General features: G+C 31.8%; 2 protein-coding genes across 2 annotated transcripts; one reads left to right on the top strand and one right to left on the bottom strand.

Annotated features, from left to right (window-relative positions):
- Positions 1-35,203: 35,203 nt before the first annotated feature.
- On the top strand, positions 35,204-37,002 carry LOC121119484 (actin-5C). Its single transcript, XM_040714154.2, has 2 exons — positions 35,204-35,645; positions 35,869-37,002. The coding sequence occupies exons 1-2, from the start codon at positions 35,520-35,522 to the stop codon at positions 36,871-36,873; spliced, it is 1,131 nt and encodes a 376-aa protein (XP_040570088.1). The 5' UTR covers positions 35,204-35,519; the 3' UTR covers positions 36,874-37,002.
- LOC121119272 (uncharacterized) lies at positions 36,540-54,513 on the bottom strand. Its single transcript, XM_071889046.1, has 5 exons — positions 54,394-54,513; positions 44,938-45,119; positions 39,768-39,997; positions 37,597-37,704; positions 36,540-37,531 (listed from the first exon to the last, which is right to left on the bottom strand). Exons 2-5 carry the CDS (start codon positions 45,056-45,058, stop codon positions 37,442-37,444), a joined length of 549 nt encoding a protein of 182 aa, XP_071745147.1. The 5' UTR covers positions 45,059-45,119; positions 54,394-54,513; the 3' UTR covers positions 36,540-37,441.
- Positions 54,514-72,089: the final 17,576 nt, after the last annotated feature.

Genomic DNA, 72,089 nt, shown 5'->3' with positions numbered 1-72,089 from the left:
ATTCTCAGAATAATAACTAATAAAACGACAAAGTAAGAGTATTTCGAAATATATTTGAAGTTCCAAGTTTAAAATAGAAGACTTAAATCAAATATAATGTACATACTAAAAAATAAAAAATAAACCATCATACATTTAAGTTAAATATACAAAATTAAACAATTAGAACCATATAACTAATAATAACAATAAATTATAAATACAGAATATTGAAATAATGGATCAATCCAAATAATATTTTCTTGTTCTAACATCGGAATTCAGTTCAATATGTCAACTTTAGGTTGCAAAACACAAGCCAGACGTGGAGTTTAATCCATAATATCATCACCCTTTTTTCCTCATGTGCAAGTTGCATATACAATTGTGCACAGGATAGATATATCTCTGCCGATGAGATCTTAATAATTATTGATAATAAAGTATATGTCAAAATAATAAAATAATGGTAGATTTAAATCCATATCTTCTTCCAATTTTAGTACGAACAGCTTTTTAGAATCCCACTTTTATTTATTTCATGTTTATTTAAAAAAAAACCAGTTAATCCATGCAGTCAAATTTTAAACCTTAATTACTTATCTTAGATATAAAAATAAGACTCCTTTATAACTGATAAGACAATTCAGGCAACCATTCTTGACTTAATGTAGTTTTCTAACATGACATCGTAAAGATTTAGAGCAAAAGCTAATTATGTAGTAATGTCCGGCCATATTACTCCTTATTAAGAGCATCAAAAAAAGATTTCCCCGGGTTATTTATGCTTGTATAACAACATACTATTATCATGAAGGATACACACAATTACTAATTATGATGCTACACCCAATGCAACTACCACCGTTGTTGTGACCATTTAAGCCATTGTTTTTATTTTTTTTATGAGTTTTCTGAACACCATTTCTTAGAGCTTATGATCCATAGCTAATCCTTAAGTGACAAGAAAGTAATATTTATTAACTATGTAATATTGGAAAACCTAAACCTCATACCCAAGCCATTAAGTGAAGAAAACTAGTGTCATACAAACTAGTTGCGAACCATCCAAGGCTACTACCCCCGTTGTTGTGACCATTTAAGCAATTGTTTTTGCCTTTTATGAGTTTTCTGAACACCATTTCTTGGAGCTTATGAACCATAGCTTATCCTTAAGTGAAGAAACTAGTGTCAGACAAACTAGTTGCGAACCATCCAAAGCTACTACCCCTGTTGTTGTGACCATTTAAGCCTTTGGTTTTGCCATTTAATGAGCTGTGTATCATAATTCTTTATATGTTTAGTTAAAATAGAATCATATTTTATTGTTAGATTTAAAATAAATTGAATACTTACTGTTAGATAGTACAAAATTCAGAGTTCCATTTCGAAATTAGTAAATATTTGATATTTTTTACTAATTACTTCATCGTAATTTGGTGTAGATGACTCAAGACATGCTGAAAATTATCTCACTTTACAATTTACGATGGGAGTATTTCTATAAATGGTATCATTACCAACATCATCCATTAATTTAATGATGGTTCTTCGGGAATGGACGTGTTTACCCGTGTATTTCTCCATAAAGTTTTTGAACGTAGGATGATTAGCAATGGATAAGGGTGTATTACATGTAATAATCATCTTTGTGAGATCAGAGTTAAAGTCTAACTTGATGTATTCATCATTAACTTGATTTTTTAGATGAATATCCATGCTCTTGATTTAAGATGAGGATAATGAGTGGCGTGGAATACTAGACAGGGGACTAAAGGCACATTTATATTGACAAATCCGACAAGCCATCTGTTTCTCATCCGGTAAGTATTTTCCAAATTCCTGGGCCTCCATTTTCAGAAATCCAGACAGAAGGCGACGTTATTTTAGGCATTTTATTCAGTTCTCTATCGACTATCAGCATCTAATATTATATTAATATTGAATAATATAGGCGGGAATGATAACGTTCTTGATAGAAGAAGATGTATATAATTTAATCAATGATGCCATGCGTATTTATTCCTTTTCCCTGCGCGCTTTTCTCTTCATACCAAAATAATCACCCTTATCCATAGCCTTACTAATGTATAATAATGCGGGCGGGCTAAATAGGATTACCTTCCAGTAAACCTCTGTGTTCCTTGGTGAAGGCAAATCATTTTTTAAATATGTAGGTCAGTTCTTGAAATGCAAGGTATATCAATTGACAATTACGCTTGTTTGGACAGGTGTGTGTTTTTCACCATGGGTTTTCCTTTTCTCCTCTTACACTGTTGATAGAACGTCACGTCATGTCTGGTTTAGTACTAAATTCATAGATTGATTAAATATACGATCATAAAGTGACTGATCTTAATAATTAGGATTCAAATTATTTGTGTTTTTAAAACTAAATATCCTTAAAAATAATAATTACTTTAGGGAAATTGTCTATCAAAACGAAAGCATACAAAATACATAAATTAGTTAAAAACTTGCAATAAACATAAACACAAGTTTTTTAAAAATTTATATTAAATTACTTGGTCTGTATCAAATTTATGTCTCATAATTCTGGCTCTTTTCTAAAGCTACGATCAAAGAATTTATTTGAAGCGTAAGTAATACGGGTTTCATTCACAAAAAAAGTATTTGGTACTAAAAGGTCTAGTTTAGCCTCAATATTAATATTATTTAATTTTATGTCTAAACCAGAAATTCATCGAGGTTAAGTGCTGATTTTTTTAAAAATCCTGCACTAATGAATGATATTATAAAATAAAAAGGTAATTAATTAAGTTTAAAATAATTTTATAAGCTTTGAATGAAATCCTTTAACGTAACAACAATTTATAAACCAAGGCGTTTTGCCTTTTCCAAACAAATTAAAATAAAATATAGCGGTTCGAAACTTTTCAACGGCATTTTCTCAAAATTGGAAAATGGCATATAAAATATAAGCATATTTTTGAAATTAACATATTTTATGAGATATAGTGATTTTTGTTTTTTGACCAAAAAGTTGTCTTAACCTAGAAAAAGTTTTAAAATACTTAAAAAATATCAAATCAAAAATTCTTAATAACCAGATTTTGTAACGAAAAACTAATGACAGATTTGTAATCACTGGTTCAGGCACTATTATAATTAACTATGCAATAAAAAATATTTGTTTTGTTGATTTGTGAATTAGTTTTGTAATTTTTATGTCTAGACTCCATTTAGAGAAAAATCCTTTTAACTTGCACCAGTGCTGACTAGACACATATTAAACAAGGGTATCTTAATATTTGTCATTACTAAAATAAACAACATCAATAATATGATTTAATATATTTTTTTAAATATGGGACATATATTATGTAGTTGAACATCTTTTTACATCCGGGATGCCTAAAAAAGTATTCTTTATAGATAATCTTGATTCAAAAGTGACTCTATGGAATAGAGTTTTTTTTTCTTTATTGGTGTAGGGAAGTTACATTCGAAAAAAAATATACAAACAAACATTATAGTTCATAATTAAATTGAGAAGTAAAACTTTTTTCATCATTAATTTTCGCAATTGAGCTTATAATTCTCTTTTTCATGATTTCGATAGGTTTAAAACTTTCAAACTCTTGTTGCATATTTCTTCAGCATCTTCCTTAAAATTTGATTCTCATAAAACTCTCAAATTGCATGGAATGTGCATTATCAGAAATTTTGCTGCTTTCATGAGTTAGTAAAAAAAAAACCAGAGTTGAACATTGAGTTGTTGTCTAAATCATTAATCACAACAATATTATTTGATAAAGACACCATTCCTTTTTTTTTTTGGTTCTACAAGAGTTTTTCAATAAAACTTCCTTTTGGCAATTTTGTCTCACCAAGTATAAGCCAAGTGTAACACGGACTTGATGAGATAGTGGATCGCCATGGATGTCGTGTAAGATCGGGTAAAACTTTTTGGTATATTTCAGAGACAATTCTATCGAGTAGAGATAGTCCTCCTCTGATGAGAGATTTGGATCTTTTGATTGAAGGTAAATAAAATCTATGAAATAATTGATTGAGCCAGCTAGATTCCATTCCAAGTGCATTCTCAGCCAGCGAGGGAATTGTTTTTGCTTTGTAAATTGTATTAGGAATTATTAAAAAGTTATACATAACGACTCTGCACAATCTGTAATTTGAGAATTTTTATTGTGATTTCATTTACCAATAAGAAGAATGGTGTTTTTTTTTTATTTTATTTTGAAACCGGATCTCCCTCCATATTTTTTGATGTAGCCCATTGCCATCTCAATCCGTTTAGTTAATTGCCTTTCAGAATTAGCCACTAACATTAACGTGACGTCATCATCGTATATATCAACTATATGTTTTGGGTTCCCAAAATCTACTCCAAAATCTTGGAATTTCTTTAAAATAAAACATGCAAGATCGTTTAGCGTCTAGCAAGGGAGATGAAGGAAAACCCTGTCGACAACTCTTTTTCAATGCTGCAGGGTCACTTTTCCTATCAGCCATAGAGATGTTACATTGAAGAGAAGAGCTCTGACAGGATTAAAGTATTTATCAAGAAGAAGTCTTTTTACTGCTTTCATGACATGATCACGTAGAATTGAATCAAAAGCATTGCTGAAGTTAACAGCAATTATCGCTCCAAAAGTTTCCCATTTCTTTACAATCACAATGGCAGATAGTTCAATTCTTGAAATGTCAGAAATCTTTCTTCCCATGACGAAGCCTTTGGTGATCCTTTCCTATTTTGGAATTTAAAGAATTATGTAGTTCTTATTGAGCACTGTAATCGGTCTTAAATTTTACTATGCAACGGCATTGTTGCACGCAGGCTATAACCCACATTTATTATTGCTATTAAAGTTGTAGAACATGAAAATGACCATTAAAACTTTCAAAGAATGTAGGCTTGTTCGTTCAAGCGTTTAAAAAAAAATCAAGTTTCTAGGGTATACACTAGGATTCAGTGCCATATTTTGACAAGAAATAGCTGTATAGATGAATACAAATTAAATAAAAAATTGATACAAACATTCAGCATTTGAAAAATGATTTTTTTTTTAAGTCATCTTGATTACAATTAATAAAAAATGTATATAACTACTAAAAAATCGAGTAAAATGAAGGACCTTACTTACAGGTGAATATCTTTTTTAATTTTTCTTCAAAGGCTTTATATACTTGCTAAAGTTTTAGAAGACACCTTATATTTTAATTTGAAAAAAAATTGCATTTAATAAAGGTCGATTTTTGGTCAAGTTAGTTTTAATTATAATTAAAGAATTTTCATAAAATAAACTGTTTAGGTTGCGTGACAATATATTACAATATTATTCCGAGCAGGAAAATTGAATCGGTAATATATTTATCAATTGTTTTGAATATGAAACATCTATCAATTTGTTTTAATCCCCTTACATCTAAATTTTTAATCATATTAGCATATATTATTTGCACTTGCAAATTTTAAGCCGCTTGAAAGAACATTTTGAAGTAGTTCAACGGCCTCAAATCTTTGAAAATGTATACTTTTTTTTTTTTTTTAAACATAAATACTGAAGCAGTTACGTAAAATATATACATGAATTGACTCTTTAGTTAAAAACTAAATTTTTGTGGTAAAATTAGATCGCAATATTACTAAAATTAACTAAAAATGTGTATGTTAAACTGATAAAAGTTTGATGTTAGTAGAATGTACTTTATATCTTATTCAGCCAAAGTTCACAAATTATTCCCCAGATACGGAACATTAATGGAAAGTGCAGCATATCTTGTTGCTGCAGCAATAGCAATTTCTCTCAGCTCTTGAGGATGTACCAAAATTCAAAGCCTTGGTTTCCGATGAGACTCCTTTGTTCCTTTTGGAACTCCTGAACAAAAACAATTCTTTTTTCTACGTTTGTATTAGCATGTTCTGATCCTTTTATATTTAGCTTTACCAATGCCTTTAAATACCAACAGTCGGACAACCCATGAAGACATGTAGAGTATCATTAAAAAGTTTACCACAAACCTTGCAAGGCATAAAAAACTTAATAATTTAATGGAGATTTGGAATTGAGCAGTAAACTTTCTATCATCCTTTATTCCTCCCAGAGAATGAAATATTATTTTTCTCCAGTTTTCCGGATGCCCTAAGAGCTTAATGTTATTATTACAAAAATTTCCCGCTACATCTAATAAATTAGAAATTTCAATTTTAAGATGCCTAGGGTAAGGTAGAATATGGGCATTTGCTGCTCTCTGAGGGGAAACTTAAATCTCCCGTCCCCAAATAATACAAAAGTATCAACATCATGAATGGCAAGAATGTCATTATTGATTGGTTATTCCTCCAGAGATGCAGGATCTTTGAGGATCTTTGAAAATAAAACTGTTCCCTAAATTTTCCAATACTATACTTATAAATAATCTCCAAGATATACAGGTTAGCATTTCTAGATGATTTTTTTGTGCAGCAGCCCAATCCTGAAAATTGCACCGAGGGTTGTATTTGTGAGATATATTCCCATCGTTATTCTGGAATATATATTCGTTGTTGTAATTGTGTTCCTCCATTCCAAAGTCGAGTACTTTGCAATATTTATAATTATCTTCATGTAAATTTTAAGGATTATATTTGACAAAAGGTAAATTTTTCAACGTAGTTGCTCTCTGGGTCTTTCAATAGCTTACAAATAACTTTTAGGAAACAATATTGGTCACCATTTTTTTCTCTTTTCTTATAGCGTTTTCAGGAATTCTTGGAGATGTAGTAGCTGTATAAAGTATCGAAGTTATAACCTGGATGCTAAAAAGGTCAATCCTCTTCTCAAGATTAAACCCTCTCCACTTACTCAAACTCTGATTAATCAATAAACAAACACGATCCCAGTTACGCATATGAATTCCCTCCCTATACCACTCTAGGCCCAGAATATTAATTTTTGTTTTTACCCTGCAGGTATTCATACTGAGCTCTTGAATGGAGATCCATTATCCTATGGGGAGGATGAATATTTTCTCTTTGTTCAGGTCCAGGCTATATATATTTTTTAACTTGGTAAATAAATTCAACAGCACTTCTATTCTCTTGATTAGCTGTGGCTTCTATATATGTATGTAAATCCACGATACAACAGGAGTTCGGCAAATCCACTATATTTTTGTTTTGTTAAAAAAAATTTCAAAATCATTTATCAAAAAATAAAATTATTGACATTTTTCTAAAATCAGTCATTCGGTCCACGTTTTGCTTCCGAACCCTGTATATACAGGCTTGATCTGATCTAGTGATATACATTTTATTTTTTACAATTTTTCAAGAGTAAAATTAAAATGAAAGGTTTTATGAGGACATTTATTTAACAAAATCATTTGAAAATAATGCTTGGCACAACTTTTATTCAATATGTGAGCCCTCAACTCTAATAATTGTCTCAGCACGAAGCCCAAATCCATTGCAGACCTTCACTATGTTGTCAGACTCGTGGGTGGTCCACTCCTTATTGATAGAAGCTTTTAGAGACTGCACACTCCTTTGACAAGTAGCACATATCCTCTTCTAAGGCTCACCTAGATAGAGTAGTGCAAAGGCTTCACGACTAAAGATGAGGGCAGCCACATTTAGAGGTCTTGCTCCGTCTTGAGTAAAAACAAAGTTGTCCATGAAATTTTTCTTATATAAGGTATAACTTTCTTAACCAAAAGTTCGATGTAAGCATCTGCATTGAGCAGCTCCTTCCTCTCCACAAAAATGAGAGGGTAAACCTTCCAACCCCCAAGACCATAGTTCTAGGTGGACTTTTTGTTCTGAAGACATATCGCATTGAAGCTGAGACATTGTCTGAATGTTCGGTTGTGATCTACGGCTGCTTGGCTTATTTACACTCGCATCAACAGCGGGGAAAAATTCATCAGAAAAGATCAAAACTTTCACAGAATTTTTGTTGGCCTTGAGAAAATTTACAATCTTCTTTTCTCTTTCCACCCGTATCAGCTTGCTCCGTTGCTCCTTTTGTCCTCTAATTTTGCTCTAATGTCATTTGGGATTGAAAATAATAAAATGGGCAACACTAGAACAGATCAACTTTGTACTTAATATCTATAAGTTCTAAGAAAAAATTGGCAAATCGATTTTGAAGCTTAGCTGGGCAAGTTTTCTTTATATTTTGCAATACTGTTTTCTAAGTTTTTCCCCACATATTTTTATAATATTAGAGTTAGGTCTTACTCTCGAAAATATTTTAATACAAAAAAGATTGAAATCGGTGTATTCTAAATGGAGTTACGGCTTAATGATGTGCGTAGTTCTTTCAAAGGGCCAAAACTTTGGAAAACTCCCAAACCGGCCATTCCATTTCAAGAATTCTAAAATTTCCCACATTTCTTTGATAGGATAAATATCCTTTCCAAAAATTATCAAAATCGGTGATGGTGGAATGGTGTGTACGCTTGAGATCGAATGCCGCCCCTATAGACAATTTCACAGCGCGTACTCAAACAAAAAAGGAATAATTTTTTCAGCAGTAGTAATTATTGGGCAATTAAGGATGAGTTATTTATAGCCACTGCAGTCAGGCCAACACTAACATAACTCTCATAGGCTAAAAATATGTATTTGGGTAAAAAAAGATCACTGAAATTTTTTTGAATAATTTTGAAAAAGTTTTAGAAGTCGCCACACACCCCTAAAGTTTTGAAAATTGACGTATTTTTTCGAAACTTTGTCTTTTTCTTTTGATATCTTCCAACCACAACTACGTATGATTAAATATTACAGGAATTAGCAATATTTCTATTTTATTAACAATGATGAATAATTAAAGTATTTAAAAAAACAAGGATTAGTGATTGTTAATCCATTTATGCTTATGCAGATGATACATCAGCAGTCATAGTGGCTGGAAAGTATTAAGGACTGCATCCATCATTGAAATATATAGGCTTCTATGATGGTTTGAGATTTTGTCAGTTTAAAAATTAGTATAGAAAAATCCTAGCTGATATCGAATAATAATCACATCAACTCAATATATTCACCTTGCATTGAAAATCATGGATCAAGGTACTTGGAGTTGTTATTGGGAAGGATTCAACGGACAACAATAAGCATCATTTCATTTTTTTTTTCATCATTGTTTATCCAAGCGGGAATAAAGGAAATCAGACACACACATAAAATAGTTTAATACTATATAAGATGTGTACTCTTTTTTTTTTTTTTTTCAAAATACACTTTAGCATCCAACGCACATCTGACCATGATTTTTTTATATATGACGAGCTTATGGTATAGTAGTTATTTTATTTTTCTACAACTTTTATCATTATTCTATAATTTATTAAGAGTAAACGTCAAGTGCAGAGTAATAACAAGTGTGTGTGATCATGAATGATGGAGAAAAACAAAAATGAATTGATATGGGAATTATAAGTGATCTAAATCTGGTGTACTTCTTAGCTCTCCATTTTTTTAGAATTGGTAATATGAATAATGAACTGAGGATCCACATTCTTGCCAATATCTTCCCTCATCTAACATCATTTTAGTTGATCTAATGAAACGTCATGACAGCTTAGCCACTCACCTCTAAAACATTTTTCAAAATGCTGGTATATTTTCAGATTTCTATTAAATATAAATGTTGGTAGGTTCAAATGCATTTTGTTTGTTTTTATTATTTGTCTGTAGACTAAAGTACTCATCAGTCATCCCAATATATTTAAAAAAAATCCCAAACGCTAATAATATAACTTTTTCATTCTTGAGAAGAGAACTCGTTATATGGATTGATATAAGCACTGAAGATATCCAGTGCAGAATGGCCATGTTAAAAAAAAACGAAAATCAACATGGCAACTCTGACAATTTGAAGAATGTTTTGGAGGAGAGAAAAAATAAAGTTCATGACATTTCATTGGATCAGCTACAATCAGCTGTGACAAGAAAGGAAGGAGAAAAGGACATTTCCTAGATTTATTCCGATGTCTACACAGAGTCCAACAAGGACTTACAATTACAACTCCGCAACAAATCCTCAGGGTTAAATTCAGTCTTTTATGAGCACAAGCGAACATTCAAACACATTTTGAATATAATTGAATGTATTTAGGAAAGGATGTTCACTACTCAGGAATTAAATAATAATGACAACTCTTAAGGAAAAGAAAACCCCTTCTTTATATTACCAATTACAAATTAAGAGGCCAGCTAAAACAAACTTGGGATTTTAAGGATATAGGTATTTTTGTATATTGAGTAGTTACATGTGAGTGTGCTCATCAAAAACGTCGAGTAACACTGACGATTTCTTGCAACGTCTAATTACCAGAGGCAATGCTGGGTACCCCCGCTAATTACTAAATAAAATCAAACCTACACATTTGAATTTTTTAATTGTATTTGTCTGCTCTTCCCTCTGAATCTCTCCACGTTTTACTCCAGATCTCATACAATCGAAAATAACAACTAAAATAATCGAATTTGATTATAACAACCCCCTCCCCCATCAACTCAAATAAGGACCTAACATTTACAATTAACTAATATGCCTAGTGTTAAAATAAAAATAATCTCTAACATAAAGTCCGAAAATATGTTTTTTACATTATATATATATATATAGGTGCGTGGACAAAACGTCAACCGACAGAACGTGACCGACAAAACGTCGAATAGGCTAAGCGTCGACCAGACAAAACATCGACTGTAGAATATAAAATAAGGGGGCTCTCCATATGGCGAAAAATACCATTTATACATTTCCCGCCTGAAAAATACCCCATCCACCACCACTCCTATATAAACTACCAGTAAAGGCCTCTCCCCACCCCCTAATACAACCCTAATGTTGGGACTGTTTTCGGATACCACCGTATCCCAAAATGGGATGAAACCCACTGCCAATATTTAAGCAACCACTAAGAGTCCATCATAAACCCTATTTACCCTCAAATTTTGGGGTGGGGTTTGGGTACAGCCTAGCCCCAAAATGGGATAAAACCCCTCGCCACTATTTATGCAACACTAAGAGCCCCCTCACAACCCCTCATTTACACACCAAATGTTGGAGCTGTTTTGGGGTGCCTCCAGGTCACAAAAGGAGATTAAACCCACCACTACTAATTATATTTACCTCCCATTTACACCCCAAAGAACTCCCAAATAGGAGGCTGTTTTGGGTTTCGTCCCTTTTTGGGATCCGACGATGCATGAAAATATCCCCAATTTTGAGGTTTAAATGCGGGTTTGTGATGGTTCCTTACAGTTAGGGTAAATATCTGGGGCGGGAAATGTCTGGAATGTCGTAGAAACTGTTTTTCCTATTTTGAAATGTAATATTTTATGATCGACGCTCAGTCGGTCTTCGTTTTGTTATTCGACATTTTGTCGTTCGACGTTTTGACCTACAACCATTTATGTCTTATAGAATATTGACTGTATCGTAATGACAAACATTCAAAATTTGGTATCATAGGATATTTTAATTTGGATTTTATTCATTTAAACAAGAAACTAAAGATAAATTTTCCAGAAAAAAGGTCCTTCATGTACACGTTTTGATTTGAAAATCTGTAAATATTGAAAAGAAAGATTTTTCATGTTATTTTCTCAAAATTATCAAATTAAATTGAGATGCAGGATTTTTATGAAATAAAGTACGATAGATTAAAAGTACATATTTTAACAATATTGCTCTTATTTGCCTCACGTTATTATTATTTTAGTCCTGAAGATATGTCAGAAAATAATATACTCTTTTGGTATGGCGAAATTACAGATAATTTATTATAATAACTAACAGGATAACCTTTTTTTTCGATATGCCTTGCATACCATAGCATTTCATTTTTTTCCTTTCCCTTATGACAGTTGAAGTTGAGGGTGAATAAAAATGCTTGACGTGTGTATAGTTGAAGGACAACTATTGAAAATTATCCTTCCTTCAAGGATTCTTTTTATGAACCATATTATTGGCTTTATTTTCCACACAGGACATTGATTTTCAAATTTGCTTAATTCCTTTGGATCAGTTATTGAGTATTGTTTATTATCGCTAATAACAAGCAGCTGATAGAATAAAACAGATGAACCAGACAGCAATTACTAGCATAATTACTCACATAACAAGTCTTGCTTATTTAAGGGCATATCGCCCTAAATATCATATTTGACAAATGAGTTTTCGGTTCCTCGATTTAAGCAAATTTGACAATGTTTTAGCTTAAAAACCTTATGGATGCATTTATAAATATGTAATCAATGGATCAGAAAAAATATGCAAATTTCGTTACTCTTGGCCTCCCAGTGTTGCAAACGTTTTCAAAAATAATATTCTTTGATATCGTCAAGAATTCAAATGTTAAGAAAATACTCACAACCCATTGACCAAGTGGGCTAACAGACTATAGGCCTAATTATACATGTACCTTTACTAAACACGAAGACTTCAGAACCAGGGTCTGTTTCACTGTAAGTAATGCCTATGATAAGGATGAATGTCCGACTTTCTTTTTTTTAATTCAAACTTAGTTTATAATATTTATTTTTTGGAAATAAATTTTGAGACTTTTTCTAGAGAAAATACTTTCAAATCCTAAGGCTTCTTTTCTGTTTCTTTTTTTGAAAATATAATGAGTTCCCTTCTAATGTTTTTTTAATCAAATTATTTTTCAAAATTATATTTTTTTTTGAGAAAAGATTTATTGATTTATCAGAAATCTATACTTTGCAAACAACTGTTTTATACATTCAATTTTTGGGGCGGGCTAATTAACCAGGGACGTCCGTACGGGGAGGGCTGAAAGAGATTTTGCCCCCCCCAAATTAATTAATTTTAGAAAAAACTAGAAAATTAAATATTTGAAATTTAATTAAATTTTTCCAATTTTTTATACAAAACTTAATTGTCTGTGAATAGTTATTGATTTTTGAAACAATATCTTCTGAAAATTATAATGTTTGAAATTTAATTTTAGAATTTTTTTTCCAAAAAATATCAGTTTTTCTGAACAGCTTTGGATTTTTCGAATTTTTTTCCAAAATATCTCTAATTTAGTTTTAGAAATTTTTTTACAAAATATTTAACTTTAGAAATTTTTTTCCAAAATACTTAAAATATAATTTTTGAAAATATTTTTCGAATAAATTTTAGTTTTTTACTGAACAGCTTATTTTTCCTTTCCTGAAAGCTCTCCAAAAAAAAAAGAAGTAATAAAATATATTTCCTTCGAACGCCCCTGTTAACCCAATATTCCCCCGCTAAAAAACCAGTAATATGAACTTAATATAATTTTTTTATTTTTGATATATACCAAATTAAAATAAATTTTCATGACATTTGTCGTAGTTGAAATTTTTTCTCAACATCACATGGTATTTTTAGAAACTATTGAATTATTTTACATCTAATTTCCATGAATTAACAATTAAGGTTGATTTTAAATTAGCTGCAGATTCTCTAAATGTTAGATATTCAACCTCAAGAAACTATTCGAATCATATTCTATCAATTACATTTAAATTTTTAGTCCCTAAAATAATAATCAACAAAAACAATCAAATTAAAAGTACACACAACTAATAATCAATTAATCTTAATTTATAGCTTGTAATAATATTTTGTGATCTTGGCTTTGAATCCCAACATTTGAACTATGCGACTCCAAATCTATTTGACTAATTTTCAAATATACTGACTTTATGAATTAATCACATTTTTATTGAAAGATCAATCAAAGAATATTATTTCATATTAATTAGTTATTTTATACCTTATATTGATCTTGTACAAACACAAATTGAAGTTGATAATTTTTTTTCTTTTTGAAGGACAAATTCATCAGTTTAAATAATTAATTCAATAATTTACTTTAGTAAAAATAATATTTCAACCTGAATACAGAAATGAAATGCAAATTTACTGGCCACAATATTATGGATACCATTATAATATTAAATACAATAATTTCTGGATTTAGACACATACCATGAATTAAAGATAATTTGACAGTTTATAAACTATTCTATTTGCTCCAGGATACCTATGTCTCTTGCGCTTTTTATTTTCTTGCAAAATATCAAATAAATTTAATGAAATAATCCTGTATTGTGCAAATGCACTTCACATCAAGGTCTATGACTTCTGACCTCCTGAATCATTGCCTCTATGCTCAAGAATATTTAAATTCTTTCAGATCCTTTACGAGATCATTGTATATTTCTACATATAACAAATATTGAGTTCCATAAAACGACAGCATAATCGACTGAAAGATACAGTGAGGAACATGGATAGTTCTCATCCTCCATCCATTGCTCCTTAATTGAAGTTCTTGAGTTATTTTCTCCCTAAGTCAACTCCGCTTCATCTTCTACTGCAAGAAAACTATTTCACTGATTAGTCTCATTAATACATATACCAGGTGTATAAAAAGTAATGAGACCTTCTAAAAATACAGTATTGAATAAGTGTTGTTGATTAAATCTATTAAAGTTACAATTATTTTTGAATAGGATTCTGAGCCTTTGATTGATGTACATGTTTTAACAAAAATTCTGTATATGTCGCGATGGAGGCAAGAAGAGCCATCATAGGAAATTTAATCCTGCGCCGGAAGACCACCTCGAACATCATGAAAGCCTTAAATGTCAGAAGGCTACAGTCTATCGGGTCAGATATCTTTGGCTGATGGGACAACATTAAGGATAACCCCAAGAGTGGAATACCTAGCAAAGTGAAGCCTGAAGACATCATGGAGACGTTTAAGGTCAACCCATCGATGAAGAAGGTGCATCGGTATACTGTGGGGAAGCCCATCCCAAAGGCTGGAGGAAGGTCGCTTAGAAGAATTGAGAGGCAACTCCTGTCCCAACGTCAAAGAGAACTCATTCTTCAGAGATGTCAACAACTCTTGAATAATCTGAAGCACAACAACAGGGTGATTTTTTCTCTGATGAAAAGGGCTTCACCGTTGACCCCGTCCACAACAAGCAAAATGATCAGGTGGTATGCTTTGGAACGGCTGACAACAGCATCAGAACATTCACCAAGACTAAACATCCGGCCTCGTGTGATGATGTTGGGGTTTATGGCATCAACTGGAGAAAACATGACTCCAATTTGGTCTCCAGCTGGATACCAGTTACCTGTGGCCGACTACTTGATGGTGTTGAACAAAAATGTGTTCCCATAGATCGTCAAGACCATGGAGAAGTCCAACAAGGCCACGTACTTATTTCAGCGGGACGGGCTCCGGCCCATACTGCTGATATTGTACAAGAGTGGATGGGTAGAAACATGAACTTCTGGTCCAAAAACCTTTGCCCCCCTCAGAGCATGATCTGAATCCACTGAATAACTCCATTTGGTGGTAAATTGAGAAGAAGGCCTGCAAAGTCCGTCACCCAAATATTGATTATACCCTGAAGACCTCTGTTAAGCAGCAGTAGAAGATCATGAATAATAACTACGTTGTCAATGTGTGCAAGGAGTTCCGGAGGTGGTTGGAGGCAGTCATTAAGGCTGATGCTGGCCAGATTAATAATTAATGTGCATTGTTATGGTAGAAAAATATTATAAAATAAAACTTTTGTATGTACAACATCATCCTGATCAATTATCATTATGAGTATTTTAATAACTACTTTGATGCAGGTCTCAGTACTTTTTCTACATCCGGTAATTCAGAAATGTGTGGTCTATATGGATAATTATATAACCTGGACACATTAAGCCTGCTCCCTGATTTGTGATTTCCTTATTACTTGTGAGTCCCTTTTGTGATTGGAAAACAAGCGGAAGATTATTCTAGACTTTTAAGATCTCTTTTCTTGATAATTTTGCCTGCGAGGCAAATTCTATTCTACTATTGCTTATAATTAGTTATTGGGAGCGATTAAGTGAGTATGTGTTAAAAAATATAAGTGACTTCTTAACTTCTGTAGATTTGATTGGAATATTTGAATGCCGTTGCAATTTCCAAACTTATTGAACCAGGAATCATCTTCTAAGCAGCTCAATTGCGTGTTAGCATATTGGAATATTACTTTCTCGAAAATCTGGGATCTTTACACAAATAAATGAATTACTAAGTGTATGCCATACGAGCTAATAGATTGTTTGATTGAAGACAATATTTAAAATGTATCAAAATTATGCTACGATTATTGAATTCATTTGGTTTTATTTTGGCCTTGCAAATCCTATTCCGTTATTGAGATTCTTGTCAGGCGAGTAGAGACTTCAAAAACATTCCTATTATTTTCAGTTAAATAACTATTATTGGTGTGTATTACTAACTAATCTATGCTATATAAAAGTGGTGCCGATAAAAAAACTTGTTTTCCCTAGTATTATAAATAAATATATATTTAGAGAGATTTTTTAAAAGGTAAAAGAGGCTTATTCAAGGCATCATATTCGGTTATATTAGCAAGATAATTACATTGAACTCTATTTAATTATATTCAAGATAAATGACAAATTAAGATCCCATGATTAGTTTATGTTTTTCAAATGGGCGTTTCATATAAGGTGCATATCCACTTATTCTTAATATACTATTGATTTCTTCGCTATACTGAAAGTTACATTTATTTGAAAGTGTATGTTCCGAACTATTTTCTTTTACTCAAAACAACTTTAAATGATAAATTTTAATACCATAATCGTCGAAGGGTAAAAATTTACAGAAATATAATGTGTTTGAAATTGTCAGATAAGAAAATAAAATAATATTATATGATGTATTACAAAAGGAAGTATTTTTGTTTGTTATATTTTTTTAATTATAATTAAAAATGTTATTACCAACTATATTTTATATATATATTAATTTGTAATTTGAATTATAAACTTTTGATTTAATGTAAGGTTGCGTTGTAAGTAAATAAGTAATATAAACGTAAACAGATGTAAGTGGCTATAGGATGAGGCATCTAGCTATATAAACATAAAAATCAAAGGAGCAAATGACGTCATTTTTGAGAAGGGATGAGAAGAAAATTCAATTATCAGCTTAGAAAAAGTGCAATAACTCATTGTTTATTCATTAAATAGAAGTAATTTTGGTGTCAACGAAATTATACACTGAATATACATAGCAGGAACCTATTTGAAGGCCTTGATTCAGTTAATTTTGATTTTTTGTAACCTACCTAGAACAGTAACTAGGTATGTTAAAAACATTGTAGAGGGCGCTTCGAACTAAAAAAAAAGGAGATAGGAATAAAGTTCCAATTTTTTTATCTGATAAAAATATTAATATATTTCCGAAGTAGTACTTTCAACCTATTTTTCCACTTAACTCAATTCAATTGAAATTCTCATCTATCACCTGACAGAATTTCATGAAGCTAGGATATTTCAGCAATTTAACTATCTAATTTATTATTTTTACAATTTTAGTTACAGTAACTTTTATAATTCCAATTAATTATAATTTTTGGTAGATAATTATTCATATTTGTGAAGATACATTATGTAATTTAATGTATGTGCTTCAATTTATGTTAATTAATTATTGTTATTATTGGTCTTTTCAATGTATTAATTGATTTCCAAGAATAAATAAAATTAATTATACATAATTTAAGTAACATTTAGAACTTCCTTAGTAATTGTCAATTTATTCTAATGGGTGGAGGTGGCAATTAAATTCATATCTACTTAGATTTTAGAAACATGGTTACAAATAAATCCTTGCAATAGCTTGAGCACATTGCCAGTGGGAACTAAATGGGAAATCATTTATTATAGGCATTTAAACATTTAACCTAGAGGATCTCCAATCACTTGTTGCAGCTTAAGTCTTAAAATTTCCATTTTTTTATTGACAATTTATAATTATCATTTTGATTAAAATAAAATATACTTTATAATTGATAAAATGTTTCAACTTTTAAGATGAACAATGCAACTAATGTAAAATGTTAATACATAATAATATAATAAACATTTATTATTATTAATTAATCATTATAATATGTATGGCATATTATATTAATTCAAATTGATTAATAATTATAATATCAAATCTGTATGAAATATTTAATAATTATATTAATTTAAAACAAATTGTCCTCTTCGCATCCTATACATAAAAAATATTAAAAAATATAGACTACGAATCTTCTTTTTTCTTCTTTTCTCATAACGTGAAAACATCAAATGAACATAATACATACGTCATAGCCAAATAAACAAACAATAACATTGAATATAAACGCGGAGAAGGGAGGTCGAAATTCCCTATCGAAAACCATCAAATTACTCTGTTCCTATCGAATAAATATTTAAAATACTGTCATCACTGAAATCAAGAGAAAAAGCTACATCAAATAAGGTTATTTCTCTCATTCAAACCTAAATTTTTTGAAATCTTTTAACATACCTAGCAATTACTTGGTGCTTATCCAACAAATAGGAAGAAGTAATTCTGGTGTCAACGAAATTCTAAACTCAATATACAGTGTAGGAATCTATCTAAAGTCCTTGATTCAATTATTGTGGATTTTTTGTAACCTAAGTACCAAGTTAGTGTTACCATGTTGATTTTCGTTCACATGTTTGAACATGCCCCAAATGTTTACGACTTTCATAACTACTCCCAGTTTATGAGTGCATCTTCCTCTTTTTGAAGTCTAGTTTTGTATTCCTCGTTCGACGTCCCCAGTCATTACTTATTAGAATAGTCACAGTGTAAAAAAAGAAATTCTAATGTGATCTAGTTCTACTTACTTTGAAGACATGAAGATGGATATTGATAGTGATGAAAAGATTAAAAAATTCCCATGTAGTTACTGCTCTAGTTCTTTTACAAACTCTGGAAACTTGAAGACTCATATTGAAGGTGTTCATGAGAAGATTAAAAAATTCCAATGTAGTCACTGTTTTAGTTCTTTTACACAATCTGGAAGCTTGAAGAGGCATATTGATAGTGTTCATGAGAAGATAAAAAAATACCAATGTAGTCACTGCTCTAGTTCTTTTACAAGCTCAGGAAGCTTGAAGAATCATATTGAAGGTGTTCATGAGAATATAAAAAAAAATGAATGTAGTTACTGCTCTAGTTCTTTTACACGCTCTGCACACTTGAAGAGGCATATTGCAAGTGTTCATGATAAGATAAAAAAATACCAATGTAGTCACTGCTCTAGTTCTTTTACACGTTCCGCACACTTGAAGAGGCATATTGAAGGTGTTCATGAGAAGATTAAAAAATACCAATGTAGTTACTGCTCTAGTTCTTTTACATTATCTGAAAGCTTGAAGAGGCATATTGAAACAGTTCATGAAAAGATAAAAAAATTCAAATGTCGTGACTGCTCTAGTTCTTTTACACGCTCTGCACACTTGCAAACGCATATTGAAGGTGTTCATGAGAAGATAAAAAAATACGTATGTATTTACTGCCCTAGTTCTTTTACACAATCTGGACACTTGCAAACACATATTGAAGGTGTTCATGAGAAGATTAAATATTTCCAATGTATGTAAATATTTATTTCTATTACACTAAAAGTACACGTGAAGATTCATATTGAAAATGTTCATGAGACAATAAAAAAAGGCCAATTTGGTTCGTGCTTTAGTTCTTTTGCACGAATAAGAGACTTAAAGATGCATTATAAGACACATCATAATTAGATATAAACACTTGCAACTTTTCTAACATCGTAAAATGTATTTATACATAGGATTGTTGTAGGAAAATATTAAAAAATATAGTTTTTAAATTTATATTTATTAGTTTAAATACATTTATCTTTTCTTTCTCACTCCAATGATGATGTGGTTTGTCCAAAGTTGGAAGTATATGTTCACATTGTTTTGAAAATTATCTAATTAACGAGAAATAAATTCATATCATTATAATAAATATTAATATTTGAGACTGAATTAAGACTAAATTTATTGTTACAAAAATGTGGTATGTTATTCTTTAAATGGGATTCAAGGCTTAAAAAGACTTATGTCTGTCATCAAAGTTATTGGCTCATCATTAGTCTTAAAGAACTCTAATTAAAAATATTAAATTTTTACGTATTAATTCCTCAATTAAACAATTTGCTTCATTTTATTAAAATAAACAGTTTCTGATTATTTGAAATAGTTATTAGTCCAAATATGTGTTCTGAAGTACTAACAGTTGTTAGACAACAATTTTTGATTTTCTTTGAATTCTTAATTACGAATCCAACTCCCAAATTCTTCTAGATTTATAGGAAATTAAATTTTTGAACAAGGAAGATTCGAACGGTGATAGAACATCTATGACATGGTTGCAGATTTGACCCCGGGTTCACTGACAAAAGTCTCAAAAAAATATTTACGGTAGAAAATTTGTTTAAAAAGTATTTTCAAGGGAAAAAATGTCTGTAAATTATGATTATTTAAGTTTCAATCCCGTATTATGTGTTGTTTAGCTAATAAATTTGAATTTGTGAACCATATCTACTGATAAGAAAGGATGACAAGCTTGATTTACATATTATTTTATTGGAAATTTAATAAGCTTTTTATTGATCCACCTAATTTATACTATTTCTGGTACAGGAACATTTAAAAAATATATATATTACCCCTACTCCCTAATTTTATTGACGTTTGAAAAAAATATCTTCCATTATTAAAATGTGGGGGTACATAAAAAGACCTGTAGGAGCTATATACTTGAAAATTTGATTGTTTGTATCTGAAAAAGTATATTTTAGTCTGATGTGCTTATTTTTCCTATACGATCTACGCATTTGAAATTTTATGCAATCCAGCATTACAGGAGGCCTCAACCAAAATACGGAATGAGTAATATTCGTGAAAACTTAATAGATTTTGCTTAGCATATACTTCTTTATGAAAATTATACACAATTGAAGTCAAACTACATAATACTTCTCGACTTTTTTTTTTACGAAGCAACGATTTTTGAGCAAAATATTCATATTTTCTAAGGCGTGTTATTGTGCAATCATATGACCAGCAGCTACTTGATATTGACTAAATCAAGGTTCAATTTGTCACAGAACTATAAGCTCTCATAACCATAGGTATTTGACTAATTGATTAATTTGTAGGTCTTGAAAATGCTATAAGATGTTTAGTATTGGATCGGTCTAAAAAGACTGTGGTCTGGGCTTAAAAAAATTATATGTCCTGTGTTTCTTGTTGATCCCTCGTTATATATATATATATAATGTCCTTATTTAGAACTAAAATCTATGGTCCCATCCAGTTCAGACTCGGTCCAGTCTAATTCAGTCCTAAAGCCATATAATTATATAAAGTTCGATCCTTGATGACGTCACTTAGCTTGATTTCTTATTTTTTAATTGGTTCTTGTACCGACAGTCCGGAGGACTGATAGATTCGATCCGAAGACTGAACTGTACTGAATAAATAAGGACTGATACAACACTATATACACTTGGTCACCTTGTTTTTTCTAGGTTTTTTTTTTTAAATGTATAGCTACGTTCTTATAAAATATTACTTAGTAATATTAATTATAATATCGAATAAAGTACTATGAAGGATTCTCATGTTATGAAATATATATATACGTATACTCTTAATTAATTTAAATATTGTAGAAAAATAATGATAGTCTGTGAAAAAAATAAATAGAAGTTGGTATAGTTGACTTATTTGTCTAACTACCGGATGGATTTCGGGCGGTGTCACGAAAGCTCGCCTACCAACAATTTGTATTGCCAAAGTTTGTCCTAGGATTACTCGCGCTAGGAAAATTCGTATAGGATAAAGCTCGCCGGCTGGAACACTCGCCTTCCTTAAATTAATATAAATAATAATCTCACTTATGTAATGAGTAATGACTAATGTGTCGGAACCAACGACAAAATAAGTAATATTAATAAATATAAGATTAAAGCAATATACACAATCATGACAGCAATTTGAATGGAAGAAGTGCTAATCATTTAATTATCCCTTAGCAATTATCATCAGTGAAGAAATATACCAGGTTGGGTGCGGTAAATGAGAAACGTTGCGTGATACTACGTGTAGTATTTTAAATAATGAGTGGAGAATAGTTTATCTCTTATAGACATAATGGGCTTTTAATATTTGTAAGTGTATCTATTTTAATTAGCTAAGTTATTGTTACGTCATTTAATATCTATTTTTTAGCAAAATAGATCTTGATTATATATCTCAAGAGGATTTTTATTTATGTATTTTGATATTGTCAAATGTTAAGATACACTTTAAGAAATTAAGTCAATAAGATGCCAGATGCACCAACAAAAATCGAGTTTCCATTTCCAGAATGCAAGATTGTCGTAGAAAATGATTCTGAGGCTGTTGCAATAGATATATTCACGACACATGTTTCTGTCATTAGCAAACCACTAAAAATGCTGAGAATACTAAGAGCCACGTGTCAGATAATGCAAGACGTCTTCCTCCATGTGAGAGACCAGTGGTCTCGTTCGAAACCTCAGAGGCAGAATGGAGTGAATTTTTGGACCGATGGAAATTGTTCCAAAGAATCACTAGGTTCGGGGATGAAGAAAAAATTTGCCAGCTGTTTCAGTGGTGTGAAACGACATTGGGTAATGATGTTTTGAAGTCTAACCCTGGCATCTTAAATAAAGACAAAGAGACTGTCTTAGATGTGATAAAATCACCTGCAGTAATACAGGAGACAAAATGTGTAAACAGACGGATGGTTTTTCTATGAAGCAATCTCCTTAGGAATCTATAAAATCATTTGCAGTCAAGGTCCACAGTAAGGCAAATACGTATGGGTTTTCGATGAAGTATGAATGCGAAAGAAGTGTTGATTATGCAGAGGAACTAATTCGTATCGTGGTATTGACAGGTATACACAGCACAAAAGTATTTTAAAAAATCATTACAATCCCGGATGTGGATAAGAAAAGACTCTCCGAGCTCATACAAATTATTGAATGCAGTAAACTGACTAGTAGTTTCATTTGTAATACATCATTGTTACGCACAGTCATTCGTTGGCAACAAAAACCTAGACTACAAAAGTAGCAGAAATATTAAAAGCTGTTGTTAAATGTGTGAACTACGTGAGAAATAGTGCTATGAATCACTGCATCTTCAAAAGCTGTGTAATGAAATGGGCTCGGAATTCGAGGTACTCCTGTATCATTCTAATGTTCAGTGATCATCCAGGGTTGTCCAAAGGTGCTGAATCGTGTTTTTGCCATGTGTGTGGTGTAAGATCTGTTATTGCGAGATTGCAGACATTGTTACGTAGGTTGCTTCGAAAATTCTGAGTCCATTCTCACTTTAGCGTACATGGCAGATATTTTCGATGATCTCAATCGACAGATGCAGGGCGGTGGAGACCAGAAATATCGAAGAAGCGGAAGAAAATCTGGAGACTGGAATATTCGACAGCACATTTTTCAATACATGTACTGCACAGTATCTCAAATTTTCATTTTTTTGTGATTGATTACTTTGATGATAAATAAAGCACTGCTGCACTTGTTTACAAGTAGGTAGTCGACTTCTAGTAATTTCAGAGTCCTCCAGAGTAACTTCAGCACCAAGGGCATACAAACATTTAATGCAAGCAGATGTAAGTGGACTAGAAGCCATAGCTAATACGTGTCTGTCACTGTCTGACTCTCTCTGTCTGTGATCAGTGTTGAACAGTTTATCTTTACAATACATATACTTGGCACATCTTTTTAGGTAATTTTCTTGTTTCAGTAACTATTATAGGGAATCCCCTAATGGGAAATCCCAGTCTTATTGTTGGGAAAGTAAAACTACTGTCACTCACGCTCCCAAAGGTTTGCTAATATATATTGTACGCAAATATTGTTCTACGCCTCACTGCATGACCAAATATGGCAATGTTCCTACAAAACGTTCCGTTAGGAACTCATAAGACGGTAATTTACTTGCATGGTGTCTGTGGACAAGTGGTGCAAATAATGATAAAACTGGATAAAGCCTCTGCCCCATATTTGGGCATCTTGGAAGATATATACCGTATTATACTCATATAAAGTAACAAACACTAGTTAACTATCATTTCCAACTTCCACGTCTAGGTGGACCCCCTGAACATGAATCAATCACTGTATTTTTTCCGTTTATTAATATAATGATCAAATGAACCCAAAAAATCAGAAGGCTTAAATTATTTGCAATCATATAATTTCCATGTGCACCCTACCACCCACACCCGTAGTCACGGATCTGTAACAACTGCGAAGGAAAGCATTTGCATGTGGACAAGAAGGGGTAAATTTGTGCGATTTACGATTTTTTCCTATAGACATTAGAAATTGTTTACCCTTATAATGTTTTAGAGGGTTTAAACTATATTGGCACTGCACAAACAAGAAAAAGTCGCAATATACACAGATTCATTTAATAACTTAAAATGACCTCCAAATTTGCTTCGACGTTATAGGCACAAAATGACCCTTCTAATTAATAGAGATTTTTTTTTTAGACTTAAGGAAGCTTGAACAATTTTCTATTCATTAGTGAAAAAATATATAAATGGATATACAAAATCAGTTTTTATGAGATGGAGCAGTTTGTAGTCCCCAATAAATAGAGGATGTAATTAATTACAGATTCGCATGGCAGTTTGGAGCAAAAAATTATCTCTTCCAGATGACAAAGAAAATTTTTAAAAACAGTCAAGGAAGCTTGAATATTTTTCTATTCATTGTTGAATAAAATTTTAAAAATTGATACGCGGAATCAGTTTTTATGATATGAAGAAGGTTGTTGTCACTATTAAATAAAAGGACTATTTCTTTATCTTAAAATTGGCTTGAACGTTTTAGGCCAAATATGACCCTTCAAATTAAAAGATATTTTTTTTAAAACCTAATGAAGGTAGAACATTTTTCTATTTATTAGTGAAACAAATATAAAAATTGATAGACAAAATCAGTTTTTATGAGATGAAGCAGTTTGTAGTCGATACTAAATTATGATCCGAGTGTCATCTTTATGTTATGCTCATTCCTTTCCGGTCACTGAACCTCGTAAAAGTGTAGGTTCTGTGATTGCAACTACGGAACAGTCAAAAATGAAAAAAGACATAATTTGAGTGTGAGGATAATAAACCAACTCCATGTGTCATATTTACTACGGCCATGAATCTCTGGACTTTTTCAGTGAATAGCCAATGGATTGTAATAGTTGAGGTATTTATGTGAAGTAACCTCCATACACAAAGTAAGATCCTATTTTCAAATTCATATTTTGACTTTTTTAAGACTTTTTAATATACGTATATTGTGTTAGAAACTTCAAATAACATATTTGTATAAAAAAATTTCTTGATGAGAAGTCCGTTTTTATTTATGTCAAAAAAATTAGAAATTGCAATTCACAAAGACAATGGCAAAAAACTTTTTAATACGATTTTTATTGCAAAAAGTAGTTGGTTGCATTTTTTGGAATTGTAAAGGGGTACACAAAAACTTGCAAAAACAAAAAAGTTATGGAAAATAATGTTGTCAAAAAATTACCTTCGAGGACTGGTTAATTTTTGCAAATAATGCAAAAATTATGTAATAAAATGATCGGGAAATGAAAAATACTTTATTAAATTAGGAAAAATTGAAAAATTATTCAGAAAATGATAGATATTTCAGTTAAAAACAAAGTTATGAGTAATATTTATATCATAACGAATTTCCAAACATATTTCCGCAAACTTCATTCTATCTACGCATCCAATATTCCAATATTTTTTTTAGAGGTAAAAAAAAACGAAACTGCAATTTTCACCGATTTCTTTTTTTGCCCATAATTTTTTTGATTTTGAATAAATTTAAAATGCTTTCTTTCTTATAGTTATGGCTTGAGACGCCAGGGTGCTCCGGGTCCTTAAAACCTCAACAAGGGTGAATGTTATTTCTCCCAGGACTGAGAGAGCAATGGAGTCACTCTTAGATTTGTAGCTTAACCCCTATCTAGTCTCCTTGAACTCCAAAAAATAGTTTTGGGTATAGAATAGGTCCCCTTTATATGATCCCCCAAAAAAAAAAAAAAAAAAAAATTAGCCTGACCAGGTTCAAAAGAGGTACCCAAGCAAAATTTTAGTCATCTCTGTTAAACGGTGTGGGCACCCATAAAGGACACAGACAAAAACTCTCTTTTATATTAAATTTAATGATAAGAAAATGTATATATACTATCATGGATAAAAAATTTATTGAGCATAATGATTTTGGAATGTTACCAAAATGAATAATATAAACTATTATTATGAAGCATTGTTGTTAAATAGTAAATACGTATGTTTGTCAAGAAAGAAATGCAATGATTTTGATTAATATTGTGACAAGTAGGTACATCATACTCATAAATAAGTTTTAAAAATTAAGTGCAATTACAATCATATAAATTTCAAATCTAATGAAATATCCTTTGGTTGACTCTGTATTAGTTTTGGACTCAAGTTCGGTCCAGTTATGTATTCAGATTATTCTTTTGAGAATTTCAAAGTACTATGTAATGTTGATTCTTTTTTTTTGGTGTACGGCATTGCTGTATTAAATATGTGCGAGAAAGCGGGAGCTAATTCTTGTAGTTGCGATCTGAAAAGGATATTGTATTTTTTAAAGCTGTTATCATGATTATTTTATTCTTGAGGAAGGAACATTAAAGAGTAAAGTAATAACAAGAGATTGTGCTTATGAAAAAAAAGTGAGTAACAATGAGGATTTGTAGTAGAGTTACCGAGTGCTCCATAAAAGTCTAAACACTTTGAATTTTAAACTTCAACAAAATATAATTTATTTATGAACAAATTAATTTCGTCAAAATTAGTACTATAAATGCAAGTGTGACTGAGCTCTCTTAATAATGAATGTAACCGCCCTTATGATGAATGATGGCTTCCAGGAGGCTGTGGACGTTTTGCTCTGTCACGGGATCTCAGTGCTGGCTGACAGTGGCTTTGAGGGCGTCAGTGTTCGGATGAAGGAGACCACAGGCCTTCTCAGTGACATGCCCCAAAAAGGTGTAGTCGAATGGGTGAGCATCAGGGCTGAAGAGGGAGGGGGAAATAGTGTCAAAAGACTCATTCAAAAGAGTCTTGCAACGAAGGAGATGGGGTTCTTTCATTGTTGGTGTCTAAAGTAGTCGCTTCACCCTCACAAGGCACTTTCCACCCGGTTTATTTATAGCTCTCCGTACAGTCTGGTGTGAAACCCCGAGATCTCTTGCCCAGGCCCTCATGGACTTGAGGCATTGACTGTTTTCTTTAAAATCTTCGGATCCAGTTTGGCCTTTTTGACAGAGCACTTCTTCCTCTCCAACGTTTCGGACTTCTTGACAGCATAGACAGTGGTTCTGGAGACACCCAACTCCTTGTGCTCCTGTGCGAATGGAAATTCGTCTATCACACGTTCAAGTTTCATTTTCTCGACTTAAACGTTAGCTAGAGAACTCAGGTTTGTTTTGTTAAGTAATTATTTTTTTATGCTTTAAAATATGGAAATATGAATTAACTTCAATTACTCAACCTTAATTAATTATTGAACTAGTAAGTGTTTAGATTTTTATGGATAACCCCGTATTAGTAAATCCTTGTAGGAATCGGAGTAGAATTGAGTAGAATCATTCCTATCAATGTCTTTGCTTGATATGGAGTAGTAATGGGCTTATTTCTAGTCTTATTTCGGTCCTGATCTAAAACTGAAGGCTGCAATCCCGTTCAGTTCAGTCTCGGTCTGGTCCGGCTTAGTCCTGCACATCAGTCATAAAAACTTACACAGCTCCGGCTTTGATGACGTCACTTAACTTTATTTATTCTTTCTTTAATCAGTTGCAGCACTGATAGCCTTAAAAACCAACGGTCGTAAAGACCGGTCCTAACACTGGACTGAGCTAGAATGAATAAATAAATAGCAACTCAACACTACTTATTGTTTCCTTCATCAAACTCTCTATTATTACTTTTTTTTTTTTAAATCGTCATCTATTTCAAATCAGTATCAAGGAAATAATATAAGAAACACAATAACAACGATTACATACAATAAATTACATCTAACATCTCAAATATTAAGAAAAAAAAACACAAAGAATATAATTTTTTAAAGAGTAAAAAACCTTCAAAAGATAAATCCAAGGCCTCTTCATGCACCTGTAATCTCTGACTGGGCAGAGTGGACCTTATATGATAGCCATTGAATTGATTACATAATCTTCCAGCCTTGGTGGGAGAGTCAAGACTATATTTTTAACACCATATATTATCACTTGAACTTGTGAAATAAGATATTCTATTTTCATGTTTTTTTTATGTCGATGACGTTGTAACTAGCACATCCAAAGAGCTGAGTTCCTGGCCGTACTTGCCACAGATGATACAATCTACCATTTTAATAACAGGAGCCACTTTCGAACAAAAGTAAAACAAATGGAATGGTGTATCGAAGTTTGCTTTACAAAAGGTGCACAGTCTAAACTTAACATTTTCTTTCAATTTATTCATCAACCTCTCATAGCTGCTTGTAGCTACTATGATAAAATGTAATGACATCTAAGCGGCTCTTCTCTCAAAAATTCGTCTAATTTTCGTAATTATCAAGTTAATTTTTGGAATTTTTTTGTATCAGTCATTAATATGGGACTTAAAATTGGTCCCATCCCACGTCTAATCCGCCTCGTCCAATCTATAAGTCCTTGAATAACGCGTAAAATTTTTGAAATGCTTTGCAAATAGAAAAATATTTTTTTGTAAAGTTTACTAGTTTTTTTCCATGAAACTTGAGGAATTAGACATATAAGTAGATATTTTGTTAAAGAAAAAAAACGTCGGATCAAAGGTGTTAGAAGAATGCAGCAAAATAATCCGTATTGAAACATTTCTCCATGGGGGAACTACTCCTTAAGAGATTGCAAGGCGGTTAAGAACAAAGAAGGAGAATTTTTAGAATGTCAAAAGAAGGATGGAAGCCGAAAAAGGCATGGATATATACCCTGTCTCTGACAGTCAGCCTAAATTGAACCCTCATTTTGTGAAGGAGGTTTTTCAGGCTGCCCCACTGATGAGTATGCAGGCTCATGTAGATAGCTTCAATGTTTCAAGGATACAATGCCCAGAACCATAAAAAACCAAAAACAAAAAACAAGTGGAAGGTCTTGGGTTAGGTTGATGTCTAGCTGAGACATTAAAGGTCGCCCAGAAGTTATTGGATGACAATGTGCCTTTTTGGAACGTATTTAAAAAAATAAAAAGTTTATATGACCCACCAAAGCGTGGATATCAATCCTCTGGATTATGCATCTGTCTACAAATTGATGAAAAAGATTACATAATTTGCCACTTTACATAGTAATAATGTCCTGAAGAACACAGTTTTACCCTTGGTTAAGGTCTCAAAAAACAAAAAATTGTTTAGTATCATAAAACCTCTGCTGTTTTATTTAAAGGCTTTTCAATATATAACTAACATAACAAAAATCATGCAAATATCTTAAAATTCAATCAGCCCTTGAGGTTTAAAGATTTACTCGATTTTAAAAGGAAAAATTGCTACAAATTTTATGGTTTCAGTACATGAAAACTGTATATTTCACTGAATATGACTCATTCTATCGATTATATTATCTTGTTTCATCTATATTTTTGTTCTGATACAGCTAGAAATCAATATTATACTTTATAATATTTTAAACTAATTTTTATTATATATTTTAGGCTCTTTTTTGTTTAATTTAGGTTTTTTTCGCAATAAATATAATAGTTTGAGTTATTCATATCAACTTTAAAGAAATTATGGCTAAAACTAACCCACCTACTAAAAGTTGTACAAAAATTCCCTATTTAGGCCACCCTATTTCTGTGATGGAATCAACAATCTTACCAACAATTGGTCAAGTTTGGAAATATTCTAATTATATAAAACATGTTTTATTACAGTATAACCAAATACCAGGCAGGGATGTTTAGATATAAAACAAGATGGAGCTGCTATCGATGAAGTCCAATTGTTTTGGAAAAGGTGCAATTTACTGACAGTTGCAAAAGATTATACCAAGAACAAATTTATCAAGTACTACAAAGAATGACAAGCTTTAGATAAACACAAAGAAAGGATATCAGAAGTTCATCTAAAAATCCCCAAACAGAAGAAATACTGCCTTCAAGGCTAGAAATAGATGAAGTTCAAGAAGATATGGAGTTTTTAAAAGGCTCAGAGCAGGAGAAAATGTACATCTCGGAGCAAAATATAAGGCCTCTGAAAAGAAAATTAAAAGGAAAATAAACAGAAGAAAAACAACGATTCGAAAAAGAAAAACAGCGTCTTGATAAGGCAAACAATTGTGCATTTTCAAACTAAGAATGTCCTCTGATTAAAACAGGAAGTTCAATTCAAAAGGATTTACAATTTGTTCTCAAAAAGGAAGCTCTCTGATCAACTCACTTCAAAAAATCAGCAGCTGGCCTTGCCCAAAAATGTTATTGCATCTCTGGAAATAGCCAAAGTCATTGATAGAGGAGAAATTTCGAATAGAATGGCAAATTTGCTGATTGTAGCAACAATTAAAGATGATGGAGGAGAAATTGAGGATTTTGTTCTTTCAAAGCTGTCATCAGCCAGAGCACAGGAAGAAGAACGCACAAATATATCCAAAGAAGTGAAAGACTCTTTCAGAGAAGTAACCTCCAAGTCTCCATGGGGAATAAAAATTAACTTGTTGTTCTTGATAATCTCTGAATGTAGAAATTTGTTCGTTACACACAGTATTATAAAAAAGTATATCTGTTTACCATTTGAATACGTTTAGTAAAACAATAAGGCTCTTTCAAAGCCATTAGTCTTTATTAAGACATAATTAAAGTGTATGTTAGTCTTATTAAAATTTAAAAAGATTTATTTATGATTGACGTAACTGATTGATATCTATGATAAAGTCATTTAGAAAGATTTTTCTATAGAACGGCGTTTACTTCTGATTCATAAGTCGAGACCGGATTATCAATTTTTTTGGAACCGTTGCATCACTAATTGTTAGTCAATTCTCAACAATTATTATTCAATAGTTGTTGAGAATTGTTCATAAACTAACAAAGACTAGTTCAAATTTAACCAATCAACGTTCAAAGCATTTTATAAGGCCAAAAGAACCAAAATATCTATAGTTGGCAACAAGATACAATGTAAACTCGTGTGTCAGTAAGAAACAATAAAGGGATTTCGATTGGAAATTCGGGATATTAAGTCTGTAGTAGTAGATTAAAATATTCAGTTTGTAAAGATTGTCTATTATACTGTACCGTAATGACAACAGGTCAGAATTTGTTATAACAGGGTATTATTTATTGTATGTTATATTCATTTAAACAAGAAAATAACTTCAATAGTCCAAAAAAAGGTGCCTCATGGATGAGTTTTGATTTAAAAATCTCTAAAATATCGAATAAAAAAGGATTTTTTCATGTTTTTCCTTTAAAATTATCGATTTGAATCGAGATACAGGATTTTTATTTAATCAAGTATTCTAGATCAGAATGTAATATCAAATTTCCAACCCTTTTGCCCGATGAAGTCTTTTTAAATCATGGCACATATTTTTGTCTCAATGTTCCATAGCAATATTGATAGATATTGTTGTGGAACTAGACTTTTTACAAGAAAATATTCTTTTGTAAATGAAAAATCAAATATTTAGATTTCAAATGAACTTCTATGCCTTAAATACTAATGAAAGCTCAAAAAAGATATTCCTTTCTAAACAATACTTCTAAAAATTAGGGAGTTGTTTGGCTTGAGTTTTGGCTTGGACTTGACTTGATCTCTCAATAAAAGAATCGATAAACCAGACTCGTGACTCGAATTCAATTCGAAAGTTAGTAAATACTTTACTCAAGAAAACACTTTGGACTAGAGCGGTTTTATTTTCAACTTTTTTACGAATTTCGGTTACAGCTTGTGCGGACCAAATTGTCATTTGGGTATGAAAATGACCTATGCAAAATTTAATTGTCCTACGTGATAATCTGTAGGTCGCACAAATTATGAAAAAAGGTAAAAACTCCTTATTTTGTCAATATGTATACTAAAGTTAAATTTTGATGATCCGTGTATAGTGCGCATTCTCTTTCTTTAGATTTTCAAAGAGGGAAGACCAAAATTTTCTTATGGTTTTTTTCTTTTTACTACATAGGGTAGCTTTAGAAAAAATACTTTATTAATGTTTTTTATAGGATGAAATAATTATGTATCATAATTAATTTATGCATAATAATGATTAATGCCGTATTTTAATCATCATTGGCAAAATATAGAACGTTGGTCTCCTTTCAAACTTTGAAAAAAATGTGCTACTGAAGGATGACAAAGTAGAAAAAGGAAATTTTTTATGCATATTTTCATACCATATAACAACTTTTCCGCATTACTCGTAATCAAACCGGTAACTATTGATCCTGTATTATTTACTATTATAGACTTGAAACGAACTTAAAAGGAACCTAAAGACTAGAACTGGACTCGATAAAAAATATTCAAGTACTCAAACTGGATTCGATTAAATTATTCAAAGAATACTTGGACTTGTGAGCAAAGGTCTGGGACCCGACTTGGACTTGTAGTATGTAGACTTTTTCTCGCCTTTATCAAGTATCAAGTTTCACTAAATAAAATAAATGTACTCAACTTATTCTCAAACATTCAAGGGGTAATAATTGAAATTTGCTTGAGAGTTATTCACCCTCTATAAGGAATATTTGCTGTTTTTAGATCTTTATACGACAGTTTAGTTTACCTTGACTAATGACTTGTAGATGTGATAGTAATCCTGCTTAGTACGAGAGGAACAGCAGACCTGAAAACTTGATTATAGCCTAAAGGCATTGAAATAAAAAACACATAATTTTTGATTAAATTTGTATGTGTGGACTACTGATTTATTTTTCAAATTCAAACATAAAAAATGGAAACAAATACTCTAAAATTCAAATTGAAAATCCTCAAAAACAGATTTCATACGTAAAAATTAGTTGCAGATTCTACTCAGCGCGTAAATTACATATACAGGACTTTGCAGATACATCGGGAGTTTTTCAGAAGCTTCCACTTCAAATTTTGCTCTAAAAATTACTTTGTAGTGACTGACTCTTACGTATGAGAATTTGTTAAGAGAGAAGGCAAAGGCCATAAGAGCTGATCGCTGTACAAACTTTTGAACTACTTGGAGCACAAGGGGCTTGCAAAGTCATTGGGCACGTCGATGAGAAAAAGTTTGTTGTGGACAGTACTGTTATCTCCTTAACTGTAGAATCATACCAGCTGAATATGTAAACAAGGCTACAGCACGATTCAGGGCAAGGATATCAAAGGCTATTGAAGCTGGTCACATCAAATGAATCGAAAAACAAGATCACTGCATTAACTTCACAAATTATCGTTAGATTTGATGAATAAATGAAAGTGCTATAAATATTAAAATTTGCCCAGAATAAGTTTCTAATTTATCTGCAAAGTCCTGTACAATTAGACATATTCAATATCAGAATGAAAACAAAAAAGATTTATTTTTTAAAATTGATGTTTAATTACTACATAATTAGTTATAGTCAAATTAATTATTCTTATTAAATTGCACTTAAACTAGGCAAAATGAATTATCACATTTATAAAATTGGAAATTAATTTACTTATATGGAAGGCCATAATATCTGAGCATAATTAAGCCTTATAAATCAAATGAAGGCTATAAACTATAGTTAACATTCTTGAAATTTGTGTCTCAAAAACATTTAAATATAAAGCCCATAATTGACCATAATTGATAATATCGGACAGTATGTTTATATAATGTAAAAAAATTGATTTGGACATTGGTTGTCTATCAACAAAGAAACAAGCTAGGATTAATTTACTCAAATGAGTACCTTGAAAACATTTGTATTACTAATGCAATTATCTGACATTTTACAAAAAAACTTTTTCCTTAAAATATTAGAAAAAGTCACAAATTGTATTTAAAAATCTTCAAAATTATCGATCACTTTTAGATAATATGTACATAGATATTCCATATCGGGCATATGTGTATGCGTGTGCTGAAAATTTTGCATGGGTCCCTCTTTTGAGGTGGGACAGGCTAAGGGTGACGATTTTTGGGGAGGTCATATAAGGGGCTTATGCAATGCCCAAACCCCAAAAAACCGTTTTTTTGCAGCTCAAGGAGACTAGATAAGGGATTAAGTTATTTATCGATAAATGATTGGATAAGAATTAGAATTATCAGGATCTTTTTCGACAACATCAAATAATTCATATTTTAATTATTAGTATATAGAAGTATTTTCTGAATATTTTTTTGATTTTCTTAATTAATTTGACCATTTTCAATGTGATTTTCCTCTCTCTCGTTATCCCACCGGGTAATATTTAGCTAGTTATATTATAAATCTAATTACCTACCAAAATAGGTCAATCTTCAGGGGCGTCTGCAGGATTATAATTGTCGAAAAAAATTCCAAAAAATAAATTTCAAATATTAAATTTTAGAAAATAAAGTTTCAAAATCCATAGCTATTCACAAAAAAATGTAATAATTAAATTTTTGGGACAAAAATCCATAGTTATTCACAGAAAATTAAATTTTTGAAAAAAAAAATATTCAAAAATTTAATTTTCTAATAAAATTGCAAAAATTTCTTAATTTGGAGTGGGCTACAGCCCCTACAGACGCCCCTGATATTATATTAGGACTTTTATAACAATAAGTTGGGATTACTTATTTTCTAAATTTTTCTATAAGATTCATTTATGTAGACATACTACACTTCTTTCTTTTTATGTTAACTCACAAAGTCATGGAACTTTCACTATTTTTTTTTGTTGACATAATGTGCCATTATTGGCAAAATAAAAATACAATAAGTGAATCTCTAAAATAACAAATTGTAAAAAATATTCATAAGTTAACAATATTCTATTGATATATTGGGGAAACCTTTAATAAAAAAACTCCTAACTAACAGAGAGGTTACCAAATATAAACAGTGTTATCATATAATTGTAAGTAAAGTGACAAATTGGAATTATTCTAAAAAACTATGCATTACACATTCTAACAAGCCGCTATCAGAAAACTAAGTTTTTATTTGACAGATTTCTCCTTGCATATTTCGTTAACTTTCTTTGGATTGACCTAATATTTGTTTTTTTTCTTAAAGAATACAATTTGAAGGATAACTGCACATAAATTATAGATATAAAAGGGAAAGTTGACCGTATCCAACTCTCATTGAAATTTTGATAGAAAGGAAGGAAATTAAAAATGAGAGAGGGAGAGAGCCGATTGTTTCGTGCAGATTAGGTCAATTTGATTTGATTGTATCCATATTTGGACTTAAGGCTGAGAAGGGGAGAAAACGTATGAGAGCGAGAGAGAGCATGACACCTATGCAATTAAAAGAAAAAAGCTTTCACCCATGTACATATGAATAGAAAAAGAGATAAAGTATTGAGTATAAAAGCATTGGGTCACAAAGTAGCACCTCATCATTCGTGGATCTTCTTTTGAGTACGTGACTTCTCAGAACAGAAATACTTCAAAATGTGTGACGAAGACGTTGCTGCATTGGTCGTTGACAATGGTTCCGGCATGTGCAAAGCTGGATTCGCTGGTGATGATGCTCCTAGAGCTGTATTCCCATCCATTGTTGGTCGTCCCCGTCACCAAGTATGTATTTTGTAAAAGTAAATTAAAAAAGTAGTTTCATGTAATTTAATGACAAAAGTTTGAATTTAAATTATCAAAAATTCAAAGACTTATTTATCATGCTAAAAAAAAAAGTTCAAAGCATAAAGCACTTGACTGTTTTTTTATTATTATTCAAGCTATTACTTTATGTTGTTAATTCGTTCCACTGATAATTTAATTTTTCCTCTTTTTATAATACTAGGGTGTCATGGTCGGTATGGGACAAAAAGACTCCTATGTTGGAGATGAAGCTCAATCCAAGAGAGGTATCCTCACCTTGAAGTACCCCGTTGAGCACGGAATCATCACCAACTGGGATGATATGGAAAAGATCTGGCATCATACCTTCTACAATGAGCTCCGTGTTGCCCCAGAGGAACAACCCGTCCTCCTCACTGAAGCTCCTCTTAACCCCAAGGCAAACAGAGAGAAGATGACTCAAATCATGTTTGAGACCTTCAACATGCCCGCCATGTATGTTGCTATCCAAGCTGTCCTCTCTCTTTATGCCTCTGGTCGTACCACTGGTATCGTTATGGACTCTGGAGATGGTGTTTCCCACACCGTTCCCATCTATGAAGGTTATGCTCTCCCCCATGCCATCCTCCGTTTGGACTTGGCTGGCCGTGAACTCACCAACTACTTGATGAAGATCCTTACTGAGAGAGGATACTCCTTCACCACCACTGCCGAGCGTGAAATCGTCCGTGACATCAAGGAAAAACTCTGCTATGTTGCCCTTGACTTCGAGCAAGAAATGGCCACTGCTGCTGCTTCCTCCTCCCTTGAGAAGTCCTATGAACTTCCCGACGGTCAAGTCATCACTATTGGCAACGAACGTTTCCGTGCCCCTGAAGCCCTCTTCCAACCCTCTTTCTTGGGAATGGAATCCTGTGGTGTTCACGAAACTACCTACAACTCCATCATGAAGTGTGATGTTGACATCCGTAAGGATCTCTATGCCAACACCGTCATGTCTGGTGGAACCACCATGTACCCCGGTATTGCTGATCGTATGCAAAAGGAAATCACTGCTCTTGCTCCTTCCACCATCAAGATCAAGATCATTGCTCCCCCTGAGAGAAAGTACTCTGTATGGATTGGAGGATCCATCTTGGCTTCCCTCTCCACTTTCCAACAGATGTGGATCTCCAAGCAAGAATACGATGAATGCGGCCCATCCATTGTCCACAGAAAGTGCTTCTAAGTCCATTCAATTTAATTTCAAAATTAAATGGATTGTTTTGATAAATTTCTGCATTCCACGGGAAAAAATTATTTTTAATTTGGTTATATAATCAGAGAACAAAATAAATTTAAAAAAATTTCCAAGAAAGGAAGACTACGTGTTTTATTTCCTTAATAACTAGTAATTATTCTGAAATATACATTCTAGAGTGTGGGTAGGTCCTTTTGGGATGTGGAATTGCCCCAATCTTCGTCAGCATACATTTAAAAAAGTATATGCTGTTAACCTGAACATTTTTTTCGTCCCCTAGGGGCTGTCGAGTGTACTTGAATATTATAGCAAATTATCAAAGTATATACAACTGCTGACGTGATTTTGTGCGACACTAGCTTATACTTATCTTTGCTTGAAGCTAACATGTGCTTTTACTGCATTGTTTTAAGGCTATATTTCTCCCTATTTTGACAATTCAAACGTATTCCGTAGCTTTTTTTAATGATCTCTGTCAGAAAATATGTCATCTATCAAACATTTACTTTTTTTTAATGTACACTCACGAGGATTTAAACAATTTCCACATCCTTACTTATGATTTAGCTCCGTCTTCATCATTCGTAGAGTAAATTCTTTTCATAGAGAGTCGAGCGTGGGGCTCATTTTTTCTGCGTTTTCCGATCTAAAACCATAAAAAAGTGCAAATATGATCCGTTGAGATAATATCTAAAGATTTAAAAATCTTACTAAGTTAATGCCCCTGTCATTTTTTGAGCATTTCCATATTACATCTCCTTTATTTGTTGAATATGAAAAAACAAGATTTTCTTTGTTGGGATCCCAAGATACTTTTATCTGAAATAAGAAGATTGGATTCATTCAGAAAGTAACGATGTCAACATGTGGAGTTAAACATACAATGAAGTCGAATTTTTAAAAACATATATCTCAAAATATAATACACAAAAGCATGATAGTTGAGCATGCAATCATGAATATTGCTTAGATAACCTACATATTTCTATGATTGATGGGTTGTCTTTAAAAAATGTTGAAAATATTTTAGGTATGTGTCTATACGAGTATGTCAGAGACAATCAGGGCTTTCTTTCTTCGTGGACTTACATAGTTAATTAATTAGATGATATAATTATGCATGAAGGGATTTGCGATATCTATAGCCGTAAGTTTAATACTTTATTGACAACATTCATTAAACTTTTGAGAATTATTTTTCCACATATATTTGGAATATAGAGAAAAAAAAAGATCTTCCGTTAATTATTTAAAATTTTGATAACATTATTATAAACTAGAACGGAGGTTATGTTTTGGCCTCGGTCTATTTCTAAATAGTTTTACTGAAAAAGCTATAATTTCTTTTTGTAGGAAGGTTATATTTCTTATCAGTACGACTCCACTACATTTTGAGAGGTCATGGTCAAAATCACACAAAAAGTTTAAATTTCTTTTTTAAAGCAGGATTAGATATAAAGTTACAGATCGATTTTCGTAAAGCATTGTAGGATAGTTAAATATGTTAATAGTAAGAGTTTAGTTCAACTATTATTAAGAAAGGGAAGAAGTTCTTTAAATATAGAATTAAAAAAATTAAATTGATAACTTTTTGTACAACTACAAACTGGGCAAAATAGTATTTGAGATCCACACCGACCTCACTATCGTTTACTCTGATGCCTGCCTTAGTCGTGCAACCATCTTTCAGTGAGCTGGTGAGATATGGGATGGTATTTTTAAGCTCGAGAAAGGTGTCCCATCAGGGCGTCCCCGGGAGACAAGGAGACCCAACAACATCCTCCATGTAAAAAACAAATCCCGATTGAGTGTTCAAGAGGTCTCAACGGCGATTTCCCTACAACCCAAACAGATTTTAGAATCCTCACTGATGATCTCCGCTTCAAAAACCTCCTCAGCGGACCTTCTTAAAGCGGAGAAAGGTGGAAACGATCAAACAGAGTCCCAACAGCCTGGATATCAATCAGCAGAACAACCACTACATCACAATTGAATATCCAGACAATGCTTCAGCTTCAGTGAGATATGTCTACAGAAAAAAAAATCCAGTGGCCAGTACTGGCGAAGTCAGCCTCCTATTTTTGGGAAGAGGAAGGAGTGGCTCAATACTGATGCTCACATCGAACTTCAGAATAAGAAAGTACTACTTTGTGGTTGAGTAAAGTGTGGGACTTTGTTTTCTCTCTAGAGGGAGCTCCGTGTCATTGTGACGTTAAGAACCAGGCCTCCCTGAGAGACAACTTTCTGCACTTTTGGGACCTCAACATGTGGCCGCCCTCCTCTCCGCAAACCCCTTCCAATACTCTATCTAGGTGCGTCTGGAGGCGAGGACACTCCTCACAGGAGTGTCCAGTCTGTAGAGGCTTCCATCAAGAAGGAGTGAACCAATCTCGAGTCTGACTACGTCGGAAAGGTTTGTATGAGATTTAGGTCTTGTATTGAGGCAAATATTAGAGCTGAGGACTCACATAATGATTAAAAGTTGTGTGGAGCACTATTTTCAGATGATTTTGTTAAATAAATGTCATCAAAAACCTCTCGTTTAAATTTTAATGCTGAAAAATAGAAATAAATAAAATGTGTACCAAAAGATAATTTTATTAAGATAAGCTTTTTAAGATCAAAAAGTCGGTCAGATCTTTGTTATAATCTGTAAAAGGTCAGGTACCCGAAGCCGGTTCGGGTATAAGATCGTAGATCTTTTCTAATAATGCATGTTTACTTATACCGTGCCCGGGTACTTCGGATCCCGGTCCATGATCCGTCCTCCCTCTAACTACAAGAACACCAAATTGTTCATTTTTAAGTTGCAACAAGACGAATTTGAAAACTTTTAATTAACGAACAAAGTTAATAAACGATGGCTAACATGATTAACTTACAGTCAAGGGCTCTGTAGAAAAGGGTTGATTCAAAATGAAGGTCTTTCCAATTGTAAACTTTTTCTTTTGCTTAAAAAAACCATCTCCGATACTAAAATTGATAAACATTGAGTTCTTATTAAAAGGCCCATTCGCAGTTTCAAATTCTAGCCATTTTAAACTCTTGGCAAAAATACTAGTGATGTGTGTGTCTGAGAGGCCAGTGTGATAGGTGACTTTCCAAAAGATATCTGGAAAATATTAAAAAGATTAATTTTAAAGTAAGTTTTTGAAAGATACCGTGAACTTTAGTTGAGGAATTGACGAAAATTTATTTTCGAAACATGATGTTTAATTAACTTAAAGGATATTTTAAATTTCTGAGTGGAAACATGAAACTTACACAGTTGTATTACATTGATTTGAGAGGTTCTATGTGCGGAAATTTGAACTGTCTGTAATTGTATAGGTAGACATATATATGAAGCACCTGCTACTTTTGAACTTTTTAAATCTGACAAGAAATGTCATCGCAGAGAGATTCAAGGCTTAGGGCATCAACTCTTCTTCGTGCGAGTCACAAATCTACAGAGGTGGATGACGGGAATTGCTCCTAAGACCATCTACATTGTTAAGAAGAGGTTCCGTTGCAAAACTCTTTTAAATTAGTCTTTTGAGTTCTTTTGAACTCTTTTTTGATACTTTTGTTTCAAAGCCACTATCAGCCAGCACTGGGACACAATGATAGGGGAATACATCTGTAGCGGTTGCCAGGTCTTCTGCATCAGCTTGGAAGCCATCATTGCCACTAAGGGCGGCAAAATTAATGACTAAGAGAGCTCAGAAACACATCTATTTATGGTATTAATTTTGTTGAAATTATAATGTTAATTAATAAATTATATTTTGTTGAAGTTTATAATTCTAGGTATTCAGATTTTAATGTACCACTTGGTACTGTTATGATATATAACTCTTCAGCATAGTTTCTATAACATCGATGTTTAACTTTTTCAGCAAATAAACAGACAAACAAACCGAGCCGAAAACATAAACTTCAACTTCCTTGAAGGAGGTAAAAAAAATCAATATTCAACAGCAGGAAAGACACAGAACGGATGCAGTAATTTAAAAAATGGAATTGAAGTTAGAAACATAAAAAAAATGTACTCAAAAATAATTTTTGAAAAATAAGTAATCAAACTTTTTAAGATGATGAACAATTAACTTTCAATAATAATAAACCAAATTAAAGGTTCATTCATTCATTTTTAGCAGTGATGACAAAAATATGATCTTTCAATATTCCAAAAATATACGTAGTTAACGTCGTCAGCCTCACAATTTGAAAAATGTTTTGGAGAAGAGCAGCTTAGCTATCATGTCGTTTCATTAGATAAGCTGCAAGTAACCGTGAGAGGATGGAAATAAGGACATATTCCACTCATCAGAACATTAGCAGTAACTAATCTTTTGTTAATCTTCAATTCTACTCGGAGCTTAAAAAGGACTCGCACTTATTATTCCCGAATAGCTAACTATCATTGTTACCCTCCATCTTTCATGAACACACCCAGTAGTTATTACTTTATACTTAGATGTTGTGTCTTCAAGAATTAAATAATAATATTAACAGCTTTGGAAAATATAAAAGCGTGTTCATATTGCCTATTACAACAAAGCCGCTCCCGCTTTTTGTTTTAAAAAAATAAACCCTGACAATTTGAAATATGATTGAGAGGAAATCAGCTTAGCTGTCATGGCGTTTCTTTAGATTAGCTGCTTCCGGGTATGAATTGAAGGAAATAAACACAAATTCCCTCTCCGTATCTGACAATAGTATGTGCAAGAATGACTTCGAATCCCATCCTCAATTCTACACCACTACAAAATAGCTACTTTGAAAGAAGATATATTAATTTAAAAAGACCATCCTTTAGGGTTGTTGGTGTAATATAAAAACTGTTTTATGTTACAAACTTATAGTCCTTTTTTCTATTACAAATTTTTGAATCTTTTTTCGAGTGAAATTTTTGACCCTGTCTTACCAAAGCTATACCGAGTAGTACATTAAAATCTGAATACCTTGAATGATAAACTTTAACAAAATATAATTGATTAATTAACGATAAAGTTTCAACAAAATTAATACTATAAATGGATGTGCCTCTAAGCTCTCTTAATAATTAAGAGAGCCCCCTTAGTGGCAATGATGGCTTCCAAGCTGATGCAGAAGAACTGGCAACCGCTGTAGATGTATTCCCCTATCATGGTGTCCCAGTGCTGGCTGACAGTGACTTTGAAGGACTCGGTGTTTGGATGACGGACAAAACAGGCCTTCCCTTTACATGTACACAAAAGGTGTAGTCGACAGAGTTGGCATCATTTTGTGACCCCCTCCGCCATCCTTATTCTCAGTCCTATTTAAAAAATATATTTTAGAGTCTTGGAGAGTCTCTGCATGATGTTCAGACGAACGTTATTCCATAAAGCATCTGTATGTCAGGTTACATATACTTTTTGGAGTTTAACAATTTTGCTTACCTGCACAGCACATTTTGCTAGTAAATGATCTTTAGTTTGGTTGATGAAAGATCTATTTATTTTAATTTAACCAAATAGATATAGTTGATTTTTCTTTTGGGCTGATGTGGATCTATTTTTTATTTAAGACTCATACAAACAGAACATCTTTTAATGTACGAAAAGTGACTTTGAATAAAGTACAGACCGAATTTTACGTGAAACCCAGTCAGAGTCCAATTTGTCTTGGAGTCGATGTAGACCAAATTTTTCTATGTGACTGATTCAGACAGAATATTTATAAATGCCTGAAAAGTGGATTTGAATACAACTCTGATAAAAGCAGTCCAGTCCTAATTTTAAATAAGTGTTATTTTTGGCTAAAAGTTCATCCATTGGCACAAAAGTAATCCATGTTTTACCTCATTGTACTTACATACAGGGTTCATAAGCAAAACATATAAACCCTTTGCAAATATGGTGATTCAATATGGCCCCCATCAGCAGTAATCACAGGCTCTACACGGTGCCAAAAAGGCTGTTATGGTTTGATCAAAAACTTCTTGTATATGCTGTCTCACTCAGCCACAATTGAGACCCTTCAGCGAGTATACACTTGAGTGAAGAGTTCGGTTGGTCTACTTCTGCAAGGCACTCCACACAGCATACTCCAGGGGATTCAAATCTGAAAGGGATATAGAAAACATTTCCTGACACTAAATTCCGCCTGTTTTTCTTCCAGATCATTACGCTTTTTACTGATGTGTGTGACAGTGGACTATTTTGTATTTATACACGATTTATCCCCATGTAGTCTGCATTCAACCATAGCAAGATGGTGTACTGGAGTAACTTTATAGAAGATGTTCTCCTGGTCTTGAAGAAGAAAGGATAATTTTTTTTTACATAAGCAGCCCCAATCCCAAGGACCATTATTTTGGCCGGATGTTTGGTTCGGTATACCATATGAACCTCTTCTTTTGTTTTTTTCAAGACAGCAGTTATTGCTCCTGGTGTACATTATATCCACTGTGAAAATCTTCTTCTCTCAGATAATTTTCACCTTTTTCCATTTTTTTAATATCCATTTGAGGACTTTTTTACACATCTCAAGCCTTCTGGCCTTCAAAGATTAAGTCAGACAGTGGCAGTGGATCCTCGTGTTTGAAAACAATCACAAGTAGTCCTTTACAGCCCTCCTGATGGTCTTCTCTACCTCAGATAACTCGTTGGACATTGGACAGGTGATTCATGGATTTTGTTGGGGTTTACTTTATCCTCTTCTCCAGACTGGCCAGGAACTCAGATTTTTGTAATTATTTTTTATTCTCCAACTTTTGAAAACGATGCTCCTGGAGCACTTCACAGTGCTCATAATATTTTCCACATTAATTCCTGCGTTAGAATGTTAAAAATAATAATTGCAAAACCTCCTCATTATAATTACAAAACGAGAGTTAATTACCAGTCCACGTTTTCCTTTTAAACCATGTAAATGTTCTTATAATATCCTATCTAACCCTTGGGGGCTCCAGTCAGTAGCTGGGCCTAGTGCAAGTGCATCCTAAAAACGGCTATTCCTATATGTAAACCTTTAAAATACATGAAGGCTGAGAAAATAGTTTTTAAGAGAAAATCTCAAATGCAAAGTCCAAATAACTTTTAATAAGCTTTGAAAGCTGTCAATCAATGTCTTTGAAGCTACTATGACTGACGTGGATCAAATATAAATTCATATTGCAAATGCCATATGTATTGAAAATGCATGTTTAATATTGTAATGCTTTGACAATATTTTAAAGAAAGTGTGATTAACTTTTAACATTCATTCTCGTAAATAATAAGCACGTAACAATGTCATTGCTAGATACAAAATAGGGTGTGTATTTATTTCTTTGCATCTCATTTATTGAAATGTCATGATAGCTAAGATGCATTTAATTTAAACATTCTTCAAATTATGAGGATGACCATGTTAATTTTAGGTTATCTTTATTATTTTATTCCTGAGGGAAGATCTTCCATTTAAATGTACTACACTCACATGTCAAATAAATGATTGTTGTGTTAAAATTTAACGTATCTAAGTCAATCCAACTCGAAGTAATTGATCCAAAAACAAAAAGTATCTTGTGAACAATTATTTTGCTTAGAAAAACGACGAGTACTATTTAGACAGGTTACAGAGATGGGAGCATGGCTGTGAGAACTACGTAGATTTACAAGGAGAAACTATGTTCAAAAATAAAATTTTAAAAAAATGTATGGAATCTTTGTTAGGTATAAAACTATTCAGACCACACTCATTAACACAACCCCCACTCTATATATGGTAATGATATAAGCAAGAACGATTCTTATGTCGATCCTCAATTCTACTCAGGATCCAACAAAGACTTATAACTTCCCAGCATTGCTCTCCGTCATTCAAGCGCAAACAGATTCCAGGTACGACTTTATAGTTTATACCTATGTATTATAATTCGTCAAAGAATACATTAGTATTCTAAAATCAATTTGATTTAGATCATTCTAGCTTGCATTTGTGTTGAGAGCAACGAATATAATTTTTCCCACCTTTACTTTGGATAAGAGCAACATTCTTGCTTGGAAGGAAGTGTTGATATTATCCGGGTATGGTTTTAATTTAGTTAACAGCTACCCTTACCATCATGAACAGTCCGTAAAAAATTCCCAACATCTTCATAGCTGTCCACTTCATAATAACCCGCAAAGGATGTAAACTTTTCATCAGAAAAGCATTTGTCAACTTTTTGTATTTTATTCATGGCTTCATGTATGTAGAGGTAACTTGAGAGTCAATCTTCTTTTGTACATATCAACACAAAACTGTAAGCAATAAGAGTGGATAACCAAATGAGTGGAGTTGTAAATTTTATTAACTAAATTTTGATTCTATTTATTTATTTATTTCTTTTTAAAAAAATGGAAGATATATACAAAAGTTTATAATGTATTATTTAATTTATTTCGGGAATCTATGCAAGTAAAGAGATACTCGATTGTACATTTGCGTCAGTCCTTACTTATTCAGTCAAGTCCAGTCTGAGGACCAGTCCTATTAGTCCTCCTTGAGACTTTCGACCCTTCGGACTGTGAGTACTAGAAATGATTAAAAAAGAAGAAATTAAGTTGAGTTACGTCATCAAAGTTCAAGCTTTATAAGTTTTAGGACTAAAATGAAGGACTCAACTGGACCGGAACAAGCCTGCACTGGACGGAAATGCATTGCTCAGTCCTAAATAAGGTCTGACACAACAATACTCACAGATGCATTGTTAGGTAATTTTAATAAATACTTAAATTGGAGTTCAGGGGTGTCTGTTGGGAGTGGGCTGTGGGGGCTGTAGTCCCCTCTAAAATGTAACAATGTCATTAACTTCTCCATATAGTCCCTTCAGGAGAGGTTAGCTTGACTTACTACCAACGCGTCGACAACTTGTCGGAGGAGACCATACGTACTGTATGTAAAACAGTTCTGAAGCGTAAAAAGATGTTTCGATAAATAAATATTGGTGTACTTTCTTGGCTGTTAAAATTGTCCTAAGATTGGCTAACCAAAGAAAATCACAAGCGAGTAAATGCATATTATTTACAATTCTAAGTTGTAATGTATGTAGGGTTGCAACTTTAGTAGAGATGAGTGAGCACACCTGCAATTGCTATATAGTTCTTATATTTTGCATTGACAATAACTTAATAAGTAACAAAATTTAACTCCCCCTTCCCCCATCCTTAGACTGATATTATTATTAAGCTAAATTGATAGTACAAGGTGCGTCCTGAGAGGACGCACCTTGTACTATCAATTAACACATTTAAAAGAAATATATCACTATTCAATAAAATCCCCTTCGTTGTCAATAACAGCCTCGACTCGACCTCAGAAGCAGGAGGAGATCTTGATGACAGCCACCCTTGGCAGATTCTGCAATTCCTCCCGGATCCTCGACTTCAGCTCGGGGTTTATGTTGCACGAGGACCTGATGGTGGGTTGCTCAACTACACCTTACACAAAGAGTTTATGGGGCTGAGATCAGGTGAGCTTGGGAGCCAAAACTAGGTACAAAAAAAAAATGACAACAGGGTTAACGTTTTCTTTGCAGTATGGCCCTGCTGTTGATTCAATTTCACCTCCAAACTCTTCCAGTTCCTTCCCGACCCTCCATGCAAAGGTCCTGGACAGGTTTAAAAATTTTGCAATCTTAACATTGTCCCGTCTGGAGCAGATTGCAACAAGAATACTTTACTTTTTCCGCGATTGTAGAATAAATACTTGGTTGATCGATTGCATTTTTCAAAACTAACGCAAAAACATCTAGCAAGCCGCCAAACAGCTGTCACAGTCCCCCAAAATATGTTGTTAAATTACAGCGGTACACTGTACATAAGATCCTACTCACTGTAGGTCACAAAAATAGAAATTTTGAGGTATGAAGGTTATTTTCATATTTCTCAAGATAAAAAAGTTAAATTAAAAAAAAAAAATTGTGATCCTATTTCCACGTTAAAAATTTCATCCTCACGAAAAAAAATCTAGTAAAAAAAAAAATCCTTGATTTTGGGGAGCCCTCCACTTAATTTGGGCGAGGGCTATAGGCCCTCCAGCACACCCCTGTGGACGCACCTAGATCCTTAATTAGAAAGGTCATTTTCTTAGTAATAAAGTCATTTGATTGAATTTCAACATTCCGCTTTCACCGTCTCTAATTAGAAAGGCCCTTTCCTTAGTAATAAAATCATTTTATAAATTTTAACATTCTGCTTTCACCGTCTCCAATTTCGAGATATAAGAGACGGGCAAACTTATACAATGTTTCCAAATAATAGACCGTTCGTTTTTTTGTCAATGAACAAACTTACTTACTTTGAAAAGATAACGTTGGAGTCTTAATTTGGTTTTTTTTTAACCAAAATTATGAAAAGAGACAATCCCAATGTATTGTTTCAGGGTGGTTTGTTTTTAAAAAAATTTTCGAATTTTCATTACGGCTAGAGAGTAAAAGATGTTATATGCTATGAAAATTACCTAGGCTAAATTTCACCGTCGTACGAGGTCATTTTTAGGTTAGCCATCTGGATCAAATTATGAAAAAAGGCAAAAAATTTTACTTAGTGAACTTAAACTTTTTCCTTTAAAGTGTAACTTTAGAATAAACTTTATCGATGTTTTTTATAGGTCAGAATAGTGTCTATTCTAATTAATAAATGAAAAATAATGATTAATGCTGTATTTAATCTATGTTGACGAAATAAATAACTTTTTTTTTGTTTTGGAATCAACATAACTCAATGGACAACGCAGTCTGAATAAATTATTTTCTTCAACTCAATGTGCGTAGGATTTTCTATAGGTTATTTTCTCACCATGTGACAACTTTTCCTACAAAAATCCCACCCAATTAAGTAACACATGAGAGGTGTACTACTTGAGTCTAGATTTAGAGCAGGAGTAATCAGATTTAATTTGGACTATGAAAAGGTGGACTCGAATACAGCGCTGATATATTGAGTATTCTAGACAGAACTATTTAATTTAAGTTTGAATATTCTCATTTTGAATTTCTCTGGTCTCATTGTGAATTTCTCTGCTCTCATTTTGACTTTGACTATTCCGTTTTAAATTGGACTGTTCCCATTTTGAATTTGACTCTTCTAATTTCGAATTGGAAATGGGATATAGGAAATGAGCAAGCAAGGCAAGGAGAATAATCACCGCAAATTTCACCAACTGTAGAGACTTTGAACGTAAAAAATAAGCCAATCAATAATATTTACCATTAAATGAAGTACCTTCAGAGTAATTATGGTTATTTATACCCTATTGTTGATTGAAGAGACCAAATCGGGGGAAATGTTTTATAAGTTGTAATGATTGCTCAATGTTTTATTACAAGGAGTTTCCGTGAAAAAATTAAATTAAAGTTTGTACTAAATTAAGGAATAATTCTTTTTTAGAGCTTAAATAAGGGTAAATTGAATCAGTATGCCGCACGTCATACTTTATCCCTCTATCTTGAGATTAGAGACAGCGACAGCGAAAAGTTGAAATTAAAAAAACCTAACCTTTTAATAATAAGGAAATAACTTCGCAAAGCGAAGAATATACAGTGTTGTACAGATAAATTATGAAAATCTTTAAAGGGTTTTAACGAACAAACTAAATGACGTAGAACCACAAATTTCAATTTATTTGAAAGCTAAATCCAATTATTTATAATGAGATCCGCCTCTCTTGATAACCTTGAACACACGGCTCCTGAAGTATGCATGCCTAGGCGACCTCGTGCGGATCCATCTTTGCCATTGTACGGATAATGGACTTCTTCAGGGCCTCCACGGACGAATGGACATGCCTCACGTGCTACTCTCACTTAGAGATAGAAATTGCATGAGTTCAGGTTCGCGCTGTTTGCAGGCCAGAAATCGGCGTTACCTCGCTATCACAAAAATATAAGGTATATTTTTTTGTCAGCTGTGTTTTTGCTTCTTTTCTCCTTATCAATATTCTGAACAATGATTGGTTGAATTATGTTTAGCTCCTTTTAAACAGTGATCAATTTTTAGCTATCATTGGGCCATAGTTCAATAGTTGGCCATCAACTGATTTTATACGTTCGGATTTTGGGATATTTTTCTGTTTCCCAAAATGGAGAAAAGATTACATGATCCAATAAAGGTAAGGCCGTGCTAAATAACCATCTGATGCAACTATATATGTTGTTATAGCACGAAGTACTAGTCAAGAAAAATAGAGTGTACGTTGATAGTGTTGTGACAAACCTTATTTAGGATGGAAGACTGACGTACGTCCAGTTTAGTCTTAACCTTGTGCAGTTCTGCCCTGTATATCAGTCATAAAACTTATACAGTTCGGTCCTTTATGACATCTTTCAACTTTATTTTTTATTCTTTAATCAGTTAAAGTACTAACAGTCTGAAGTACGGGTCCCAAGGCTGATATGACCGGTCTTAAGAATGGGTTGGACCCAAAAAATAAGGACTGGAAAAACACTAAATGGATAATATTTATTTTTTATATAGGGTTTAGTATTAAGCAATACCATAATCATTTTAATATCCAAAAAATTAAATTATTTGGACCTTCTTTATGATCTGTAAAAGTTTGAGTACCCGAAGACGGTTCGGGTCTCAGATTTTTGGACAATACAAGTTTACTTATAGCGTATCTGGGTACATGGATTTCGGGTCCCAGATCCGTACTATCTCTAATGAGGATGTAAAAAGAAATTTAACACTCTCAAAATAAAGATTGAACCAAATCTTCAAATTAAAGTAATAGTTATATATACGAGAGTGGTCTGAAATGTTTCCGGCCTAACAAAAATACAAGATATTTTTTCTGAATTTTATTTTTTATTTTTCAAAGTAGTCTCGTTGTAACACTACAAACTTCTCCCAGCGATGCTCCCAAGGCTGTAACCCGTTCAAAATGTACTCGGCGTTTGTTTCTGCAAAATAAAGGGTCCTCTTTATTTGACGAAAATCGGCCTTCTGCTTGTCAAGTAATGATGCGTAGTATGACTCGTTTATGTTTTTTTCCTTTTTGAAGATAATCGATGAGTATAACTCCACAACTAACCAAAAAAAAAAAAAAAAAAAAAAAACAGTCTGCATCACTTCTCTAGCCGAGTTAACAGTTTTTTGTGAATTTTCATAAAAACGTTCACAAAACAACTACACGTCATAAATGCCTAAATTTTTTTATTTACAAGTGCTGCCATCTTCACGTTTAGGTTAGAAACTTTTCAGATTCCCCTTGTATATTCTACGTATAATACTCTTCATTTAATGACGTTAAAGTTAATGGAACACTAAATCTGAACCACCCTGTACCAGCCATAGCTATTATTTATAATTTTTAAGAGTGTTGTTTAACACGAATAAAAAAGATTTATTTAGAAAGTAATATTTATTTGTAAAGAGTTATAAAAACAAATCAACAATGAAGAGAATCCATCAGCTATAATTATGCACCTATATCCTTTAAGCTCCAAGTTTTATTTCTTTTTCTTTTTTCAAGGTAACAAAGCAAAGGAAAAACTTTTTGTCATAATGTGTCTATAGCTAGTAGAACAGTGGTTCAAAAATACCATTATAATTTATTCAATAATGTCCTTTTTAAAGCTCTTCACTCTCTCTTTCTGTCTGTCTGTATCATTTCTTCATCCCCATTCTTCTTATCGCCGATTATTAAATGGAGTTTCCTCTAACGGAGGCTTTATCATTTGATATACTGTGATGCCCTTATCTCAAATACAAAACGATATTCAAAGTAGCATATATGTTATACATTGCCACTTCATTAAAGCTAGATTTAACTTTTCTTTTAATGGAATTTTCTTAAAATAGTTGGTATTAATTAATGTCTTAGGCTCTCAGCTTTCCAATGATATATCACATGTTTCAATTGGAGTAAAGATGTGGATGCAAAATTAAGGGACATTATTTTTCTGCCTATGGCAATCACTAAAAAACTATGTGTTGATATTTGATATGCATCTTTTGTTTGATACATGAAGCTTATTTAGTCCAAGTGGCGTCTGCAGGGAGTGGCTATAGGGGCTGTAGCCTCCTCCCTCACCCAAAAAAAAAAATCAAGGTATTTTTCATCTTTACTAGACAAATTAATATGTACCATTGAATTTGAATTATAATTCAAAAAATTTAATATTGGAAATTTTACTGAAGAAATATTTTTCCAAAAATTTTATTTTTCTAAAAATTGGTGGTTTTTCGAGAAAAAAAAAATCAAAAAGTTGAGTTTTTTGTGAAGAGCAGAGGATTTTTATAAAAATGTTTGAAAAAAAATCCGAAAAATTTAATTTTTCAATTTTTGGATTTTTTCAAAATAAAAGAAAAACAAAGCCCCTCTAAATTTAATGCTGCGGATGCTCCTGAATCCTATTCCTGTAGGCAGTCTTTGAAAAATCCCAAACTGGCAGCAACCATAAATTGACCCCCAATGTTTTGAAGGAGACTGCCAAGTACGCCACACTAAAGATTCTGCAGACCTATGCCGATGATTTCGATGTTTTTAAAATGACAATGCCAAGTTCCATAAAAATTAGATATAAAATATTGTAGCAGGATGGCACCATGGCTTACAACCCAAAAGTGGCCTATAAGCTCTTCCAGGTCAATGAGCCTTTTTGAAGCGTAAAAAAATGGGAAAAGGAACGACCCTCCTCTCTATACAGCGCGGATCTCTCCCCTTTATAATAATGCCTTCTCACCGTAAGTTAAGAAAAAACACTTGCAGAATTCCCCACCCAAACATTGATCCCCTGAGGAACACAGTCAATGAGCAATGGGGAGTGATCAAAACTCTTTTCAAGGACTTACGGAAGATATTCGAGACTTTTTGGAAAATTCGCCTCAAACAAGTTCACATCGTACTTTTTTGCTTCGAGCTTACTCGCTATCAAACTTCTTTGCCGTCATACTTGCTTGTCTCCAACATGTTTTCCGTTCTACATACTTGCCGCCCAGCACTTTCCCCGTCAAAAGTTATAAAATAGATCTTATTCAATAAATATTGACATGTTATTGGTATTTTTCAGAGATAAATAACTACTTCTTAGTTCTAATTAATTGAAGTCCGGGCTTAGGTATGAAGTAACGAATTGACTTGCATAATTTCAGTAAAATAAAGAAATATTTTTATGAGCTTGAAGTTTCTTTTTTTACATTATTACATTTTTTTAAATTATGTATATTTTTTTCAGGTGTTTGGTTTTTCTGGTTCAGAAGGAGGATAATGATCATGTCATGTTTTCGTAACGATCCATTATCCATCGTTTAAAAGTGTGTGTATTCTTGCATTATACCACTTAATATCGCATTTCCAGTAAGTTTTTGTACACACTTTTTCTCAATGCAATAAATGTAGTTCAAGTACTCCACTAATTTTTGGCCTCCACAAATACTTTCGATTAATTGAATCATTTTCCGCGAGGGTTTTAAATAAACTAAATTTGAAATATATACTAATTAACTAGAAGATACATGGCCAACAAAGGTATCCACTAACAGCTTAGTACCACTCAAAATGTTGCACGTGCATAGTTTTAAGATTCATCCTATTGATGGGAATTTCGAATCGATTTGACGAGCCAGACAATTTACTGTACAAGATCTATTTTATACCTTTTATAAACTTATCTTTATTGCGAATTTTCGAGAGTACAGTACGACAGCAAACAGACCTCATTCTGGAAGATATCGGACGTCTCTTAACACTTAAAATGTGGCTCTGGTGGCGATAGGGTCGTAGAGGCTCTCGAGGCAAAAGAGTGCGAGGCGAACGTGTGTGAGGCAAAGCTGCCTGTCACCACCAATTATAGTTATACATTGATAAAAGACCAATTTAAAGACAATTTAATGATCAATTTGTTTTGCTTTCTATAGCTTATTGTTCTAAATAATGTCACGGTGTATTTTTTTTTACTCACACCTAGTATATGTATCATAAACTTGTCACTATGACCCGTAAGACAATTTACAAAATAATTTAGCATAATATACCGATATATTTTTATACTTTTAATTCAGTGTGTCATTATTTATAACTTATTTTTGTTGTTTCACTAAAAAGAGTTTTGATTCCATGGAATTCATCATATTATGACAATACCAACACTCCAACGGCATAGAACTGTATTAGTGATCCATTTAATTTTGTATATGAATTAACTCTGTTGGATATCTCTGAACATTTAAGTGTTCTTGAAGACCATAAATTTTCGTTTGAAAAATTGATTGTTAAATGAATTATTAGAATTAGTTCAAGGATGTTTAAGCCCCAGGAAGTTTTACCCTCATATATACATTATGGGGAAAATATATCTTCTAGGGGCTTCCACAGGATTATATTAGGGGAGGGGGCTTGGTTACAATTTATTTTTTTAAATTGAAAAATTAAATTATTTGAACAAAAAATTTTTAAAAAAACGACAGCTAATCATAAAAAATTTAATTTTTTGGAAAAAAAAATTATTGAGAAAATGCATAGCTATTCTCAATAAATTATTTTTTTTTGCAAAAAATTTAAAATATTAAAATTTTTTGAAAAAAAAATCAAAAAAACAACAACAGCTATTCATAGAAAATAGCGGAAGAGGGGAACTTGTGCTTCCCCGCGGGAACATCCTTTAGATGTATCCTTTAGATTCCGTTAGGGAAAAAAAAACCAACGCAACCAAGTTGTGTTGCAACTCCTTCAAGAGTGAGGTGGCCTTTTCCCAGAGTCGGAGTCAAACAATTCCTAAAAAGTTGAATAAGGCGTTACCTTACGAACACAAAAGTACCATATGTCAGGTATTGATTCCCTCATCTCTCTTGATCCGTTATGGCTATTTCATATTATATTCTTTTTGAATAATAAACAGAGTAATAAGATATTGTATACTTATGATGAATAAATTTTTTTCTCATTCTAACTTTACTAAAAAAACAAGGAAAAATAGTCAAAAGTGGACTTTATAAAATAATTTCTCTCATTTATGGATTTTAGTAATAAATAAAAAAGTCCCCGTACAACGCGGATTTCATATAACACAGTTTTTCTTCATCCCAAATACTGCAATAAGTGGGGGCCCCCCTGCATATAAAAGGACGAAATTTTTATAAAATATCATTAAAATAAATTATATTAAAACTAAAAAAGATATATTATTTTCTTTAAAAAAACGTTATTAAAAGGAATATGGGCACAATTTATTACTAAAGGCTATAAGAGGCATAGTGTTAGTAAATTCAAAATATAAATTGTAGAATACTTTTTTATTAAAAAAAAAAAACACTCGTGAATAAATATTATGACTTTTTTACTAAAAAAGGACAATTGTTTTTTTCTTATAAAAAAAGATCATTTGAAAAAAAAGAGCCTCCAAATTTATTGGGAATATGCCTATTTTATGTGTTAAAAATATCCACTATGATCCCCATGAAGGCGTCACCTTCAATTATGATGCAATTTATGGCGTTAGTCAAAACGTTCTATATTTAGATTTAACAATATTAATTTAATATTTGTTTCTCTGGAAATGAGAAACCCTAGTAACTACTCAAGCTATCTTACCTCGGTAAATATTATTGATTAAAGTTGATGATTGGTAAATACTAATGGACTAATTTTATGGAAATTAAACCTGAGAGAGAGGTAAAAATGTCTTATTCTCTGTGAACACTTTACAAAGCTGAGGGAGTAAAAATGAGTAGAATAGTTTTATGAAACGCCGTGATGGATGACCCTGCTTATGTATTTTTTTCTTTTTACTCTCTGCTTTTCCCTTTTCTTCAAATGTATTGTGCATAACTTTTCAAGTATTGTCATAATATATACTAAGAAATGTTATTCTAGCATGATATAATTAACTTTTTCAAATTTGTAATGATTAATTATTGATGCATAACAAAATAAAATGTACAGTTTTTCAGAAATCATATTTTTAAACAATTACTTAGCAAAATGCTCCGAGATTCTCACACAACCTCTCCCAATTGAAATGTTAAATTATTTATAATTAATGATTTGTTTTTTTAGCTGACCTGTTAATTTGTAATATAGGAAGGAATTTTCTTTTCTTTGGCAGTTGCCATTATTATTTAATTCCTGAGTAGTGACCATGCTTTCCTAAATAGATTTAATAATATACAAAACCTGTTTGAACGTTTGTTTGTGCTCATAAAAGACGGAGTGTAACCCTGACGATTAGTTTTGGAGATATAATTGTAAGTCCTTGTTGTACTCAGAGTAGAATTGGGGATCAACATCTGAGTAATTCTAGCAAATGTCCTTGTTTATACCTTTTCTCCTTCCTTTCTTGTCACAGCTGATTGTAGCTGATCTAAGGAAATGTGATGTGTATGATTCTTTCTTTCCCCCTAAATATTCTTCAAATTTTCAGGGTTACCATGTTGTTTTTCTTTTTTAACATGCCCATTCCACACTGTATTTTCATCTTTGTCAATAGGCAAAGAAAAGTAGAGTCAACCCTCAGCTGATATTTTCTGTTATATCTATGTAATATATATATTTATCTATGTAATAAAAAAATTCGAGTAGTGGTAGTCAACAGCTGAAAGACGAGTCGCTCTTTTTCTTCTTTTTATTCAATAAGTTGTTCATTCCGTTATTATATAGGTCCGTGAGTCAGTCCTTATTTATTCGGTTGTGTCCAGTCTCAGAACCGGTTATATCAGTCCTTAGGACGGGTCCTTAAGAATGTAGGTCCTTCCAACTGTCTGTTCTAGAATTGATTTTAAAAAAAAATAATAATAAAGATGAGTGGTGTCATCAAGGATCGAACTTTATAAGTTTTAGGACAGAACTGGACTGCAGTCTTCAGTCCTAAATAAAGAGTGATACAATTTGAAAAACCTAACACGGTCTTACCTCACTAACACAAAAATACACGATGTATTTTATCGTCACCTAATTCAGTGTTCTGAACGTTGATTAGTTGAAATAGAATAAGCTCTTGTTAAGCCAGGAACACTTTTCAACGAGAAATGCTACTGACCATAAATAACCTCGATACGCGCCAGTAGTGTCATCTCTGGAGATACATTTCAAACGACCCTCGTAGGTAACAGACTCGATTATCTCATATCATTTCATAAATTTAAATACAAAACATCAATTAATCGAAATATGTACATGAAATATTGGGCTATTTATATATATTATCGATAATTTTACATATTCTTGATTTTTGTTCAAGATTGTTTTTGTGTTGATTCACTTCTTAAACTATCAATATAATTTTTTTTTATTTGAACTTCCTTTATGCGGATTATTAACAATTATAGACTTGCAGAGTAACGGTTTTTTTCAGAGCATTAACAAAACGATAATTTTCAAAAATATAGTCATTTACTAAAGCTAAAATTACTAAAAATCATAATGCTTTAAAGGTTCAAACTGTCTTTATAATCAATAATTTACACACTCAGAAAACAGAAATTTCTGCGAACGACCTTCATCATTCATAAAATATATATTTATACTACCTCTAAATGTAATAATAAATAAATATAAATAGTATATTTGTAATCAATTTTACAGCTCACTATGACGTTTTTCTAGCTTTAAAACGTATTAATTATAACAAATGTTATTGAATGTGTAAAATTGATCTACAAATCTCTTTGATATCAACTCAACTATGAATAAGAGGATACAATACAAATTTACAAACTACAGAACTCAATAAGATTTGGCAAGGTGTTGTCTACTTGAGTTATTTTTCTATAATGATTGATTCAAAAAGTTTGCAACATCAACGTAAAGATGTCACACTTGTAAATAAAAACTAGTCACATCTATCTAGCATCTGTTGACTGTTACTCACCAAAGCTTCAGCCATTTTAGACACACAGTTGTTATGTAACTTTCGTTTGAGTGCAATGATGTGAGTTTTTTGTAAAAATGGACAAAATTGAGTATTACTATGTTGGCGCAGTTTAGGGGCAATAAATCCGAGTTTTGGCGCCGAGTAATTACTGTAGATGGAACTTGTATACAGCATTATACGCCCGAAACAAAAATATAGTCCAAAGAGTGGACTGCATAATTGTTCGTCAAAAGAATAGGCTTTGTGAACAATAGGATAAACAAACTTGACAAATTATATATATGGAACCAAAAAAAAATTCCCAAAATTGTTCATCTTCTGCGATATTCCCCTTTCACAAAAAGCATTTGCAATATAACCACGGCAAAGAGAGAGAGAGCAGTTTCTATGGGAAGGAAGAGTTCCGAATCGAAACTTATTGCTTCAACCTCAAATTAGGGCTTAGGACTTGTCAACCTGGTTTTGTTTTTTTAAACACTTGAGCATTAGCTGGCTCAAAAGAATGCGTAAAGGGGAAATTTTTGGAGGATATTAATTTAAAGACAAAGAAAACAGAGGAAATCCTTTCAAGGAAAACATATTTGAAGGGCATTTAGACCTTTTTTAAGTGACAAATAAGCTAAGCTGGTATTGGAAAAGAATGTCTCAATGATGATCAAAAACCTTTGTACAAGTTAGCAAGATCCTAGGCCCTGAAGAACCAGTGAACTTCAACCCATAGCTAGATATAAGTTATGAATATTATTCACTCTTCAATATTACCCCGCTGGAGAACTCAGACTTTGGAATAAACGAGGAGCTGGCCTTCCACACTTCATAACCCACAAGAGGACTACTTCATTTGTCCTTAAGTACCAAGATACTAAGCATTTTGGACCACCAAGATCTATTTTCATAGCTCTGGAGTCAATTAAAAATATAAGAACAAGAACGTGGAGAAACCTAAGCGAAAACTGGTAGCCAAACGGTTGGACAGACTAAGTCTCCCCTGAGGTTTGACATCGATAAAAAAGACACTTTAAAAAAAACCCTTTTACTTCATCTAAGCAAAAATATATCCGCTACAGAATCGGACCCTCATCAATTTATACAAATAAATCGAACAATGAGGATGAGAGTATAAAATACATTATAGCGATAAAATAGAAACGTCCGTACACATACCCATGAGTGTGATAAGATAAGAAATTTTGTAGAAATGTATGAAGAAAAATAAAAGAAAATTTAAATTTTCGACGTCATAAACGGATTGGGTAGTGGCCATTGATCCGAATCTTCACAGGGCTTTTAAGGGGGAGGCCATTATCAGGAAAGTGGATGCGATAATTTATTCTTGCAGATGCAACAAGAAACCCATCTACACATTTTGATGATATTTGACATATTTGCAAAAATAAGTAATGGGCCGTACTTTAAGATTAAGTAGGCATCAATGTATCTACGGGCCACGGTTGGACATTCCTGTTTTATACAGTATTAATTACCTTGCTCATTCCTTATCATTAATGGGTACCCACAACCTTGCGCCTAGGAGGATGAAACTTTGCATGGGTGCCTCTTTTTACATCTAAGACCTTTATTTGGGGAGGGCGGGGGGGTCATATAAGTGGAGCTTGTTCTATAACCAAAATACAAAAATTGTTTTGGAGCTTAAGGAGACTAGATAGAGGGTTGAGTAATAAATCAAAAAGTGACCGCCGTCTCAAAAAGAAGGAATAATAAAAAACTTGACAAAAAGGACTTTTTCTAAATTTATTCAAAATCAAAAAACTTATGAGCAAAAAAAAGAAATCGGTAAAAATTGCACTTCCGTTTTCTTAAGTAAAAATGAAATAATGGATTCATAGAATAAAAAAAGTTTGTAGAAATGTGTCTAGAGATTCGTTTGCTCATGAATGTGACTCATAAAAATTGATTTTTAACTAAAATATTTGCCTTTTTCTGAATAGTGTTTTTTTCTTCTTTTTTTTTTCATCAAACGTCAATTTTCAACTTCTAAGAAGAAATGTAAAAAAACCTTCATTTTAAGCAAAAAATTATAAACCTTAACATTACAATATGGTATTCTCAATTTCTGGAACATTTCATAAAATAATTTGAAAAAATGAACCAGTTATCGAGGGTTATATTTTCAACGACATTATTCTCCATACCGTTTTTGGTTCTGCAAGTATGAAAAAAATCTTAGTAGGTTTTCTTTCATTTCTTAATGCCAATAAATGCTATTTACTACTTGTTTTTTTTGTTTTTTTGTAAAATTATTAAGAAACAGTTTTGTTTTGTTTTCTCGCCAATTTCAATTTGGCAATAGTTTGACCAAATAAAAAAGGAACAAAAAAAACACATTATAATACATTTTATATAATATACCCAATACAGGCGCTATAGTAGATTGCTTGCACACACCAATAGGGTCTAAACATTAAGAAAAAATAACATTAAACATTTTTAATGTGATGTCCCGCTCCATCCTTGGCCCTAGCAATGCCGGGTAACCCTTTGCTAGTTATGCAAATTTAATCATTTGTGTCATTTAAGCAAACAACTACCAATTTTTGTAATTAATCTAATTTGCTATCAATCAAAGTTAACAATTTCTTGAATCAAAAATATATTTGTACCTTCTAAATGTTGGAATACTGAGTTTAATATAATTATTAGTTAACTATAACTAATATTACTTATTTGTGATATGACAAAAATAAAGAATAAACCTTTGAATAAAAAAGATTATTTATCTAAAAGTAGATCAATGTTTTGATACTATAAATATTACAATTTTGGACCAACAAAACATACTTAGATTATATTTATAGTTGTATATCGTAAGTATTTTGAATTTGTAAAAAAATACTCACAATTTGATGAATTTTTGAGAGTAGGGTAGCTTTAAATAAGCAAGAATTACTCTATTGTCTCATCGACAATGCAATTATTTCTTCCTGTATCCTTGCTAGGTATGGAATGAGTTTTGCGCTTTTTCCCTTCCTCTCAAGCTGATTTTATCTATTCGAATTTAACTTCATAACAGCTAACCTGCTCTCGTCCAAAACATTTTTTAAATTGTCGTTGTTACCATTTAAATTTTCTGTTTCTTTTGTCTTCGCATGCCGGTAGCTTATATTTTCTACAACTCTACATTTACACAAATAAGGGATGGTTTAAAAAAGACTAAGCTTTGAGATTAGAAAAGGAAAATTTTGATGCGTGTGCTCCTTCTCCTTTTTTGTTAATAATTTAATAATCGTGTGTGTGTGTGTTAACATCTTCCTCTAAAAGAAGAATTATCGCCTCTCTTTGGTGTAAATTGATTAAAAAATGCAAAAATAAAATTAATATATATGAATTTATAAATAACTATAATACTTTCTCTGCACTAATGCTATTTTAAATGTAGTAGGTCCTCTTCATTATAGCAGTAATTCATTTTTTAATCAAAAATCATAAAACAGGCAGCTAATATTAACAAAGTCTTACTTCAGATGTACCGCATGTCTTGCTCTCGCCTTCTCCTCGTAATTAGCTGTAATTAAATATCAGACGGGAAGGAAGGAAATGTATACGAATCTGTATCTAGTAAAGACATGCAGATAAATTACTCCAACGTCGATCCTCAATTCCAGCTCCGAGTCCAACAAGGACTTATAACACATACAAAACCCTTTAAAAATTATCTGTGTCTATAGTTTCAAATCTTTATTTGATTAAGAGATTTGCATTGGCACCGATATGTATTTTCATATAAAATATATCAATTTCTCATTACTTTATTGTGACCATCCATTTTGGTTACTTTCTGAGTTATTTTTTGCACCTTCAAGGGGTTAATTATAATAATTTGTTGGTAATAATTGAAGATAATTCGTTGAATAATATATATGTAATCCACACACAACTTCAAGAAAAATCATTTTAGCTTGACGGGCCAGATGTATAAAAAGACAATCAAATTATGAGTTGGTAGGGGGATGAACTGACTTTTTTTGGTCGATTTGATATGGAATTACTCTGGAGACGTGCAATAGGGGTAGCAAAGGGGTCATGCCCCACAATTTCAAATACGATATGCGGAACATTTTTCAATAATTATCGATATTACCCGTCATTAAAAATTTTTTATACATAAATTAAACCATTCAGAAATTGTGTGATAATCAATAACAGGTCTTAAAACTATCTCATTTTAAAATAAATTAAATTATTACACTCATAATGTCTTTTCCTTTTCATAATATTTCATCGAATGTCAAATACCGGTTCGACATTTTGTGTAAAAAGAGGAGTATCGGAGTATCGACATACTTAAATGATCTTTTCTAGACCAAACTGTTCCAATGTATCGACCCAGACAACATGTTGTGTGCACTGTAGAAGTTTCAACGGCTTAAAACTGTAGGCCAAAATCTAATTCGTAGTCTGAAATTCAAACTGTGGTCAAAAATTTCCTTTTCTTAAAAAATAAAAAGACATTTTTTGTGGGATCGGATTAAGATCGTTTTTATTTTATTTTTGTAGATCGAATTACAAAAATGAAATCGGTATAAGATTTCCAGACTGAAGATTTGTTACCCAAATCAAATTTTGTATATTAGTTCCAATTGTTTCATGTGATCCTTGTTGAACAATCTATACATCTGATGGGGCTGGGCTGGAAGGACAATAGCCCCTTTTTTCTTTTTCATAGAAAATTTAATATTTGATTTTTTTCACACAAATTTCTTGTGAACAAATGTAGATTTTTGAAAAAATTTAATATTTGATATTTTTTGTGAACAGTTCTCAATTTTTTAATTTTTTTTCCAACAATTTAATATTGAAAATTTAATTTTTTCCATTTTTTTCTCTACAAATTAAATTTTTACGTTTTTTTCTCACAAAAATTAATTTTTACATTTTTTTCCACACAATTTAATTTTCTGTAATGAGCTATGGATTTTTAAAATATTTCTCCAAAAATTTAATATTTGAGTTGTTTTTTTTTAAATATAAGTTTCAGTAAACAGCTGTGGATTTATGGATTTTTTTTCTAAAAATATGATATTTGAAATTTAATTTGTGAAACTTTTCTGAAAAAAATATAATTTTTGGATTTTTTTATTTTGAAAAATTTCAAAAATTTATGTAAATTTTATGTGAAAAAAGAAATTGGGTATATTCACCTTTTGTTGATTTTTCTTTAAAATTGTTTTATGATAACTCAGTATACATCATTATATAGAAAAGAATACAACCATTGGAAATTAAAATCAGAGGCGTACGCAACGGGAAGGCTAGTGGGTCTGTAGCTCCCACAAATTAAGGAATTTTTGCTTTTTTCTAGAAAATTTAATATTTGAATCTTTTTTGCAAAAAATTTGAATATATTAAATTTAATTCAACTTTCAATTTTTTTTCTCAAAAAATTTAATTTATATAAATGACTATGTATTTTTTTTATTTTTTTCCAACAATTTAACATTTGAAATTGAATTTTTCAAATTTTTTCCCCAAAAATTTAATATTTCAAATTGAATTTTTAAATTTTTTTTTCAAAAAATTATTTTTTAAATTATTTTTCAAAAAATTTAATTTATATGAATAGGTATGTATTTTATAATTTTTTTCCAAAATATTGAATATTTGAAATTGAATTTTCCAATTATTTTTTTCAAAAAATTAATTTATATAAATAGCTATGAATTTTTTAAATTTCTTACCAAAAAAATTAATATTTGAAATTGAATTTTTCAAATTTTTTTTTCAAAAAAATTAATTCATATGAATAGCTTTGAATTTTTTAATTTATTTTTTCAAAAAAAATTTTTTTTTTAATAGCTATGATTTTTTTATTTTTTTTCCAATCAAAATGATAGTTCTAATTAAATGGAACATTATAATAAGATTTTACATTATGGCTAAAATAAGTGTATAAACATATCAATTATCAAAATATAACATTTTATTAAAGTGCTTAACAAAAAAAGACAAATGATTTAAATTCATAGTCATAAATATGAATTTCATCCATTTATTTATATAATTATATTTCTCTTTTTACTAAATAAATTAGTTTGTTATTTTCCATTTTTGATAATTTCAAATCATAATAAGTAGTTTTGAGAATAAATCATTAATAAAATTGTTTCGTACGATAAATTTCCAAGGTCTCACTTTCACCTAGAAAAATGTAATCATAATCCATGAGTCCTAATACTATTAGGAGGAGTACACGCTCCCATCACGCAACCTGTCTTGGTAAAATCATCTTTTTTGATGATGAATTCCACTTTGTGAACTCATATTAAATTTGAACAATTATGAAGCTATAATATTTGTCGTATTTGTAATTTTATCAAAATGAGTAAATTAATGAATTTGTCCTTCTAAAATAAAGTATTCACTTCAGTTCGTGTTTGTATAAGATAATTATGTAGTAAGTTTCATTCAAATAATTAATTAAAATGAAATATTGTTCTTCGATTGATCTTTGGATTAATTCATAAATTTGGTATAACTGAGTGTATTTGCACAATGTGTCAAAAGGGTTTCGAGCCGCATAGTTCAAATGGTTTGATTCAGAGCGGATATCAAAAAATATTATTCCATACTGTAAATTAAGAATAATTGATTCCTTGTTGTGTGTAGTTTTAAAGAAATTGTTAATGTTGATTAATTATTTTAGGTACTGAACATTTAAATATATTTTTTAGAGTATGATTTGAATATTTTTTAGAGCTTGGATTTATAATATTTAGAGATCCTGGCTCTCAAATGTAAATATATATTTCTTATTATTTGAATAAAACTTATTATGATTTCAAATCTATTCAATTTCGTGCATAAATACATGCAAATTTACTAAATCCCTGCTCAATTATATGTAATTACTTAAAATTACATTATTTATATCCTTCAAAACTCATGAATTGGGGATATGAGTAATAGATATGGTCTGCATAGAGTTTTATCCCTTTCTGTTTGGCAACTAACATATATGATATAATTCATCGTTACGTATAAAATTACAAAATTTCAAAAATCAATGGAGGACATAATATTTCATATCATTTGAATGAAACTTAGAAAATAATCTTGTACAAGCCCGATTTGAAGTTGACACTTTATTTTTGAAAGCAAATGTTTCAGTTTAAGTGATTATTTTAATCATGTGTACGCTAGAAAACCCTTGATGATATATCTACTTTGATTTTGAGTTGTATATATTAAGTCAATACATCAGTTTTGCTAAAAACCTTTCATTAAGTTTTCAAATATTATCCCAATAAGGAAGAGGTTCTTAAAACCCCCACGTGATGTTGATATGAAATTACAACTACGACAAATATTATAGGCTATAAATGTACAAAGTTCATATGAGTTCACCAAGTAGAATTTATCATCAAAAATGATGTTTTTCATCACCACAGGTTGCGTGATTGGAGCTTGTGCTCCTCTAGATAGTATTAGAACTTATTTACTTAATTCACGCAATGATTAATCTCTCAATTTTCACGCAACCTTTCTTGTTTTAAGCTATTGTGTAATTAATTGTCTTTGTTCTTTTTTATGCCTTTTCAAAAACAGGGTTATTTTTTGAGATGTAATTAAAGACTTTGCAAATTATATTAAAAGAGGAAAAAAAAATACGTGCTGTCATAAATCATGGGTCACAGATTGTATAATTATTATTTCCCATGAAAAGAAGTAAATCATAAATCCCACTCTTAATAAAAGTATAACTCTATTTGAATTTTGAGGATATATTAGGCATAAGTTTCATAATCTACACTCAATATTGTTTCTCTTTGAAGGAGTAACACCTTAGACCATTTGAATACTTGATGACTTTTTATATAACATGGAAATGCGTTATTGAAATAAATATTTTTTGAATATTTCATTCATAATATTCTGAGGTGGGGGTTTGGATTCGAGACTCAACATGGACACAAGATCATATTTTGAAGGCAATTGCAACTCAACTCAGAACTGTGACTATGAAGTGCTATAGAGAAGGGTTTACACCCCTCCCCATCACCATAATTAAAAATATATTGTTAAATTTTAGGAAGAGGCAATGTTTTTTCTCAAAAAATACAAGTACATTGTCAACATTTGGAGTTTTTTATCACAGTTTGAAATAAATAAATAATTTAATGTTGTAAAAAATAAAAATTTTGTCCATTCATATAGAAAAAAAGGTCTTAGATGATTAAAAAGTAGTCCAATACCTCCTTCCCCTAAAGGTAAATCCTGGTAATGACCCTAAATCGAAAGTTATATAATCAAAGACATAATACTTACCCTGGACTCGAAAACCAAGACTTGTGAGTTGGGTTGGACTAGAGACTTTATTGGATTTCAGATCTTATGTAATAATAGTTTATTACCATGGTTACGATTTTTTTGTTAGAGGGATATCAATCTCCCATCTTAGCACACAAAGAATTCGAAATTATAAATTCTAAGTATATAATATTTTCTAAAGGGAAATTTTCTCACAACAATAATTTCAATTTTTACAATGGAAATAAAGTATTCTTTTAAAGCAGGTGTTCTCAACCGTTCTCTGGTGCTTGCCAAAATGAGATGAAGAGATTGTGGAAATCATCATTGTCTGATCTAAGTACTAATGAGTAGAGATAGGACAAGTTGCAGACCCAGATCCGAAGTACCCGGGTGCGGTATGGGTAAACTTACATGACCAGTAAAGATCCGAGACACAAACCGGGTTCGGGTACTCAAAATGTTTACTGACATTAAATAAGATCCATGGGTTTTTTTTTGGATTTTAAAAAGCATATAGTATTGGTCAATCCAAGTTTAAAAAAAGTTATTATTTATGGTACCCGATAATTTTGCCTTAAAATGTTTTGTCAAAATATTCTGCCTTAAACTTTCTTGCCAAAATGTTCTCCCTTAAACCATTTTGCCTTAGGAAATTTGTACTAAATCCATTTTTTTCAAGAATATTTCGTCGTAATAGATAAATCAATGAAGTTTATACGTCGTTACTGTTTACTTTTGGTTGAAATTGATGTTCCCTTTGAATTTTTTTTAATTTAAAATATTTACTATTTATTCACTCAAAATGCATTAAAATGATGATTTTTGTTAAATAATGATTGAATTATGCTCATACCTCATATTATGATTGTTTGCCAATCCATGGTTCTTTTCTAGTATGAATAATCCATCATGTCTAATGATAACTACTAACGTAAAAGTGAATCGTTTTGGTGTTTATTTATTTTTGCTTTTCTTAATATATTAATTTTATTACCTATTTTGTCTCGGGTTCGAATTCATTACCTATTGAGATTTTGATGGTGTATGCATTGAAATTCTGGAACATGACTCCATCATTTTTTCCAACGGAAAGCAACCATTATATGCCTTTAATAGTAATACACATTACATATATTTTGATTAAAAAATTCGGAGAGAACATCAATTTTACCTAAAAATAAAAAAAATGATCTATAACTCTCATTTTTTTATCTATTCAGGCGAAATATCCGAGGCAAAATGGGTTTAAGGGAAAATGTCCAAAGGCGAAATGGTTTGAGGGAAAATGATCTGAGGTAAAATAGTTTAAGGTAAAATTACGTAGCGCCATTATTTACATTGAACGTAACATCTTAATTTATCTTAATTAGTTCCTGTGGAAGGCATGTCCATAAACAATTGCATCAATAACGTAGTTAACTTTATTGTATCACTCAACCTTTCCTTCAGAAAGAAACAGAAAAAAGTTCATAATCAATTTATTAGTTAGATTTGGTAGGTAGAAAGATGATTACAAGGTGACTATATATAAAGCTGAGGCGACAAGGATCTATTAAGGCAGTCTAGTTGCCATTAGCTGACTCAAGTGACGTAGTGATGTCACTGTTGCGGCAGTTCAGATAATTTCATTGAAGGAAAGTGCACTAATTTGGATCTGTTAAGCCAAAATGGCCTCATCTTGAGGTTCAAAGCGTCTTTGTGCCATGCCCTGCTCTCCCAATCCACAGGATACCTAGTATTTTGCATTTCCTCAGAAAAGATTGATACTCCAGCGTCTTTAGCGCGTTCAGGAGAAAAGATCCAATTGATATTAAGAATGCTAAGATTTATGATAGGCATTTTACATCCACTGATTTTGAGTGGAATCTCCAGGCTGAGCTTCTTGACTTAAAGGCCAGGATGAAATTAAAAAGTGATACAGTCCACTCACTCCCATATTTCCTTTGCTTCTCCCAGTTCAGATGAACCCATATCCTCTCGAGACATTCTTTTGATTATCAAAAGTAGTTTGCAAATTCTTCCCACCTATAGAATTATCATTCTATAGATGGGAAAAATTGGTTAACAGCTTAAAACAACAGTCTATAATTAAACCAATCAACGTTAAGAGCATTGATTACGATAATGGAAGTAGACAATCAATAGCTGACAACAAAATACACACTATGCTTTTGTGTCAGCAGGGTAACGCAGTTGGAAGAATTGGCTAACTACTAACTGAATATTTACACCTAAAAATCTGAACCGACCCTAATCCGAAAAAATGAAGATCATTCCTATCTTTACTCATGAGTGCGTTTAGAACAATGTATGTTATTTACCATATTCATTCAAAGTAAAACAGACTTGTACAGCCACGATGATCTGGACATTTCACAAACACGACGACCCAATTTGTTTAGAAGGTCAAATATTTTGAGAATCCAATCCATAATTATTCATTAGAAGATGATGAATTGAACGGGTTCTTAACCATTTGGAATACACCATCACAATTAACGAAGTTTTGAAATCGTTGATCAAGTCTTCGATAGATAATTTATTTTTTTACTATTATTCATATTATATAATTTTTGTGGGCCGTATGATATCCACTCGTGTGCCACTGTTGAGAATCCCCCCCTTTAATGTACACTTTTTACATTTAATAATTATACTATTGATATGAACTCAAACGAAATATGTGGACTCGAACTGGACATGTTGAAAATTTTCAATTATTTAGACTCGTGAGCAAAGACTTGCAGTATATTCAGGACTTATTCCCACATCTCCGCACTAATATTAGAAAATATAAAAATACGTTGAATCATGATATGAATCCCTTTTATTGGATATATATTTATATTTAAAATATAGGGAAGAACCGGGTGAGTACGAACGGCGTTGAAAACGAACGGTCCATTTTTCAGAAACTATCCTGTTTCAATTGGTTTGATCAAGTTTAATCTTGTTCAAAGGACAGTACTTCCTTTGTTATGTAATGGATTTTCTAAAGGATGCGCTTGCAATAATTCAGAGGGCATAAAAGTTTGATGGTACTTATGTCATAATTTTTAGTCAGATGTTAAAAGATATATCTAATCAAGTTTTAATTTTATTCCTGGGATATTGGCTATAAAATTATTCCTACCCTAATAACAATTATTTATAGCCAAAAAAAGTTGTAAGTATTTTTAGCATATTTTTGTCACTTAATTTATAATTTAAAAATCCGTGTTGTGGGATGATTTCGAACACAAGTGTTTGGGTTAAAACTATTGGTACTAGCGAGTCATCGCGACTTGTACACAAATCCGGTAGAATGACATCTGAAAACTTTTTATTAGTTATTAAGCACTCAATCAAATATTATCCTGCATCTAAAAGCAATAAGGTATACATATCATGGATAACCACGAATGTAATTTAAATTATAATTCAATTCAATATGCCAAAGATAATCGAGTTATTGTCCTTACTATTCCTCCTCACACTTCCAATAAATTGCAGCCCTTGGATGTTTCTGTTTCATGCCTTTCAAGTCTTATTTCGGTAAATGAGTGCATTGTTGGATGGTTAAAAATCCAGCAAAGACGATGAAAATTTATGATCTTATTAAGTTGGCATATACAGGGTTCGGAAGGAAAACGTAGACTATTAATAAATGCTAATTATGTAATTAAAATAGAGAGGTTTTGTAACTTTTTCCTGCATATTCCGTCCTTTCGGCATAAGTAAACAATAATGAACATTTCTCAAATCATGAGTGAGCAAGAAGCAAAAAGACAGAGGATTTCAGAACTTCTGGATGTCAAAATTGAGGTGGCAGATATTATGGGCATTGTGAAGTGTTCCAGGAGCCTCATTTTCTAGGTGGCCAAGATGAAAAAGGATGGAAAATACATCTCAAGGAAAGAAGGAAGTGGGGGACACAAATAAATTTTCAATATATGTTAAGATTTAAATTAAATATAAACGTTGGTATGTTAAAATGAATTTCGTTTATTTTATTAGTAAGAGCTCTAAAGATTAAAAGTACTCATCAGTCATCCTAACATTTTAATATTTTTTTCCTCTCAAACTCTTAATATTACATATATATTCATTATTGAAACATATAAAGTGTGATGAAAATCCTTGTACAATGGGCAATGGACATGTTAAAAGAAAGAACCCGAAAATAAATATGGTAACACTAATAATTTGAAGAATGTATGGAAGGAGAGAAAGAATAATGCTCGTGACGTTTCATTAGATCAGCTACAATCAGTTGTGTCAAGGTAGGGAGGAGAAAAGGATATAAACAAGGACATTTGCTAGAATTAATTAGATGTCGATCTGCAGTTCTACTTTGAGTCCAACAAGGACTTACAATTTTAACTCCGCAACAAATCCTCAGCGCTACGTTGCGTCTTTTATGGCACACACAAATGTTCAATCAGTTTTTGAATATAACTGAATCTATTTAGGAAAGGAAGTTCACGACTCAGGAATTAAATAGTAATGACAACTCCTAAGGAAAAGAAAACACGATTTACATCACTACATCTAATACTAGAAACCTGGTAGCGAAGACTCATGTGATCCCCTACGAATGGGGGTAGAAGAACTGAGAAATTACTACACTGGCACAACATAAGTTAAAAATACCATTTGTCATATTATTTATTAGTCAAACATATACCAATATAAATTATATGGCCTTTGAAGTTCATAAATCACTGTGAAATTATTTAATTCCAATATCAAGCCTCTCACATACTTTTTTTTCAAGTAGGTATATTCAAATATTTCAATCTAATAAATGGGGGTTTTTCCCCATAAAAATATGGCAAATGGTTGACAAATTTCCTTATGAACTATATTCTGTAAATTGTAGTATTTTATCAGTTTTTCGAGCGTATTTGTTGTGGTGGGCTTGAGCCTTCGCTTACAAGTTTCCAGTATTTTTTGATTGAGGTGAGAATACCTATGAGTTAGTAATGGGGGATTCCAAAAAAAAAAAAAAAAAATCATCCCCCTTCCAAATCTTTAATATTTAAAATAACTGTTACAAAAAACCATTTTGTTGTAAATTTCTGAGAATTGCATTTATAAAATGTATGTTGACATTTATAATCTACATGATTAATAATTCGATATTGATTATGAAAAACTAAATTAATATATATTTCCTTTCTGTCCAATTTTAATGGGGGAAAAAAATATTTAAATGAATTAAATTTAACTAGCTACTATATCCAATAAAACTATAATTCAAAATGAATATCCTCCGTTTATATTTAGCTAACTGAAATTTAAAAAACAAAAACAAAAAAACTAATAAATTTTATTTAAAGCCTAATACCCTCAAACTATAACGTAGGAACATTAGCATATCTCCATTGTCAACAAATATACTTTTTTACTAAGAAATTACTTTATTTAAGCATTTGATTTTTTTCATTTTCTTGAGTTGAAGATTTTTTTGGATTTGATTGGAAGTTTGATTTTCTTTTTCGTTTTTTTGCGAATACTTTTCTTAATTTCCACAAAGCATGAAGAAAAGCTAAAATGTACATTTCCCCCCTAATTTACTGTCATCATCTGCAGAGTGATTTGAAGTTTGTATACGTTCTAAAAAATATCCATTGGAGGAGTACCAAGACCTTTGTTCCTGGACATTATAACATTTTCGACCATGCACTTCTGAATAATTTCTTGCTTACAGCTTAATAATAAAGATAGTATAACATACTCAGAGTGAGCAGCATGCCACGGATCCTTCTCCACAAATTTCATGGCGATACCTTTTTACTTTTGTTGAAAGTGCATCTTTTTTTATTTCATGTTCTGAATTAACTGTATTTGATGCAATGTATGGGATAGACCGTTTAAAATATTGGGATAATTTCGAACCACATATGAAAGTAAAAATTCACAATGAACTCGACAATAACGTGCATTGTTTTGCTTCATCTCCATTCAACCCATGTCTTGAGATATAGAGTCTTACGAAACGACTTGCTCTTATGAGCCATCTTGAATGTGAATCTATGCCTATTTTGATTTTAAGAAGATCTTCATCTAAAATTCCTGAGATAACCATTTTCGTTATGCGATAAGCATAAAATGGAGCATTTGACAAATCCTCAATTACGCTTTCTGACATTTCACGCAGGGGGAAATTGTGCTTATTTTTCTGAATTTATGATCAAAGTCTCAGTCGTAAACCTTACCACAAATCATTTTCCCAAGTTTCCCTATTTATAATAAATAAAATTAATATATATTATTTATATAATCTAGCATAGCTGAAAACGACTTAGATCCATTTTTGGGACATTCGAGCTCTGTTATTATGTGATATGAAGGTAATTCATTGGTATGAAGTTCCCATACTATTCGAACAAGTGAACCCCTGTGTTTACAACAACCGAGTCTTCTCTAATATAGCGTAATATTTTATCAACTCCATTTTGGATAAAAATGAAAATATAGAAGTAGTCGTTGATTTTGCATCTTTTCCTTTGGGAGCAAGATCACCAATATAGGAACCTCCTGGTTCGGATGTTAAAGTTACATCCTTTTCTTTCTCTTTCGAAGGATATCTTTTGCCATTATTATCAGATACAATGGCATTTATTATATCTAATGGCGCGTCAAAAAAATACACTCAATTTTAGCTCCTAATTTTATTCAATATATATTGAAATTTCTCTGGCAATGAAACCTTTTAATATTAATCGACTTTTTTGGTCTGGTGTCATATCTTAGTAATCAACTGAAACACATGTAGCAATGGCAGCGACAGCTCGTACAGAAATGTCATATATAATGACTTGTTGAGCTAAGGTAGAAAGTTGAATCCGATTTTCCAAAGTATTTTCTGACCAAAATCTTCGTTCAATACGATCATTTATGTAGAAAAGATCCCTACGTTTTCTATCCTCTCCTTCTGCACTTTGATCCATTTTTATATTTTTTTCATCTTCATTATGTTGGAATTCAAACAACTCAATTTCTTTACTTTTCTCTTGCTTTTTACATTTCGTTGTTTTTGATTCACGTATTAATTTGGTACCCTTCTGATTTCCTATTTGTAAGGGCTCCTTTGTTTCAAACTTTTCTCTTTGATCTTTGATAAATGTCAACTCTACCCTATGAATCTTAGATTCTCGATTACACA

This window comes from Lepeophtheirus salmonis, chromosome 6, assembly GCF_016086655.4.
Source record: "Lepeophtheirus salmonis chromosome 6, UVic_Lsal_1.4, whole genome shotgun sequence".
Taxonomy (NCBI): Eukaryota; Metazoa; Arthropoda; class Copepoda; order Siphonostomatoida; family Caligidae; genus Lepeophtheirus; species Lepeophtheirus salmonis.
Note: the sequence above shows the minus strand (reverse complement) of the source record. Positions and strands in the feature narration are given on the sequence as shown.

Coding starts and splice junctions, on each gene's coding strand:
- LOC121119484 (XM_040714154.2), top strand. CDS start 35,520: ATGTGTGACGAAGACGTTGCTGCATTGGTCGTTGACAATGGTTCCGGC. Junction 35,646..35,868: donor TTGGTCGTCCCCGTCACCAA/GTATGTATTTTG, acceptor TTATAATACTAG/GGTGTCATGGTCGGTATGGG.
- LOC121119272 (XM_071889046.1), bottom strand. CDS start 45,058: ATGAATAAAATACAAAAAGTTGACAAATGCTTTTCTGATGAAAAGTTT. Junction 39,998..44,937: donor TTTACGGACTGTTCATGATG/GTAAGGGTAGCT, acceptor AATATTTTCCAG/ATATCTTTTGGAAAGTCACC. Junction 37,705..39,767: donor TTTCTACAGAGCCCTTGACT/GTAAGTTAATCA, acceptor TTCTTATTTCAG/ATAAAAGTATCTTGGGATCC.